General features: G+C 40.1%; 1 protein-coding gene across 1 annotated transcript; it reads right to left on the minus strand.

The window, feature by feature from the left end:
- Positions 1–16,942: 16,942 nt before the first annotated feature.
- On the minus strand, positions 16,943–55,923 carry LOC126419345 (mitochondrial import inner membrane translocase subunit Tim9). Its single transcript, XM_050086530.1, has 4 exons — positions 55,778–55,923; positions 55,513–55,582; positions 43,270–43,365; positions 16,943–17,259 (listed from the first exon to the last, which is right to left on the minus strand). The coding sequence occupies exons 2-4, from the start codon at positions 55,567–55,569 to the stop codon at positions 17,119–17,121; spliced, it is 294 nt and encodes a 97-aa protein (XP_049942487.1). The 5' UTR covers positions 55,570–55,582; positions 55,778–55,923; the 3' UTR covers positions 16,943–17,118.
- Positions 55,924–56,634: the final 711 nt, after the last annotated feature.

Consider the following 56,634-nt stretch of genomic DNA (forward strand, 5'->3'; position numbering starts at 1 on the left):
CAAAACTTTAAGTAATTCATAGAGATAGCTGTTCTGTAGGTGCAACTACAACGGAGGGTTATCTGTTGAGAGGTCAGACAAACATGTAGTTCCTGAAGGGGGGCAGAAGCCTTTTCAGTAGTTGCAGGGGCAACAGTCTGGATGATTGGCTGACCTGGCCTTGTAACATTAACCAAAACAGCCTTGCTGTGCTGGTACTGCAAATGGCTGAAAGCAAGGGGAAATTACAGCCGTAATTTTTCCTGAGGGCATGTAGCTTTACTGTATGATGAAATGATGATGGCATCCTCTTGGGTAAAATATTCCAGAGGTAAAATAATCCCCCATTCAGATCGCTGGGCACGAACTACTCAGGAGGACATCCTTATCAGGAGAAACAAACTGGCATTCTTTGGATTGGAGCGTAGAATGTCAGACCCCTTGACTGGGCAGGTAGCTTAGAATATTTTAAAAGGGAAATGGACAGGTTAAAGTTGTATATAGTGGGAATTAGTGAAGTTGGGTGGCAGGAGGAACAAGACTTCTGGTCAGGTGAATACAGGATTATAAATACAAAATCAAATAGAGGTAATGCAGGTGTAGGTTTAACAATGAATAATAGGAGCATGGGTAAGCTACTATGAACAGCATAGTGAACGCACTACTGTAGCCAAGATAGATAAGAAGCCCATGCCTAACACAGTAGTACAAGTTTATATGTCAACTAGCTCCGCAGATGATGAAGAGACTGAAGAAATCTGTGATGCGATAAAAGAAATTATTCCGATAGTGAAGGAAGATGACAATTTAATAGTCATGGGGGACTGAAATTCGACAGTAGAAAAAGGAAGAGAAAGAAATGTAGTAGGTGAATATGGAATGGGGGAGTATAGAATCAAAGAGGAAGCTACCTGGTAGAATTTTGTACAGAATATAACTTAATCATAGCTAACACTTGATTTAAGAATCATGAAAGAAGGTTGTATACGTGGAAGAGGCGTGGAGACACTGGAAGATTTCAGATTATATAATGGTAGGCAGAGATTTAGGAACCAGGTTTTAAATTGTAAGACATATCCAGGGGCAGATGTGGACTCTGATCACAATTTATTGGTTATGAACTGTAGATTAAAACTGAAGAAACTGCAAGAAGGTGGCATTTTAAGGAGACTGGACATGGATAAACCGAAAGAACCAAAGGTTGAAAGATAATTTCAGAGAGAGCATTAGGGAACAACTGACAAGAACGGGGGAAATAAATACAGTAAAAGAAGAATGGATAGCTTTGCGAGATGAAACAGTGAAGGCAGCAGAGGATCAAGTAGGTAAAAAGGCAAGGGATAGTAGAAATACTTGGGTATTAGAAGAGATACTGAATGTAATAGATGAAAGGAGAAAATATAAAAATGCAGTAAATGACGCAGGCAAAAAGGAATACATACGTCTCAAAAATGAGATCGGAAGGAAGTGCAAAATGGCTACGCAGGGATGGCTAGAGGACAAATGCAAGAATGTAGAATTATATATCACTAGATACTGCCTACAGTAAAATTAATAGAGACCTTTGGAGAAAAGAGAACCACCTGTATGAATATCAAGTGCTCAGATGGAAAACCAGTTCTGAACGGAAAGCTGAAAGGTGGAAGGAGTACATAGAGGGTCTATATAAGGGCGATGTACTTGAGGACAATATTATGGAAATGGAAGAGGAGAGAGATGAAGATGAAGATGAAATGGGAGTGAATTTGACAGGGCACCAAAAGATCTAAGTCGAAACAAGGCCCTGGGAGTAGACAAATTCCATTAGAACTACTGATAGCCTTGGGAGAGCCAACCATGGCAAAACTCTACCATCTGCTGAGCAAGATGTACCAGAAAGGCGAAATAACCTCAGGCTTTAAGAAGAATGTAAAATTTCCAATTCCAAAGAAATGAGGTGTTGACAGGTGTGAAAATTATGGAACTATCAGTTTAATAAGACACAGCTGCAAAATACCCACACGAATTCTGTACACACAAATGGAAAAACTGGTAGAAGCCGACCTCGGGGAAGATTAGTTAGGATTCTGTAGAAATGTTCGAACATGAGAGGCAATACTGACCCTATGACATATCTTAGAAGATATACCCGGGCCACTGAAACATTGCACTTGACGTTTGCATATGAAGTCGGCAGCGTAACACTGTAACAAGTGAAGAACGAGAGGCGCTAGGCGTTCAGGGTGGTGCGCCAGCCAATCACAGCACAGTGAGCACTGCTGTTACTCACGTGCTGTGATGTCAAAATTCCCGTGTTGCCGGCTTTGTTTAGTGAATGTGTAAACAATGTGAATTGTATGTTGTTTACTGCGTGTTTTCATTGTACTGTGTTCTATATCGTTGTGACTTTTGTTACATTGTGAGTTTACATACGTGGAAAATGCCACCGAAAAGACTTCGTTCACCTAGTGACAATCCTTTGCATTGAGGGGTGCCGCTAAACAGCCAGGCAGTGGAGTTACTACGCAGAACTCTTGAGTTTTATGAGCAGGAGAAAAACTATGTAAGCATTCATGGACAGCCATCAATTCCTGTCGATAAAGTGGTGAAACATATGTCGAAAACTCTTGGAATTAGTGCAAGAACCGTAGTAAGTAAGGGAGTATTACTACAAAATTTGGAAGATACTGAAGTGAGCCGTAATGATTCCGAGCTGTCTGTATCAAATAATACATTTTTAATGACCCCGGGAAAGAAGAAAAAGCAGCCTAGTCCTATCACAGATTTAGATTCTTCCCAGACTGATGCAATTCGCAGGCATGTTTATGCTTACTACAGCAGAAAAGAGTATACAACTGTAGCTAAATTATTAGTCTCTTTAAAAGAAATTGAACTCTTCAGGGGTGGTAAAACATCACTAAAAATTGTGCTAAAAAATATGGGTTTCTGTTACAAGACGCTAGATGGACGCAAAGTACTGTTAGAAAGGGCACATATTGTTACCGCTCGAAGCATTTTCTTGCACAAAATTGTGGGCAGAGACGTTCATTCCATAATTTGGCTAGATGAAACGTGGGTTAATGCCGGGGAAGGTGTCAGTAAACACTGGACGGATAACACACCCAGCAGTAGCGGCCATCAGCCGAGGGGAAGAGGAGCTAGATTAATTGTGGTCCATGCAGTCTCCTCCAATGGTTTTGTCCCCGACGCACTTTTAGATTTTAGATCAAGAAAGACTGGTGATTACCATAAGATATGGATCACACACGATTTGTTGAGTGGTTCAGAAACCTTTTAAAACAATTTCCTGTCCCTACAATAATTGTAATGGACAAGGCTGCTTATCATTCGGTGATACTGAACAAAGCCCCAACCACAAATGATCGAAAAGAAGTTACGGTGCAGTGGTTACAGGCTCGAAATATTGCAGCGGATATGAGTATGACAAAGGTTCTATTATATTCTCTTGTTAAAGAAAATAAGCCTACGACACCTACATATGTAATAGACGAAATTGCCAAGGAGCAGGCTCATAGAGTAATAAGGCTGCCACCATATCACTGCCATTTCAACTCTACTGAGTTAGTATGGAGTGATGTAAAAATGTACGTAAGGAACAACAAGTCCTTTACAATAACAGAGGTGGGAAAGCTGTTGCGTGAAACTCTTGTGACTGTCGATGCAGCCTCATGGAGGAAAAAAGTTGAGCATGTTGAGAAGCTTATATGAGCAGCACAGACAACAGAAGGCATTACCAGTGGCCATGAACAGTTAATGATTTGTCTTGCTGATGATGACGATGAAGACGGTTTTGGTGATGAATCAGACAACAGTGACGATGGCAAGCTGCACAGAATTGCGCCATTATCGCTGTAAATTGGTGAGTGAAAAATTACTAATACTGGTTATTTATTGCAATCTCGGTGGTTATTTATTGCAATCTTGGTTATTATTTATTTTGTAAACTATGTACAGTATTGATTTTAAAGTACCAGCTGTTAGATGCTTGTTTTCTGTATTTCTTTGCTCCATTATCGAAAGGGTGTGCTTTGTTATGCTTTTACGAGCATTGTTATACGATTATTTTCTTCCTGTCATTGTAGTATAACTAAAAACGAGTTTTTATATACTCTGTAATAGCTCAATCGCTTGCATTTATCAGACGGGATGGAAAACTGTATCGTCTGCTGTGTGTATAGAGGCTGCTGTTGCAACATCGCTATTACAGTATAGCCAACCTAACATGACAAAAAGCGAACTGTCAAGTGCAATTTTTCGCCGGCGCGCGGGTATAGGTTAAGGAAAGGCAAACCTACTTCTCTACAATTTGTAGACTTAGAGGAAGCTGTTGACAATGTTGACTGGAATACTCTTTTTCAAATTCTGAAGGTGATAGGGGCCAAATACAGGGAGTGAAAGACTGTTTACAATTTGCACAGAAACCAGATGGGAGTCATAAGAGTCAAGGGTCATGAAATGGTTCAAATGGCTCTAAGCACTATGGGACTTAACATCTGAGGTCATCAGTCCCCTACACTTAGAAATACTTAAACCTAACTAACCTAACGACACCACACAAATTCATGCCCGAGGCAGGATTTGAACCTGCGACTGTAGCAGCAGTGCAGTTCTGGCATGAAAAGGAAGCAGTGGTTGGGAACAGGGTGAGACAGGGTTGCAGCCTATCCCTGATGTTATTCAATCTGTATATCGAGCAAGCAGTAAAGGAAACAAACGAAACATTTGGAGTAAGGATTAAAATCCATGGAGAAGAAATAAAAATTTTAAGGTTTGCCAATGACACTGTAATTCTGTCAGAGGCAGCAAACGACCTGGAAGAGCAGTTGAACGGAATGGACAGTGTCTTAAAAGGACGATATAAGATAAACATCAACGAAAACAAAACTAGGATAATGGAATGTAGTCGAATAACATCAGGTGATTCTGAGGGAATTAGATTAGGAAATGAGACATTTAAAGTAGTAGATGGGTTTTGCTATTTGTGGAGCAAAATAACTGATGATGGTGGAAGTAGAGAGGATATAAAATGCAGACTGGCAATGGCAAGGAAAGCGTTTCTGAAGAAGAGAAATTTGTTAACATCAAATACAGATTTAAGTGAAAGGAAGTCTTTTATGAAACTATTTATATGGAGTGTAACCATGTATTGAAGTGAAACATGGACGATAAATAGTTTAGACAAGAAGAGAATAGAAGCTTTCGATATGTGGTGCTACAGGAGAATGTTGAAGATTAGATTGGTAGGTCACATTACTAACGAGGAGGTATTGAACAGAATTGGGGAGAAGAAGAATTTGTGGCACAACTTGCCTAGAAGAAGGGATCGGTTGGTAGGACATGTTCTGAGACATCAAGGGATCACCAATTTAGTATTGGAGGGAAGTGTGGAGGGTAAAAATCTTAGACGGAGACCAAGGGATGAATACATTAAGCAGATTTAGGAGGATGTAGGTTGCAGTCATTACTCAGAGATGAAGAATCTTGCGCAGGATAGAGCAGCATGAAGAGTTGCATCAAACCAGTCTCTGGACTGAAGACCACAACAACAATGACGACAACGACAACAGCGACGGCAATGACAACATGTAATTCATTAGTTATTTATGGATACTCACAAACAGTTTACTTATTAAGTCACACAATAATACCATGAAAAAATTTTAACTTGTCAGGTTACAATTAAAATTATTAATTTACAATTATGTATTACTGGAATTTTATAAATAGTTCACAAACATGTAACTGGTGTCTCAGTTTGGATCTTGTTATGGAATCAGCTCTATGATGAGCTGATGTGAATTATTTGACAACATGTAATAAAGTTTTGAATTGTTCTGAAACAATGAACCCAGGATCCAGATTATTTCCTGACTGAGTTAAGTAAAATATATTGTTGTTGTTGTTGTTGTTGTTAGTAAATGTGCTATTCTGCAAAAAGATTACAAAATTACATTAGCAGTTCCATTAACATAGCTAGAAAGTGCTCAGAGAGTAGTAAGCATATTTTAACAAGTGAATCTTGCTACTCCTTTAGCTGCCCTTTGTACTTTGGTACTCACTGTTTTTACAAATAACTGATGGCCACCAATACCAGTTTCAATGTGGCCATCTCAAAGAGGTCAGGTCTATTTGTTGCCTCTAGATTTAATATATTTCGATCATGGGTGTGCTCCTGGACTATATCCTACTTAGTTTTCAGACAAAGAATCTAGTATTATTTCACAGGATGTCTAGTCACATTCACCACCTTAAAAACTGTAATTTTTTCAATTGATGTATAGTTGTAGTCTGCTCCAGTGATGACAGTATTCCTTCAACATTTTGGCTACATCTGTAGATATCTGTAATGGTCAATAGAACGACCCAATTGTATATTTGTGCCTTCTTTGAAGTTCACTCTTACTTACACTGTCTTGCATGCAGCTCCAATTTCTACCTCAGTGCATACGAGTTCATTGCCAACTGTGGTTGGTTGGTTGTTTGAGGAAGGAGACCAGACAGAGTGGTCATCGGTCTCATCGGATTAGGGAAGGATGGGGAAGGAAGTCGGCCGTGCTCTTGCCAACTGTGAATTGTGTCAAATACACCACCTCCATTACCTATTAACTTATAATTTCGACATACACTCGAAAAAACTCACTGCTATCAGTTTCAGGTTTTAGCTAATATTCTATACCTCATATTAAAAGGCTTAAACTCCTTATTAGGAGTGCTTCAAACTCTGGCACCCTTGAAAAAGATCTAGCAGGTGATCACTAGGATTCACAGTCTCATCTGTGGTTTTTTTTTTTTTTTTTTTGGGCGCACAACAACAGTGGTCATTAGTGCCCAGACTAAATTATGAATGCACTGCGAGGCACAATGTTAAAACAGCAACTAAAAAGGACAACACTATAAAAGGCACATTAACGGGCAAGGGGTTAAAAAAAAAAAAAAACCACAGCATAACCAAATGTCCTTAGACAGGTTTGTCAAGTGGATAAAACAAAGAACGCGAGCAGCTGCTCCTGGGTCATCCACTAAAATTTCATCCAGAGTACATGGCAGGCCAACGTCTATGCACAGTGTATTAAAATTCGGACAGGATGTTAAAATGTGGCGTACCATCAGCAATTGCCCACATGGGCAGAATGGCGCCGGCGCAACCATCAGCAGATGGCGGTGGCTGAACCGGCAGTGTCCAATCCGTAACCGGGCCAAAACGACCTCCTCCCGCCGAGAAGGGCGTGGAGAGGTCGTCCAAGCCGTGGGGAGAGGTTTCAAGGCCCGAAGCTTGTTTTCAGCAAGTGTAGACCAATCGGCATGCCACAGCGATAAAATGCGCTGACAAATGACCCTGCTAAAATCAGATGAAGGCACACAACAAGAAGCTGTCCGAGGCTGGAGGACCGCAGCCTTGGCCGCGGCATCTGCAGCTTCGTTCCCAGGGATACTGACATGGCCAGGAACCCACATAAAGGTAACCGGAGAACCGTCGTCCGCCAGCTGCTGAAGAGAGTGTTGGATCCCGTGCACGAAAGGGTTAACCAGATATGGATCACTGAGGCTCTGGATGGCGTTCAGGGACTCAGAGCAGATGACAAGCAGAATGTCGGTGGTGGCGGGTGTAAAGAACAGCCTGATAGAGGGCAAATAGCTCAGCTGTGAAGACCGAACAATGGTCATGGAGCCAGTATTTGAAACTGTGTGCCCTGACGATAAAAGAACACCCGACACCATCATTGGTCTTAGAGCCATCTGTATACATCGTATTAATGAACTTCGAATGAAGTTTGACAAACTGCGAGTGGTATACTGAAGCTGGGGTAACCTCCTTTGGGAGCAAGCTGAGGTCAAAGTGAATGCGAACCTGAGCCTGGAGCCAAGGTGGCGTTTGGCTCTCACCCACTCTAAAGGTTGCAGGGAGTGAAAAATCAAGGTGCTGAAGGAGGTGAGGAAAGCGGGGTAGCAGGGCAGATACATACAACCCTTATTGACGGTCGAGAGAGTCATCAAAAAAGGAACGATAAGACGGGTGGTCGGGCAGTGATAATAGCCGACAGGCATACTGACAAAGCAGTATATTGTGCCGGTAGGTTAGTGGCAATTCACCAGCTTCAGCATGAAGACTCTCGACGGGACTAGTATAGAATGCTCCGATCGCAAGACGTAACCCCCGATGTTGTATAGAATTGAGGTGGTGTAAGATGGGCGGCCGTGCAGAGGAGTATACAAAGCTCCCATAATCCAGGTTTGAGCGGACGATCGACCGTTATAGGCGAAGTAGGATGGTTTGATCCGCTCCCCATGACATACCGCTGAGAACATGGAGGACATTTAGGGAACGGGTACAACGAGAAGCCAAATATGACACATGTGGAGACCAGCTAAGTTTCCTGTCAAATGTAAGACCTAAAAATTTTGTTTGTCTCCTCGAATGGGAGAGCAACGGGACCGAGATGTAAGGACAGTGGGAGAAACTCTTTGTAGCACCAGAAGTTAATACAGACAGTCTTCTCGGCAGAAAAACGGAAGCCATTAGCGACACTCCAGGAGTAAAGATGGTCAAGACAACGCTGAAGACAGTGCTCCAGGAAACATGTACGCTGCACGCTGCAGTAGATGGTAAAATCGTCCACAAAAAGGGAGCCTGATACATCAGCTGGGAGGCAATCCATTATTGGATTGATCGCTATGGCGAAGAGAGCGACGCTCAAAACTGAGCCCTGTGGCACCCCATTCTCCTGGCGAAAGGCGTCGGACAGGACAGAACCCACACGTACCCTGAACTGTCGATCCATTAAAAATGCACGAATAAAAAGAGGGAGGCAACTGCGAAGGCCCCATGTATGCGTGGTGCGGAGAATGCCCGCCCTCCAACAGGTGTCGTAAGCCTTCTCCAAATCAAAGAATACAGCCACCGTCTGGCGCTTCCGCAAGAAATTATTCATAATGAAGGTCGACAAGGTAACCAGATGGTCAACAGCAGAGCGGCACCTACGAAGTCCACATTGTACATTGGTAAGTAGGCGTTGAGACTAGAGCAGCCAAACCAAACGAGAGTTAACCATTCGCTCCATCACTTTACAGACGCAGTTGGTAAGCGAGATGGGTCGATAACTGGAAGGCAAGTGCTTGTCCTTCCCCAGATTAGAAATGGGGACAACAATAGATTCATGCCAGCATGTGGGAACATGGCCCTCAATCCAGATGCGATTATAAGTACGAAGAAGAAAACCTTTACCCGCAGGAGAAAGGTTCTTCAGCATCTGAATATGAATAGAATCAGGCCCTGGAGCGGAGGACCGTGACCGGGCAATTGCACTTTCGAGTTCCGCATGGTGAATGGGGCATTATAACTTTTATGATTCAAGGAGCAGAAGTTAGGTGGCCTAGCCTCCTCTGCCTGTTTGCGGGGGAGGAAAGCAGGGTGGTAATGAGCAGAGCTCGAAACCTCTGCGAAACATCGGCCGAAGGCACTTGAGACATCCTCAGGGGCCACAAGGACGTCATTCACGACTGTCAAGCCAGAAACTGGTGAGTGGACCTTAGTGCCAGATAGCCTGTGCAGGCTATCCCAGACAACAGAAGAAGGAGTAAAACTGTTGAAGGAGCTTGTGAAAGCAGCCCAACTGGCTTTCTTGCTTTCTTTAATAACACGATGACACTGCGCAGGTAATCATTTATAATTAATAAAATTCGCCATCGTAGGGTGGCGTTTAAAGATATGTAAAGCACGTCGACGAGCACGTAAAGCGTCTCTACATGCTGCGGTCCACCAGGAGACCGGTACGACACATGGAGAAGAAGTAGTATGAGGGATGGAATATTCAGCAGCAGTGAGAACGGCTTCCGTGAGGTGTGCGACCTGACTATCACAGCTTGCGAAGAGCGTACCACTCAAACCGGCAAGTTGGGTAGTACATATAGAGAGATCTAAATAGAAATAGGTGTGAGTTCTGTCCGAAAGAAAAGTAGGGGCACCAGTATTGAGGCAGACAAGATTGAGGTGGTTGAAAAGTTCTGCTAACAGGGAGCCTCTCGGGAAGGATGCTGGAGAGCCCCAAAGGGGATGGTGGGCATTGAAGTCTCCAGTCAACAAAAATGGTGCAGGTAGCTGAGCAATAATTTGCATCACGTCTGCCCTAGTAACGGCAGACGACGATGGAGTGTAAACGGTACAAATGGAAAATGTAAAAGAGGGGAGAGTAATTCGGACGGCAACTGCCTGCAGATCAGTGTGCAATGTAATTGGATCGTAGTAGATATCATCCAGGACCAGCGACATAACCCCTCCATGAGCCAGAATACCTGCCACAGGGGGTAGGTCAAAACACACAGAGGTAGTGTGCCAAGTCAATCCGATCGCATGGGCATAGCTTCGTTTCCTGGAGAGCTACTACGAGCAGACAGTGCAAACGTAGCAGCAACTTTAAGTCCTCTCGGTTGGAGCGAATGCCGTGAATATTCCAATGAAGAAGTGCCATCGTGAGAAGAGAAAGAAAAAGGAGAAGGAAGAAGGGGTCACCTCGAAGGCCACTGAGGGCCTGGCTTCGAGCGAGCACTGCTGCTGCAATCAATAGGCAGAGAGTCATCGTCCATTGTTTCAATAGGTTCGTAGGCCACCATGTTAAGATGGCCGGGAGGGGGAGCTTCCTCCGCCGGTGAACAGCCAGATGTTCGGCTACCAGTGGTGCGGCCAGGCAAAACGGATGACGGCCTGGGGCGGCAACCGCTGGGTGCCGCAGGAGAAGAAACACACCGTGGCGGAGAAGGAGAACTTTGCTTCCTACGAGCCTTCTTGGAAGGTCGTTTAGTCGAAGTACTGGTCGATGGCTGGGAGTTCGGGGTATGGAGGAAGTCTTCACGGGACAGTTCCTTCTTAAAGGCCCGTGCATCTGACTTCAGGGTCTTAGTCTTGGCAGAAGCTGGTGAAGGTGCTTGTGTCTTAGGGGTGACGGGAGGAAGAGGTGACGTTGACCGGGCGATCTTAGCACTGGCCGAACGGACAACTGTAGCGCTAAAGGTCAGATCACATGTCTGCGTCAACACCTCCCTGGTAGGCCGAGGAGACACAAGGACAGTACTGTATTTCCCCGCTAGGAGCAGCGTAGGCTTCCTACTAGCAAATAACTTGTTAGCAGCCGAGGTGGCCACTTTCTCTTTGACCCGAATTTCCTGTATACAGCACTCATCCTTGTAGATGGGACAGTCGCAGGAGGACGCTGCATGGTCACCCTGACAGTTCACGCAACGAAGAGACGGAGGTGGACAGTCACCCTAATGGGTGTCCCTGCCACAAGTGACGCATTTAGCCGCATTAGAACAAGACTGGTGGGTGTGATTAAAACGCTGAGACTGGTAGCAGCGCGTAGGTGTCGTGACATAGGGGCGAACAGAAATAACCTCATAGCCCGCTTTGATGCGCAATGGCAGCTGAACACTATCAAAGGTCAAGAAAAGCGTCCAGGTCGGTACAAGGTCATTGGCGACATTTTTCATGACCCTACGGACAGCTGTCATGCCCTGCTCAGCGAGGAAAGACAATCTCCTCATCAGTCAATTCGTCGAGTGATCTAGTAGGTACCACACCACGTGACAAATTCAAAGTGCAGTGAGCCTCCACCCGACAGGAGTTTTTGTGCCTGAAAGGCGCTCTGTTTCCAACAACAAGGTACTGTTACGCATCCTGGTACAACACTTAACAGGTCCGGCTATGGCATCTACACCCTTCTGAATAACGAAAGGGTTGACAGATGAAAAATCCTTTCCATCCTCAGATCTAGAAACTACGAGGAACTTTGGGGCAGGCGGTAGTACTTTTGTCACTGGTGGCTGGTCAAGTTTCCGTTTTTGGGCAGAAGTCGAGAGAGAAGAAGAAGAGAAATCCATTGCGGATGAATCCCACATGATTGCCAGCGTCTCCGATGGCGCGCTCCTTCCTTGTGGGAACCCTCTCAGAGGGCGCTCCCGCCTTAGGTGAATGTTTACACCTCAGGTCACACCTACCAAGAAACGGACAGAGGGACCAACTGGCATGGTCGGAAGGTGTCAGCTCAGGCAATCACCCCTCCCTGGGCCTGGCCTTCACCAGGGGTACGTGCATGCCTTACTTGTCTACCCAGGGCGGGGAATTATGCGTTACCCCGTCACCAGCTATGCGTGCGAACGTGTGGGTCGGCCTTCTGGCACGCGCAGGGAGGAAAGAAGAATAGGAAAAAAAAGGGAGAGAGGAAGAGAAATGGACAGACTGTCTCAAACGTCGAGGCGGAGACCGTAGGGCGGACAAGAAGGCCGGGGGAAGAAGGGCGGGGGAAGAAGGCAGGGGGAAGAAGGCAGGGGGAAGAAGGCAAGGTAAAAAGTAAGGAAGACAGTGAGAGAGGGAGAAGGACAAAGGAATGAAACAAACAAAGGAAGGAAGAAACCAGAATAAGCGAAAAACCAAAATGACCACAAATGTAAGTCGTTGAACTGTCCGTCTCCAGACGCAGGCGCAAACTACCCCCTTGAGGGGGAGGGACTCCTTATAGTCTCCTCTTATGACAGGCAGGAATATCTTGGGCCTATTCTTACCTTGGAGCCGCAGGGGGAAAGTCTCATCCGTGAGGGCGTTTCTCTGTATCTGACATTTTAGGGGTACAGCTATCATCTGGGCTGATAAAAAGTCAACTAAGTTGAGAGGGGGGCAGGGGGACAAGAGAGAGAGAGAGAGAGAGAGAGAGAGAGAGAGAGAGAGAGAGAGAGAGAGAGAGAGAAATTATGAGTGGCATAAGATTTTTATGTGCAGAAAGTACAAGATCATTGGTGGTGATGATGATGATACTTCTCATATTATGGCATACAAACCAGGTATGTGATGTTTGTACTGAAACACAAATTAATACCTGTGCCTTTTGTCATCTAATATATCTTGATCTCATTACTCTCTAAAACTGAATTACTGAAATTATTGGCAATTTAATGGATATTGTGCATGTGATATATCTCACGCGTATCAACTGTGTGCTTTACCAGTACATTGTTTTTAATTTAAAAAATGTGCCAGTTAAGCACATTCTGTAAAATGCCAAAATAGGATTTACTTTCATGCTCCTCACTAAAAAATAAGACAATATTCACAAGTTTCTGGTGAACACTCACTAGTTCAATTTTATTGTGTAAGCATACATACCACACATACTTTAGTCAACAAAAATTTCAGTAACGGTATTCTACAAGACATCTCTTGATTTCACTAGCAGCAGCACAACTAATTTATTATTAGAAATTGGGTTGTGTTTGGACTAAGTATCAAGTCAATGATGATTTGTGTTCAAAATTATTAAGGAATCCTTGGACACCTAGTAAAACTTAAATTTTAAAAATGACATAAAGTGTTAATTGTAAACAAGCCTTTAAACCTGAATGATTACCATCAACCCATGGTTGGCCTATTTAGCCATCTAGTACATCACGGTCTACAAGGACAGTTCATTTATTTCTCCTTGCCTTAAATTTCCAAAGTTTCATGAAGCTGCACAGTTTCAAGTAAAAAATAAGTAGCATCATGATGGGTTGGTTTCTTCAGAAACATTTGAACGAGTAATGGACAAAATGGGACCAAATGTACATGAACGTTTAAATATGGCATATCAAGGGCAAGTTGAAGAAAATTGTGTGAAACTTCAGTCAATTATATCAATAGTCTTCACATAATCTTCCGCTTTGCAGGAAAGTTGATGATGGCTCTGTTTTCACAGATTTGCTGCACTTCCTAGCTGACTCTGAAGATGAGATTTTGAAAAATAATTTAGAATTACGAGGGAAAACCTCCAGGTATATATCTCGTGAAATTCCAAGTGAAGTGACTGAAACTTGTTGTGATGTTCTAGGAAACAAAATAATTGAGGAGGTGAAGCAAACTTTTGCTTTTTTGGTTTTGGCAGACAAGAGTGCTAACATAGTGGCATGCAATAATTAGTGATTGGAGTTAGTTTTCTGCCTGAGATCAAGTGAGCAAAAACACCAATAATTTGAGAAGAATTTTTGTGAGATGTGCCACTCCAACAGTGTAAAGCAAAAGCCATTTTGGAGAATATTATTCAGTTTCTAGAAGATTGTAATTTGGATTTGAACCAGCTTGTTGGAAGGGATGAGGTCTGTGTTGCAATGGGTGGTCATATAACTGGTGTCCGAAATGTTATTAAAGACAAGTAGAGCTCGCACAGGATTATCTGGTCGGTTGGTCGGTGCACAGAAACAAATTTTTGTTCTCAGTACTAGGAGAGTCCACCCCACGGTTTCAAAGAGGTGGCAGCTTGTCTATCACATACTGAACAGTGAGCTTCATCCGTTACAACCAAAACATTCTCTGCTCACCTTGGGTATACTTTAGGAATGCTGGTATTTACATGCCGGTTGTAACCTCTCTCAAATGATTAAAACTTTTTTGTAAAAAATCTTGCACATCTCATAGCTGCACTTGTCAGCTTCACTATGAACTGCCTACCATTTTGTTAACAGTCATAGTTATTGTGATATTTCTATATGTAGTAATTTAATGTGCTAAATTTGAATATTTTGCAACAAAAAATAGGGGTCACTAGGAGTTTGCATTTGGGGCACATTAGTCCATGTATTGCTGCATATGAAATGGAGCTAACATATTTAATTTTTCTTTAAACTTGGGGTGAGATCTATATTTATTCCCAATCTTGAGAAAATGGATTGTATGTAGTGCACTCTCTTCCAATCATCTGTGAAAATCACAATGGAAGCGAAATACTAATATCATCCGTCAGAACTCGTTAACAGTTTGACAAACCGAAACCAATTTTTGGCAAATGATAGCATGCAAAGCAGTGAGTATTTTGCTACATAGCTAACATGCACACCTTTCTTACATACTGTGATATACGAATGACTAGACACTTTTTCAATGAGATAAATAACTCTTCGAACGGCTGTCAATAGCTGGTGAAAGAGAATTAGTATGGATTTTATAATGAGTGAAGTTAACACACTTTTATTTTTATACAAATCATGACCTTTCCATAAGTTATTGCCCTTCACTTGTCCTCAATGATTTGATTAACAGCAGACCATTGACCTTTCCATAAGTTATTGCCCTTCACTTGTCCTCAATGATTTGATTAACAGCAGACCATTTCAGGATTATGTCACAACTGCAGTTGCATTAGCAAGTTAGTCAGGTGAAATTGTGTAAACATCTTCATGTTTTGGGAAAACATGGAAACAAGAGAAAGAAAGAAAAAAACAGGTGCGCAAGGCAGGTGAATAACTAGCTCTCTCTGATCCACTTCCAGCATAATACTGTACTCACTGTGTTTTAATAATATATGGTTGACTTGCTGAATTATCTATCATACTGACATAACCTTTTTTATGATAATTTGCAAACTTGCTACCTGCAGCTTCCAAGTTCTGCAAGATATGCATCTATGTAAAGACCATAATACTGCATGTACTCAAAGCCACAGCCCTATTCTTCCACTGAGCAAGGCACGGGTTAAGTGTTGTCATCAATGTCTTGAACAATGTCAGTGACATGAGAAGTGCTGCTGGGACAACAAAGCACATAATCTTTTTTTAAAAAAAAACAGATTACATTGCAGAAACATAAAATCCAAAATATCCCTGCCTTCTGGGAAACGCATTGGACAGCAAAGTACAAGAGTATCAGAAAATTTTCTGAGAACCTTATTAGTATTACATGAGCTCTAGAAGAACTCTCACACAATGCATCAAACTTGAAAACACAAACCAAAGTGCTTCATCTATACATGACTGCAACAAGTCCAACATATATTGTTAAGCTCTTAGTGTCTGCTGTCTATTCTGCCAAACATGAACACGAGCAACCAACTACAACAAGTAAATATAAACTTAAAGACAATTCATGACCACATAAACAAATTAATGTATGTGCTTCGATCACACAGTGATAATGCCTTGATGGAGTTCAGAGTCATCTTCGAGAAAACTAAAAAATTTGAGAACTCTTGTTGAATTTAAACGACCTCGATTGGTGGCAAGGCAGACATACTGATCAAATCAACTATCTGTAAATGTAGAAAAATTATTCAATTATTGGTCTTCATGCCATACTTAGACTCTGTAATTTCCTCTCCGAGAGACCACTTTTCTTCTACATGCAAAAGAGCATTGTTACTTACACAGATCCAACCTAAAAATATGAAAATTAGACAAAGCCTCATACAGAACTTTTTTATGGAGCCTTTTTACAGAATTTTATTCCCGAGGCTATCACGTGGTATGAAATGTTTAACGCAAATAATGTGAGTGATGTGACCTAAAATAAATCCATGGCATATGCAGATTTGATTGAACAAGTTGCCCCATTTAACCCAGCTGCAATCATGGTTGGCCTGGCTATTCCACCAACAACATGTAGAACTGAACATACATTTAGTACATTACGATGTGTCAAGATGTGAAATCAGTTTACAACAGGAGACAAGAAGCTCAGTGGCCTGTGTCTGCTCAGCTTCACAGAACACAAGTGAAGGACATGAAATTCACTGACAAGGTGTTAAACAGGTTTGGACAACAGCCTAGATGCCCCCAGTTTGTATTTGCTCAGTGACTGTCCCCAAAGCTTACACTGAAAGAACTACTTCTTTACATAATATAATAATAAAATTTTTACTTCCTCATCTTTCTGTGTGTATTTTCTTATATGCTGAGGGGGTGGGGTTGTGCAAGTTCACCCCCTTTTGGCACCCTTGGTGGCTGTCAAATCATGATGTAGCTTGGAATTTTTGACAGTAGCAAACTATTCACATGTGAGAAAGAATTAAAAGAAAATAATACTAGGAATGACTGGGGCTTGAACCCTAAACCTTCTGATTTGTAGTCTTAACACTTACCCACTGACAGGAGATGATTGAAAGACATAAAGAAATTTCCTGATGAAATTAGTAATAGACATCATATTTCAGTAGTTACGCTTACAAAAGGAAGATAGTTGCACAAAAAAAATTTATTGTAAGGATTCTTATCTACAGAGAAATAAGTTTTTGTAGGTGGAACACACCAATATACTATAATTACAAAAAAATACAAATTTGTACAAAATAAGTATCTCATCTGCAAAATTCAACAGACAAAGCTGATACTTTTCTGCAATCCTGCAAGAAGTCACCGCTGAGGTGTTACTCCCATCTTCTGTGCTGCTGCCATTGCATTCTCATTAGCAATCATCTGGAATTCCTGGAACCTCTGCGAAATACGCTGATTCATGCTGAGGTACTTCTCCATGCAATTGAGTGCACATTTTTCCTGTAACCCAAAGTCACTATTTGTATGACATGTTGTCCTGAGTAGTTCACCATCAGAGAACCTTATTTTATGCACCTATTCCACTACTTTTATACAAAGTATTATCTTTTCTCATACTATTCTTGGAATTATCAATTGTGTTTTTGACGAAAATTATAAATATACAAATAAGGAAGATAAGAGTTTAACATACTGCCAACAATAAGGTAATTAATGATGAATCCAAGTTTCCAACCAGACAAGTACAGGAAATAAAATCAGTCTCATCCTTTCAAATAAACCATCTGGATGTTTGCATTAAGCATTTTGTTTTTTCTTTTTTCAATGAAAAACTTCAAACAGGATAGTTGGATGCAAATTTGAACCATGCCTCTCCAAAATATAAAGCCAGTGCACATGGTGTTACTCTTAATAACTTCCTCCTGACCTTTTTTTTTTAAAAAAAGTGCCTGTATTTACCTCCTTTGTCATGCAATGAATCCAACTGATAGGATTTGCTTGCAACATATTCCTAATACATTCTGTCCTATCTTCAATTAATCATTCTCAGTGTGTCTTACAGATAATCATTTCCTAGTATTACGATACATGGACGCGCTATTCAACAAGGTAGATAAGATAAAGTGTGATATTGCATTTTTCTGTGTTTGGGTATTGCTCCCAAAAATACAAAAAAAGCTTGGGCAAAAACCACACTGCATACTTATATAATGCATAACAGTTCACTAAATGTGCAATATGTATATTCAACAAAATATAATTTAATGGAATTAAGGTCCTAGTATAATAATAATAATAATAATAATAATAATAATAAGCAGATACACTAATTGGTGAATACCAGGCCGGATTCAGAAAAGGACGCTCATGTGCAGAACAGATCTGGTGCTTAAAGACAATATTACAAATGAGGAAATGCAGAAACACAGTAGTTACATTCATCGACTTCAGGAAAGCATATGATTCAGTGGACCGTGGAACCCTGTTTAAAATCATGGAAGAATTTGGGATCGACCGAAAGACATGAAAAATCACAGAACAGACACTTACAGGAACAACGGCCAAAGTGAAATTCATGGGCGAAGTATCAGAATCCTTCGAAATCAAATCTGGAGTCCGACAGGGGGACGAACTATCCCCAATCCTTTTCAATATTGTTCTAGAAAAGATAATCAGGGAATGGGAACCTCACGTAAAGGGTATCGAAATTGGTATCAAGAAAGAGAACCGAATTAAAGTCAAGTGCCTTGCTTTCGCTGACGATATTGCAATTATCACCAATAACAGAACAGAAGCGGTTCACACAGTGGAAAAACTACATGAAATTTCACAAAAAACTGGACTACAGATATCTTATGAAAAAACCCAATATATGGAAAGGCAGTCAGAAAATAAATCCCCTTTAATAACAAAATATGGTAAAATTGCACAAGTCTGCCATTTTAAATACCTCGGTGAAACTATACAGTCCTCAGGATTAAACCGAATTGCCAATGAACAAAGAACCACCAAGCTCCAGAAGGCTTACAAGCTAACATGGACGCATTACAACAAGAAGTGCATTTCGACAGACGCAAAATTAAGGCACTATACAACAGTGATTCTTCCAGAAGCAATCTATGCAGCTGAAACAATGGTGATTGATGGTCATTCAAAAATTAAGGAAATAATTATTCAATATCATAACAAGGAGTAAATGTGGCACAGAATGGCTGAAAGAAGTCCAGAGGGATCTACAGCAGATCAACATAAAAAATCTCGAAGATCGCACCGAGTGCCGGCATAAAATCACAAGTGTGAAGTTTGGGGAAAGAACATCGCGTCAGCCTGGTAAAAAATGGACAGAGGAATGGAAGAAGGAGCATTCTGAGAGGATGAGGGGGTTTTGGGAAGCAAAGAAGAAAAACATCCGAAGATGAAATTATGAATTCAAGTTTAATCGCTCTCCTAAACGGGAACAATCATTATAATAATAATAATAATAATAATAATAATAATAACACAAAATTAAAAGTCATCTTTTAATAGGGCAATAATATTATAAAATTAAAAGTCATCTTTTAACAGGACATTTTACATTAAGATTTCCTTTCAAACTATACTGCAGGATCAGTTTTGTAATTCTGCCATTTTATGGACACGATTTTGCAAGTTTGTTGCTTTTAATATTATGTTTCAGTGTTAACTGTATACTATTATATAAATGCTGGAATCTATGGGACAACACTTCACAAACTTTCAACTTTGCATGCTTACACTGATACACTATCAGTCAGATTACACGGATCTTTTTCTGTCAAACTGCCTGACAGGTATCACTTCAATTTTACATGTGAAAAATCATCATTCAATATTTAGCAGTAACATGGACTTAACTTATAGACCTCATTTTGATTCTTGGCTATTTATCTTCAGAAAATAATGAGGCTGTTCCACTACTGTGTCCAAATCTTTTTACTATATTATTCACATACTGAGATTGTATTGTTGATATCAGGTGCACTGGTACTACCAATATTTTCCAGTGTTTCCCATAATAATTTTTGGTTTATTATGTCAAATATGCTCTCATAGTATAGGAACGATTGAGTTACAGGAGAAAATAGGCTCGAAATAAGAATTCAAAATGAGGAAGATTCCTTCAGTTCCGCTATTTGTTTAGTAATACATGATGGTGAGACAAAAATTGCAAAATAATACATTAGATTGTAACAAGATGCATGACTAGAAAGTAAGAGTACTTAGCCTCTGACGACTAAGGGGATTTTTTCAGCAAAGTTAGCACCACTATGTTCAGTGACAAAGTGTTGACAGTGGCATGCACGCTTGTTTGTCTGTTGGCTCAAAACTCTTGTTGTAGTGCTGTATTGAAATGAACCCTTCTATTCTGAATTCCGCGAACTGAGAGGTGATGAGTGCAATCTGTTTTCTTCTTACAAAGGAAAACACACTTCCTGATTTTTAATGAAATCAAAACTTTATTGAGATGGTGTGATGAATCTCAGTAATGTTCACAAATGGTGTCACAACTTTAAAGATAACAGAATAAATGTTCATAAAATAAACAAAGGGGTGAACATTCCACAACTGTGACTGATAAGATGGTGAACAAGGTCAAATAAATGATTTTTGATGACTTCCAACTGACTTTGGATGAGATGGCACAATATTTCCAGAAATCTCTTCTGCATAAAATTATTTAAACACGTTAATTTCGAAAACTGTGTGCAAGGTGTGTAGCACAACAGCTCACAGATCAAAATAAAGTCAACAGAACTGCATCTTTATCAGAATTGCTCTAGCACTTTGGACTGGAAGGTGAACAATTCCTTGACTATTGTGACTGCCGATGAAATCTGGATGGCTCACTACAACCCTGAGACGAAGAGACAATTAATATAGTGGCATTATCCCTCCTCACCATGAGTGAAGAGATCCTGTTTCAGCACTGTCTTTTGACACCATATAAGGATTTTCCTGTTTGAATTTTTGCCCCAGGGGGAAACAATACTGCACAATGCTATGAAACCATGAAGAACTATGGAGAGTGACACAGAACAAAAGGAGGAGAATGTTAACAAAGGCAGTATTAATTATTGCATGACAATGCATCTCCCCATACATCGAATGCCACAAAACAACTCTTGGATTCATTTGGCTTGGACATCATCAACCAACCTATTCACAGCCCTGATCCGGCATTTTCAGATTATCATCTCTTCACCTCGCTGAAGGCGTTTATGAGTGAAAAAAGGTTTCCTACTGACAATGAGGGTCAGAATGCCATCAAATTATGGACCAAATAGGTGGTGGGAAACTTATTTTTACTCACAAAGTTCATAAAGAATTAAGGCATCTATGTCGAAAATAGTGTTTGATGGACACACTATGACATAAAACCTGTCTGCTGGCCAGCTGCTGCAGTGACAAAGTCTGAGTTTTTCACTTAAGAGGCTAATAAAGCTGGTTGCCCCTCAGAATTCTAAGCCTGGGCAATCAGCATGACCTAGTAACATTTAGTAACTGGAAGAGTCTGGAGGAAGTGCTTTCTTCCTCTCAAGTTGGAACAGTGCTGTACTTGCTCAGAGTTTATAGCTAAATATCACATGATGTTGACACTCATTCCTTGACATATTTTAAACCATGTGTTGGCTGCCTGCTACAGGTGTCAGTCAGATGGAACCTGAACCGCCTCGACAGCAATGGTTAGCATCACTGTCTTCATTGCAGAAGGACCTGGGTTTGACAGCCGGTACCCTCTTAGACTTTTTTCTCTGATGTGGGGGGGGGGGTCTGGTACTGGGCCCACTCAGCCCCTATGAGTCCAAATGAGGAGCTGTGTGAACAAAGAAGCATCACCACCATCTACTGGCAGTAATGAATGGAGGGACTCTTACAACATGCTGATTATATGCCCCGTGATCATCAACTTGCTCCTCATACTGATTTGTAGGCAGCAGTCAGAACAGACCTAAGGCCTCACCAATAAGTTTGTGCTTACTTTACTTTCTAATCTGCCACTTATAGCAAAATCTTCAATAAATGTTTCTGCACAAGCACTTGTGGCTGTGTCAAAATGATAATACCCTCACAATTTCTCTTACCCTACAGTAGGCACTGACCAAAGACTACATGCTACTGTCTGCTTGATGCCAGCTGCCATCTTACCATGTGGATTTGGTTCTGAGCAGCTTTGGCATGTTTCTGCTTTCAAACTGGTAAGCATTAAGTTATTTCTCACTATAGTCTGATTTTCTGCATGAATAAACATTGATAAACTTCAGTGCAGTTGAACATGTGTTGGTTGCTAAGCATGTATTTATGAATTTTTATTTCCTTACTTGAAGCTGCTGGATTTGTCTTGCAGTTACAAATTGGATTTTGCATATCTGACTCTTATGAACATTGTTAAAGTGTTGTAAAATAGTTGCAAAGGGAAAAGTCTTAAACTCTGTGACATGTGAGGTGTGATCAAAAAGTAACAGAATTATTATTTCTTTTAAAGAATCTTTATTCGTTCATCAACATCAACTTTGTCCCCTTCAAAGTAATCTCCCTTAGGTATCATACATTTGTGTGAGCATTTTTTCAATCTTGAAAGCACTTCTGGAACTAACTTTTCGTTATGGTGTTCAGCTCCTTCAGCAATTCTGTTTTCATTTCCTTGACGGTAGCAAAAGTATGTCCTTTCACAGTTCTCTTCAGCAACGAAAATAGAGAGAAGTCCCAGGGGGCCATGTCGGGTGAATACGGTGGCTGAGGCAACACAACAGTTTTGTTTTCTGCCAGAAAATTATGAACAAGCATTGAGGTGTGAGCAGGAACATTACTGTGATGCATTTTCCGTAAGTGATTTTGTCACAATGCTGGTTGTTTTCTTCAGACTGCTTCACGCAAACAGAGCATAATTTTCAGGTAGTATTAGTTATTGAGCATATGATCATAAGGCAGGAACTCATGATGCACTATCCTACTGTAAGAAGAGAACAGTAAGAAGAACCTACGAATTTATAGAACTAGTTGATTGTTTTTCAGTCTTGGCTCTTCAGGCAGGTTCCAATGGGATGATTGGGCCTTAGTTTCAACATCATAAAGTTCTGGATCATTGTCGACATTATTCAGCAATTCCTGAGCGACGTCTACAAGACATGTTTGGTTGAAATTCAACAATTCCATAACAGACCTGGCTGCTACATATTTCATGCCCAAACATTTGAAAAAATTGCTTGGTATGAGCCAAAGGATATGCCAATACCAGCAGCAACCTCTCTGATTCAGCAATTTCCCGGAACCATTTTCTTTACTTCTTCCACATTGTCATCAGCAGTTGATGTGCTAGGGTGTCCAGGGTGGTCGTCACCTACATCGTATTCTCAATCCTCTGTGAAATGTTTGTACCACTTTTAAACTCTTGTCTTACTTATAATAGATTCATCAAAAGCCACAGTCAACATTTCGATTGCTGTGCAGTTCTTTATTCCATTTATCGAATGAAATTTAATGTGAGCTCGTTGATCCATCTTTTTCAAAAGTAAAAATTTGGAGAGTACTCAGAAACACATACAACCTTTTTGACTTTCAACAACAAACTAAATATCCAAAACAGTTGAAAAAGCAAATATTCATCAGGAACATGAGCACCATGATAAAAAAAGCTGAAAATCGGCTGTACAAAGCCTTGGAAATTAAAAAAATTCCCATTACGTTTTGGTCATACCTCATCCTGCTCGAATGGGATTTAATAGAGGAAGGCACCATACACAGTTTTGAAATTTTTATACTGTGTTTGGGGCGAGTGCCATTGGACGGATATGATCAGAAAAGGATTTTCTTGTTTAAAGAAAGTTTGTTTTGGCATGAATGATTTTCCACATTCAGGAAGTCTCAATAACTGACATGTGATGAATTGCAACCATTGAATCGTCGTGCAACATTTGCATTCAATAGGCAAGATTCAAAAATCAATTGTAGGAGTATGGTGTGCTCTAATTCAAAGTAACAAGAATCAAAAGAGGGTGACTATCAATGCATTTTTACTTGAATGTCACCAGTTCAATCATGGAGCATTCCTATGAAAAACTGTTACTGATGACAAGATATATGCCTTTATGTTAGCTTCTTACGGAGGAATTAATGACAATCTTAGCAAAAAGACATCTCCTTGAGCAAAGGGCAGTGTGAACAGATAATATTTTGCATTCAGTGGTACAAAGAGGGTATTGTGCACTACAAACACCTCCCAGGTAAGTGTCCAGCACAGCTAGCATTTGATGTCAACAACTGAGACTCCTTTCCATTACTGTGCCAGAAAAATTATACCTCATTCACATCCATGCGAGGATGTGCTGCGGACCAAAAACAATAATATAACACCTCCATAAACACCTACAAAAGCATAAAAATACAATACAAGATCAGTGACTGAGTGTGTACTGTGGTATTTGTCCAGAGGAATAAAAACCTATAACACAAGCCAGTACTGATGAAGAGCCAAATGTGTCAGCTTCAACATAATCTCAACAGTTGTGGCTATCTGATATACCAACTTGGCAAATCTTGCAAAAGGATTTGGGCATCCAACCACACAAAGTTATACTCACTCAAGAGTTGAGACGTGAGTGCGTGCGCATGCAAGCACACTAACAACTGCAGTTAACTGTCATGTACAGGAGATTATTGAAACAGAAACTAACTGCCACACTGACACTTACGTAGCATGTACAGAAAAACAGAGACAGCAACCCTTCAAAGTTCACACAGGCACAAAACCTGCAGCTTTCCATTCACTGCCGCTTCACCTCATATCTGTTCCATTATCTGAATAAGCCTTTCAAACAGAACTACAGACCATCAAACATACTGCTTCCATCAATGGCTATAGCTCTACCCTGAAAGATAATATACCACAAAAAACAAAAATGTGTAAAATTACACCATATCTGTACACTGGGTAAGTGCAATCACTCAGCAGTTATAAAAGCTGAAGTAAAATCTCATATTATGGCCAAATTGCAGACAACTTAGCAAAAGAGGTAATGTCTTGCAACTTCAGACCTGCATTTTATAACACCAACAGCATACCAAATTGCAATCCTTGGCACAAAGTGGTGTGTATAAAAATCACATGTAAGTGGTGTGAAAAATTACATTGGTCAGTCAGGCAGAGCTGTGCCAATTAGGTAATCTGAGACGCTGGAGATTCATGTATCGAGACTCAACCTTTGCTGATCATCTTTCAACAGAAATCCATTCGTATGATGTAGAACATGAATTTTTTACATTCCGTACAAAAATAATAAAAAAACAGTACTGGAAATCAGCCAACAAGTAACACAGAATGACAGCTTAGTATTACATGATCGGACTCTATTTCATTTTTTCCCTTTAAGTTTTTACTAAAAATATTAGATTAAAATTGTTAATTCCTTTTAAATCTCATCACATGTTAAATGTATCTCTACTATAAAGAAACAAATCTTTGTTGCCCTCTTATAGTTAACGTAATTACTTTTTTTTTTCTTTTTGCAAAAATAATATCTGTGTGAGTTGCACACATTTACCCATTTTTGTGACATCCAATTGTTAGTTGAAAATGGCCTAAGAAGCCGAAAGCCGGTTCCTGTATAAATGTAATTTTGCTGAACATGAGGAAATATTTTCCTATTTAATATTATCATCACATTCTGCCAAGCACTGATGGCAAATTCAGTTAATGTTTGATTTTGGAAATCATCAACTGCTCTCATTATGAAACACTGGATGAATATGAACTGGGTAATTTGCACTGCATGTTAAGCAAAAGCTGGTTTTTCACACACATCTGTGTTTATGACATATCTCCTGCACTGTGTCATACATGGTGATAATTTTTCAGGTACATTCAGCACTATATGTGGATACAGTCTGCAAACTGTGTTGCGATTAAAGTTTGTAGTAAAAAAATAGTAAATTAAAATGTCATGCCTGCTGCTGAAGTATAACTGCATGAACAGCAAAAATGTAGTAAGCGATACAAATTTTCTCTCTCCTTGTGTGTGTGTGTGTGTGTGTGTGTGTGTGTGTGTGTGTGTGTGTGTGTGTGTGTGTGTGCCCGCACATGCTTCGCATGTTGGGAGGGAGGGGGTGGGGGGGTATCACAAGAAAAAGTTTTGTAAATGTTTGAAATTACATGTAAAATTTGTTGGAAGTTGCCAAGTGCTCTCATTCTTAAATACTGGATGAATGAAGTTCGGGTACTCTGCCTCAGGACAAACACACAGTTTACAAAATGTAACACTCATCTTACTGGGTTAAAAGTTTAACATAAGATAATATCTCTTTATGAGTAGACTATGACAACATTTTAAATTCGGTCAATAATTATGTGAAATACTGAAAATGGAATTTCTGCTGCTCCACAATGCAACTGGTTCCAAGATAGTATTTTAGTAACATAAATAACACACTTTGAAACAGTCTGTTTACATGCTATCCTTTCTTGCACTCAAGTAGTACGAAAGAATAAAGAAACCCAGTTAATAAGTTATTCAGTACCACTAAAATTATATATTAAAAAAATAAAGTTATATTGGCAAAACCGAAAAAGGCTTTATCCACTGTACAGTACAAAAATTTTTTGCCCTTACACTACGGGGTAATGGAACCAGCAAGAAGATTTCTGGAGTGTCATTAATTTTGTCCCTGGCAGTTTCATATGAATGATGCCTCTAGGCAACCATAATATTCATTTAAGAATTATTGAGATATAATGCCACGGCGCAGTTGCACTTCTAGAATCTGCAGACTACACACTAAACTGTGAAAGGATACCTTTATCGATATCCTTAGCAGCAAGCAACCCAGCAGCACTTGCTTTCTGACGAGCCTTAGCTTCTAGAACTTTCTGTACCCTCCTGCCTTTTCCGGCAGACGGGGCATTGTAGTGTCACATGGACAATGCTAGTGAATAGTGAGCATGTGTCATCAGTAGTGGGGGAAAATCTGTTGTGACTGTTGGAAGCCTCTCCCTAAATGGTCCAATTGCAAATTCATACAAACACTGTCAGTTAAGTTAATATTACGGGAGATCAGAACTTATAACAGACATTATTTTATAGCAACAGTGGTCATTGTTAGGCAGATTATAGCATATATGTCAATCAGAGGGCAGCAACAATTTATTGAAATAATTCAAGGCCATTATATTTCAGAACAGTGGTATTATGACTGCAGTATGCTGATTACTTAACTAAATATAACACATTATCTGATGAAAAGTATCTGGACACCCCTATGTAGTATGTAAATGACCATTAGATGTCATTGAGAATTGGACCTGTCCGTGTAAAATGAGGTGTGGTGTATTGCATTGTCATTAGAGAAATGATAACAGCAGGGTGGGTCGTCAAGAGAGCTCAGCTGAGCGACTTTGAACATGGACTACTCATTGGATGTCATCTAAGTAACAAATCCATAAGAGACATTACACCTTTCCTAAAGCTGCCCAAGTTGACTGTTGGTCATGTGACTATGAAGTGGAGCCACGAACGAACAATCACACCTAAACCAAGACCAGGCAGACCTCTTGTACTAACAGACAGGGAATGATGAGCATTATGGACAATGGTCATAAAAAATAGCACGAAATTAGAAGAAGGAATCACTCATGAGTTCCAAAGTGATACCACTAGTCTCAATGACTGTGCCTAGGGAGTTAAAAAGACTGAGGTACAATGTTCTAACAGCTACTCATAAGCCACATACTTCTGTAATCAATAATAAGTGACGCATGAGGTTGTTTAAAGAGCAATGCCACTGGACGGTGGATTACTGGAAACAAGTGGCTTGGAGTGATTAACCATGCTATACCCTGTGCAAATCTAATGGAAGGGTTTATTTTTTGGCAAATGCCTGGAGGACATTATCCTGCCAGTATGTGTAGTGGTGGTGGTGGTGGTGGTGGTGGTGGTTGTTAGGGTGCAGTCCCCTTATTGCATTTCAAACAATGCTAAATGCCAAAGGATACAAGCACATTTAACACCACTTCGTGCATTGCAGCTTCACAGCAAATATGCTCTGCTGGCAGCCAGCGAGCACTGGCCTGGGAGCAATGGATACTGTAACTCCTCCATCATCACAGAGGACAGGGTGGGGACTTGGGTCAAGACTTTTATGTAAACAAGGAAACTGATCCTGAGGGAAATGCTTGGATAAATCTGGACTGCTTTTATACATGGTGTGTCTAAAAAGTTCGGTAAATGCTATCAGACCACAAACAAAACAAAAGGTACAAACAAATGTTCTTTATTGCCCTTCAAAACAGTTGCCACCCACAACAACACATTTTTGATAACGTTCATACAGCTCCTGGAAAATATCAGCAAAGGCCTCCTGTGGAATCAATCACAGAATGGCTATCACATGATCTTTGATGGCATTCACATCCGCACAACGTTCACCTTTCATGGCTACCTTCAAGCGGAGAAATAGAAAGAAGTCTGCAGGAGCCAGATCAGGGGAGTACGGAGGGTGTTCAAGAACAGTTACCATCTTCTGTGCCAGGAATTGGCACACACGGATCATGCAGTGTGCAGGGGCAATGTCATGGAGCACCATCCATTTTCCAGATGTGTGCAACTCTGGCCAAACCAGCTGGATACGCTGTAGTAATTGGTTAAAAATGGCCTGGTAAAATGCAGCATTAATGGTATGACCTGCAGGAACAAATTTCTTGTGGATGATGCTGTTGTTGTCAAAGAAGGCGATCAACAGCGTTTCCACCTTGGATTTTTTTTTGGTCACGGGGAAGATGGTGAACACCATGACATCAATTGCCGTTTTGATTTCGGATCGAACTGTTAGCACCAGGTCTTATTTCCCGTGATGATGGTGTTCAGAAACAATGGATCCTGGTCACACATGGAACTGAAATCACTAGCAGTTTCCGCCATTTTGCTTTTTGCTTGTCTGTGAGTTTGTGCAGCACAGATCAGGAGCAGATCTTCCACTTACCTAAATCATCACGGATGATGGTGTGCACCATGTCCTTGCTAATGCCCAATTCCTCCGCAATCAATCTCAGAGTCCATCACTGATCTTGTGCCAGCATTTGTTGCACTTTCTCAATCTTTTCTGGGGTTCTGCTTGTCGATGGCTGACATGAACGTGGCTCATCCTCAGTTGTTTCCTTCCCTTCAAGGAAGTGTGTAAACCATTTGTAAACACATTTTCTGCTCATGGCTTTCCTCCCATACATCTGCACCAATATGCCATGTATGTCCATTGCAGTCTTCCCCAATTTGTAGCAGAGCTTGATGTTTCCATGTTGCTCCATTGCAATGTGACACTTCGTCTCACACTGACTATGTTCAATTGGCTGCAGTCTGTTTACACAGCCAGTCACATGCAGTGCATGCCATGTATCGATTCTCCTCAAATCACTTAAGACCCATGCGCATGCACGCTCCATGTGCCCCAAGTTGCCGTTCAGATATTACACCATTTACTGAACTTTTTAGGCACACCACGTATTCCCAATCACACTGCAGATCAATTGCTTCAAGCCATAGAATTGTGTAGTGGAAGTTTTTTCATTTTCCGATTCTGCTGCACTAAAACTCCTGATTTGTTTCCTAAGGTGACTGGCTCTCCGTCTGTAGACACAAACTACAGGAATTCATGACAAATCTACATTTTCTACACTTTCTTCAACATTGCTAAGAGTGTCACAGCCAGCTTTGTGCCCATGATATTTAAACTTTCATATAGCACCAAAAATATGCAACTAACACTTTACAAATATGTTGCAAGCTGGCTCTGACAGTCACCTGCCATAACCAGTGTGGGACACATGATTGCACACAAAACTGTTCTACCTAAAGTGGACATAAATATTCAGCTGCAGTTACCAAGTATTCTTTTATTAAATCACCGTCTGTGCAAGAGCACAAGGATTTTACTAAAAGCAGAACAATTTGTGGTTCACCCAAACAGCACACACACTTTATTTACCTTCCTCTTCATCAGAGAGCTTCCTTTTAAGTTTTAAAATCTCTTTTACAACCTCAGGTATTTCTCATTTTCCATTTCAGTATTCTTTGATGTGGTGTAAAACATATAGTGCCTTTAAAATGAACTTCCTGAATGTAGTCAGTGTCTTATGATACACTAAACATTTTGCAAACTTATATTTTTATTTAAAAATGTAAGATTCCTTGCAGTGATGTCGTCGTGGCTTCTATGTCAGTCGAAGTTGAAAAGAAAAAACGGTGTAGAGTTTTCCTCCAGAATGAGATTTTCACTCTGCAGTGGAGTGTGCGTTGACATGAAACTTCCTGGCAGATTAAAACTGTGCACCGGACCGAGACTCAAACTCGGGAGGATGGGTCGTAAGTCGTGCTTGAGTAGCTCAGATGGTAGAGCACTTGCCTGCAAAAGGCAAAGGTCCCGAGTTCGAGTCTCGGTCTGGCACACAGTTTTAATCTGCCAGGAAGTTTCATATCAGCGCACACTCCGCTGCAGAATGAAAATCTCATCCTGGAAACATCCCCCGGGCTGTGGCTAAGCCATGTCTCCACAATATCCTTTCTTCCAGGAATGATAGTTCTGCAAGGTTAGCAGAAGAGCTTCTGTGAAGTTTGGAAAGTAGGAGACGAGGTACTGGCAGAATTGAAGCTGCGAGGATGGGTTGTGAGTCATGCTTGGGTAGCTCAGATGGTACAGCACTTGTCCACGAAAGGCAAAGGTCCCGAGTTTGAGTCTCGGTCTGGCACACAGTTTTAGAGTTTTCTTGTTTGGGAAAGCAAATAAAAGTGTCATTAATGAATATCTTCATAGTCAGCTCCAACCATTCACTGCGGGATGCAAAGATATTGAGCATCTTTGGTCAGTATTTAAAAGTATTGTCCACCACATGTTAGATAAATATGTGCCTAGCAAAAATATAGGGGAGGGAAAGGATCCACCTTGGTTCAACACACATATTAGGAAAATGCTGAGAAAGCAGATAATTTTGCAGAGTCATTTTAAAAGTAGTCACTGCCCTGCTGACAAACAGAAATTATGCGAAATAAAAGCAGTTGTCAAAAGGTCAATGAGAGATTCTTTTAATGAATTTGAAAGCAATATTTTATCTGCAGATTCTAAAACTAACCCCAAAAAATTTTGGTTGTATGTAAAATCTATGAACGCTACAAGTAATTCAATACCTTCTCTTGCTGACAGTACGGGTAATGTAATGTATGATGATAAACAGAAGGCCGAAATTCTAAACCTTGCTTTCAAAAACTCGTTTACGGTAGAGGACTGCAGCACTACTCCCTCCTTCAATTATCGAACAAACGCAAGGATGGCTGACATAGTGTTTAGTGTATCTGGGATTGTAAAACAGTTAAGATCCTTAGACGCCACGAAGGCATCTGGCACAGATGGTAACCCCGTAAGATTTTATGTGGACTGTGCTACCAATATAGCACCATTCTTATCCATCATCTATCAGAGATCACTGGAACAGCAGAAAGTTACAAGAGACTGGAAAAGGCCCAGGTCATAGCAATTTATAAAAACGGTAGAAAATTGGATGCACATAACTACTGGCCTATTTCACTGACATTGATTTGTTATAGAATCATGGCAGTAGTGACATAGTGACCTTTCTGGACTCTGAGAAGATCATCTGTAGAACCAGCGCAGTTTTAGGAAACAGCGGTCATGCGAGACACAGCTGGCCCTGTTTGTTCATGATATACAACAGGCTCTAGATACCGGCTCCCAGATATGGCATCAACCTTTGACTATTGATAGGCATTCAACTCAGTTCCGCACTGTCACTTGCTCCAAAAAGTGCGCGCTTGCAGGCTATCCGATGATATATGCGGTTGGATAAAAAGTTTTCTAACAGACAGAGAGCAGTATGTCGTCCTGAATGGGGAGACTTCAACAGAAACAAGCATAACATCAGGTGTGTCCCAGGGCAGCGTAACAGGTCCACTGCTTTTTACAATTTACATAAACGATCTGGTTGATGGTATTGACAGTGGCATTAGACTGGTTGCTGATGATGCTGTAGTCTACAGGAAAGTAGTATCACACGAAAGTTGTGAACAAATCTATGAGGATTTGCAGAAAATAAATGCATGGTTCAATGAATGGCAGTTATCTCTCAATATTCTACTGCATATAACAAAGCAAAAATCCCCATTAATGCACGAGTACAAAATAAATGCCCAGCCTTTGGAAGCGGTAACACCCATAAAGTATCTGGGTGTGACTATTTGAAATGATCTCAAATGGAACGATCAGATTACACAAGTAACGAGTAAGGCGAACTCTTGACTGCAGTTTATTGGTAGAATCCTGAAGTGATGCAGTCTTTCAACAAAGGAAATTGCTTCAATACTTTAGTTCGTCCAGTTAGACTGATGAATAATATTAAATGTCTTCCACGCAATCACATCACGTGTAGGAAAAGAATCCAAAGAACTCTTCTTAGCATCACTAGTATGAACAAAGGCAATAGTTATCCAACCATTACCAGTTCCTTGAACTGACATAGCCAAACTAAATCTGGCAATGAAACCCATCCACCTGTGTGCACCTGAGAATATGGAAGCCTCATCGGTTGCCTTAGGAGACAGACTAATACTCTTACAAACTTTAAAAACCGATGGCCTAAAACGCCTTCTAACATAACGTCAACGACTCATCATGAGGCTGCAGGATGTTTGTCGTAAAACAGAAAGTTCTGAATCTGTATTTGTATGGTGTAAGAGTGGTGGTTCCTTAGGTAATGATTGTGCTGTACAAGGAGATGTTATGTTTTATTATTGTAATGTTTGATGTTAATAAAGATTTCTTTTTATTTATTACGTTGTTTAATTTCATTAATAAAGTATTGTTCGTCTGTATGGGACCCTTACAGTTGGGTCTGATTCAAGAGATTGAGAAGGTCCAAAGAAGAGCGTCAAGATTCGTGACTGGTACATTTAGCCATTACAAGAGCATCACAGATCTCATAGAAAGTTTGAAGTGGGACACACTTGCAGACAGATGACGCGCTAAATGGAAGGGGCTGTTCACTAAATTCCAAAATCCGATCTTCGTTGAGGATGTAGATCATACCACCAACTTTCAAATTGTGCAATGATCACCATTCAAAAATAAGAGAAATTAGAGCTCGTACTGAGGCGTTCAGACAGTCGTTTTTCCCTCATGCGATCCGTGAGTGGAACAGGGGGGGGGGGGGGGGGGGGGAATGTGACTTTGGCGCAAATAGTGCCCTCCGCCACACACCGCTTGGTGGCTAGCGGAGTATATATGTAGACGTACATGAAAAGTGAAACTGTCAGTTTTGCACAATGCTGACTTGCCACTGCTGCTATTAGATGGCACCACCATCAAAACTGTCCTTCACTCCCTCGGCACTTCTCCCACATTGCCTCGACCACACGCTGTATGCTTATTTCTCTTGTTCCCTATCAAACTGCAACTGCTCTGCTCACAAGCAGAAACGAGTGCTCATGCTCAAAATCTGCGAGCTGTTAAGTCCTGGAGTACCGCATACAGTAGAGAAACAATTTGGAGACAATGTTTGTTTGCATCAGTAAGACGACAACCCTGTCATAAAGCAGCATCTGTGAGGCAAGGGTATGCGGACAACTGCAACTCCTTAAATAGACTACTCTGCTGAGAGTCCCATCCTGCACCCAGTGGAACACCTTTGGGATGAGTTAGAATGTTGACTTCTCTTCAGACCCCAGCATCACTACCTTCTCTCGTTTCAGTTCTCATGAAAGAATGGGCTGCCATCCCTCCACAGAAATTTAAACATGTCACTGAAACTGTCCCCAGCAGAGTTCAAGCTGTCATAAGGTCATTTACAATTTCCTGACAACAGCTCTCTGTAACCAAATTAAAGAAAATTATCTTCAATCAAAATGGATCACCTGGACAAATGTACACACGAATTTGAACCCATTGTGAGTGACCTTTACAAAACATTTTCATGCAAACATCAGTCCAACTTCCAGAGTGACATCGCCTCTTACTAAGTTTTTTCTTCTTCCACAGGATAATCACAGCATTTACGAAACGACTATGTAACATAAGTATGACCTTAGTGTAAAATTGTTCTTGTAATGCCATTTAGCCTGGAGGTAGTCCTTCGAAACATGTTGCTAAATAAATAAGTAATTCAATAGTCAACGAAGTATGTGACTAGTAGTGGTAACTTAAAAAAAAAAAACCTTTACAAATGCACACACTGTTCACTTCACATCGGCCATCAAAATAAAATGCTGCATAATTGTCAATGGAAAATTTCTGATCAATGAAAAAAACCCACGAAACACACCTTAATCAGACCAGCGATTGATTTATACATAGAAACGTTGATACATTAATCCACAGATTTGGTTGTGGATGGACATGGAGGAGATGTGTGGAATTTCCTGCATCAGAAATTGGCAGTAATTGACACAACACTCCTGCAAATGTAGATAGAATTGATACAGTTGGAAAGACTCAGACACCCGATAACACAGAACAATGCTGTAATCTGGAGGCTTGTACATTCTGCAACATATTAGCACATCACCCAACAGCAATGTATTATGACTATTTATCATACATTGAAAACAAACACTGGAAAATCACAACATCAACCAAATATACAGAAAGCTTTGACAAGATGTTAAAAATCACGACCACACCATAAATATGAGAATATGAGCTGTTAGTGATATTGCTGCATGGAGAGGGGGGGGGGGGGGGGGGAGACTTTTTAAAGTGCTGAATAACAAATATTTTTGTGACAACAGAAATAATCAATTATTGACAATGTAATGTAAATAGATAGATAAAAAATTTACTTGCCAAGCGGCAGCAAGCACACAATAGGTGTTGGAAGGAAAGAAAGAGGGATGAAGGAAAAGGACTTACTGTCTGATAAGTCACCCCTGACTGGGGTTCTGGGTGACTTTTCTGAATTGTACCCCTTTCCTTTTCCTTCAGCCCTCTTTCTTCCCCTCCAACTCTTCTGCCAGAAGGAGCCACTGGCTCCAAAAGCTTGTAGAAGTTAAATCCGTGTGTGTGTGTGTGTGTGTGTGTGTGTGTGTGTGTGTGTGTGTGTGTGTGTGTGTGTGTGTGTGTGTGTGCGCGCGCGTTTTCCCCTGCCGCCGCTTGGTGAGTAGTTTTTTTTATCTATCCATTTACTTTATATCATCAATAATTGAGAATTTTCATTATTATATTAGCCCATGTGGCCATCACTCTTTCTTATGTAACCCTTTTGCCTGTGTTTTTTTTGTCTGTCTTGTTGACACTACGTCTGTTTTCTACCTTCTGTGCTCGTATTCCAATTGTTTGTTTATCTGTACCACTCAGATTAATCAACACTTTGTCCCTACATCTTTTCTAGTACCAGTTTCAGGGCATATAGATGGGCCCATTGTTATTTGTAAAATTGTGTACAAGAATTCCACTGTTATTTAGGATTTACCTAAAGTTCGTCTGCACTGCAGGGCATTCTCCCGGTCATCTTTCACCAATTTATTTTCAAATTTGACATCTATTTCTATTTTCTTTACAACCGTCAACTTACCCTGTTTACACGCAATCCTTTCACGTATTTATGCATTTGTTTTTTGCCAAACCACTCTAATCAACTTTTATTACCGTCCTCCTACATTATTTTACTCACCAAGCAAAGTAGTTTGTGTTATCTCCAGTGACTTTTCTCTTTCCATCTGGCCAGTTTTTAAAATTTTGTCTCCTTTCATGACTTTGCCTATCAGGTCCTTTTTCCAATCATTTTTTTGGATTATATAGATCACTCTTGTGGTGAGAAGTTCTCGCTCACTCATTGCCTTTTGTTAACCACTGTCTGTTCTCATGATTTTCATGTCAATGTTTCTGAATTTTTTCCCTGCTTTTTCTTCTGTTTTTCTATCTTTTCCCACCCCTCTGCCTTTCATTTTTGCCATTTCCCACCATTTCTAACATTCCAAAATGTCCTCTCTTGTCATTAATCCCATCACATATTACATCCATTCTTTTTGAAAACATGCTTTTGCACTATCAAAATTAAAGTCCCACAGTCTTTTTCTTGAAGTTACTCCCAAAAGCCTAACATTGAAAGTTCCTGTTTCTGGATGTAATCCTACTCTACACCAGCCTCTTTTACAGTTTCAAATACAGCAATCTCTTGCACTTACCCCACTAATCTGTGACCTATATGCCTCATCTGCCAGTTCCCACTTCACCAGACTTCTCTCCTCCTACAAAATCCTGCAATTATCTGCCACTAATTGTCCCACTTTCTCCTAAACCGCATCAACTGTGGAGTTTCCTTTCCTGTCCTCCTACAGTGCCCCAAACAGCCACACCATCAACCACCACTCCTCTCCTACAAACCAAGCTTGGCCAACCTTCTTAACATCCAACAACTTTCACCGCTGCTTCCCAGACCCGTAATAACCCATAATCACAAGAACTAGTCACACCAGTACAGTGTTCTCAACTTCTCGCCCAATGCACTCTCCCCCCCCCCCCCCCCCCGAATTATCTGTATTATCCAAGGGTCTCACTTTCAGCCCTAAACCTGCATTTAACCATATTGCTTTGGTGAAGGACCAACTTTCCTTTACACATAATGTTGACTGGAAATATCACTTTGCAACCCAATCCCAAAACCTTTCCAACAACAAACCTGACACTGAGCCCTGCCTTGAACAGTTCTAACCACGATCCCAACTTGATCCACAACCGCTAATGATCCCTTACAAGCCTTCCAAAAATAAAAAATAAAATAAAAATAAAAACATTTTTATGTATTACTTTATGTAAATATGTCTGTTCTACAATAATAAATTATACAGTTACTATTAAGAGATTATACAGTAACTGTTAATAAATTATTTTTGCGAAGAAAGGGTGAAGGTGGACACATTTCAAATAACATCCAATAATGGGTGTATGGATACCTTTGATCAGATAATGTACAGAACTTGTGTAATGACTATCACTTCAGTTGCCTAGCAGGCAGTTATGTTTGTTGTGCAATTATCTTCAGAATTAATGAATTGCCACAACAATAAATTCAATTCTGTTGCGATTTTTATATTGTTAGCAGCTCATGAAAAGAAGGCTATGTTTGTTAAGTCACACTATTAAAATTGATGCCACATGATTTAACAACATTGTGATCAATACTTAACCTGTCGTATTTATGAAACAATGTGCTGATAGAATTCTTACACATGCAAAAATGGTGCAAAATCAGATGAGATAGTGTGAACCAAACTGTATCGAGCAGTATTAACTTATAATAACTTATTTCATGAATAACTGCAGCTACAATCTGTACATATACAGTTTGCTGAACTATTTATTACCTTCTGAATGCAAACATCACATGAAGAATAGTCACAGTTCATCAAATACATCAATTACTGAGACTTACTGAATGTGGAAAAACATTCTTGCTTTAAACAAGAAAATCCTTTTCTGATGTGAGCTGCCAACAGAACTACTCCATGCACAATACAAATGTTTCAAAGCTGCCTACGGTGTCTTTACCCCTCTATTAAATCCAAAGCAAACACTATGTCACCAATTTTAAGAACTTTTTGCACCTGTACCTATTTTATAATGCTTAGATGAAGTTCATAAGATTCAAGTATGCAAAATACAATTTTCAAATGCAAGACAAATACAACAACTTCAAACAAGGAAATGAAAATTGATAAATTCATAGCAACCTATGCATCTTTTGTTAACTGCACACTTTTCACTATGTTTATCAAACTTACCATGCATAGACAATCAAACTACAATAAGAAACAGTTTTACGTTTATCAATGCATGGGCAGAGAGATACCCAAGGTGTGCCGCATTCACCTGGTTGAATTGTAGCGGGTGTCAGGTGGGGATCAGAAAGCGAAGAAATTATCTTTGAGGTTCTATCAGACCAGAAAATGTAGTTTAAAAAAAGAAAGAATGGCTTGGACTCTTTACTTGCGACTTTATGTCTAGAATTTGTGATATTAATCACCATGAGAAGATATACGAACACTGAAACAGCTCAAGCAGAATGCAACACTTCCTCCAGACACTTCTGCATCCTAAGAGGGATGTTCAAAAGAAAAGGTATGAAACAGAACTGTGGGTATAATTGAAGTCTTTAAGGAAAAGTAATCATCAGAGGCCTGAGCACAACAATCTCACTGTTTCATAAGCCAAAGGTCTCCCTGTTCCCAGAATTCCTGTGGCTGTGACAGGAGCCAGCCCTCCAATAAGTCCTTCAGTTTGTTATCAGAGTTTAGAATTTATTTATTTATTTTTAGCAGCAACATATCCAGGCTCTAGGGCAGATGCTCAAGCTGCTACCACTTGAACTTGGCCATTAAAATTTGTGAGACCATGGTGAGGTGTGGATGAATGTTATTGTACAACAGAATCACCCCCTCCGTGAGCAGCTCAAGCAGTTTGCTCTTAATGGACTTACAAAGGCTACTGATGGACTTGCAAAGGTTACGAACTGTCTCATGGTATATATCATGGTTAACGATTTGGCTGTGCTCGAGGAATTCTATGACTACCAGACCTCAGATGTCTGAAAAGATGGTGAGCATCACATTTCCTGCTCATGATACAGCTTTGCATTTTTATAGGGCTGTGACAACACTATATTCACGTCCCTAGGTGTCTCACTATGTTATCCCAAAGCAGCATTTGCAAATTTCAACCAGTTTGTATCTTTTCATTTGAACACTCCTTATACACTGCTGCCAGATTTGTGCAAATTGCTGGAATTAGAATGCCGATGGGCACACTTGGAATCCTGAGATCTGTGAATTTTTTATGAGTATATTGCCTTTTTTATTTTTAAATTATTGAGTACTCAATTTCTGGACATGACTCATAGATACCCCAGAGCAGATACAGACCCATGTTACAATTTAATACTGATGGACAGTAGACTGAAGGTTAATTAAATCATCAGGAAGACTCAATAAAAAAGACATGAGATACTGAAGTATAGAAGAACAGTGAAATGTGTCTGATGTTCTCTAAAACTGTAGATAAATCAATAACAATTACCACTATAAAGCAATCGACTGAGTGGGTAATAAAATGGTTCAAATGGCTCTGAGCAATATGGGACTAAACATCTGAGGTCATCAGTCCCCTATAACTTAGAACTATTTAAACCTAACTAACCTAAGGACATCACACACATCCATGCCTGAGGCAGGAATCGAATCTGCGACCATAGTGGTCGCGCGGTTCCAGACTGAAGCGCCCAGAACCGCTCGGCCACACTAGCCGGCTGAGTGGGTAATAGGATCCCTAAAAAGGGTAATGATAAGATAAACAAATATAGGTATGGTATAAAGTGGATGAGCAAAGAAGCTTAAGCAAAATGGCTGCAGAAAAAATTTGAAGAGAGAAAGGAAATTTGTTGGTGGAAGGACAGGGTCTGCTTACAGGAAAGTCAATATAATTTTTGGAGATTATAAAAGCTATGTCATTAACATTAAGAAAACAAAAGGGATTCTACTATGTGTACAGAAGATAGAAGATGTCTGCTAATGTGATAGAAGAAGAAGTGAGTGTCTATTTGGAAGACTTAGGTGAACCATTATTATAGTCAGGGTTTGAAAGAGCGGGTTGGTTGTTTTGGGGAAGGAGACCAGACAGCGAGGTCATCGGTCTCATCGGATTAGGGAAGGACGGGGAAGGAAGTCGGCCGTGCCCTTTGAAAGGAAACATCCCGGCATTTGCCTGGAGCGATTTAGGGAAATCACGGAAAACCTAAATCTGGATGGCCGGACACGGGACTGAACCGTCGTCCTCCCGAATGCGAGTCCAGTGTCTAACCACTGCGCCACCTCGCTTGGTTTTGAAAGAGCTATGGAAGTTTTGCTATACAGCAAAACAGTTGGAACAGATAACATTCGTTTGCAATTTTTAAAATCATTAGGAAAAGTGGCAACATAACAATTATTCAAAATAGTGTGTAGAATCTATAAGACTACAGACATACCATAAGATTTTCAGAAGCATACCATGCACACAATCTCTAAGACAGCAAGGACAGATTAATGCTCATTCACCCATGTTGCTGACCTGGATAATATAGAAAAGAATGGAACTGAAAATTGAGAATCAGGTTTTAAGAAAGGTGAAAGCATGAGAAGCAGTTCCAATGTTGCATTTCACAATGGAAGCAAGGCTTAAGCAAAGCTTAACAGGAAAAAAAATAAATAAATAAATAAACAGGTGTACACTATAGGGAAAGATGGGTAATATAAAATATGTACAGAAACCAAACCGAAAGTGCTCATATTAAAAAGAGCATATGAGGAGGAAATACTGTTTCTTCTCTACTGTTCAACCGGTGTATCAAAGAACCAATGAAGGCAGTAAAAGAAAAATTCAGAAATGAGATAAGAACTCAGAGCTAAAAATATCAGTGCTAAGATTCACTAATGATGCTATTCTTTGTGAAGGTGAGCAAGAATTATAGACCCTGTTGAATGGAATAAATAGTCTACTGACTACAAAAAATGAATTTAAATTTCCATTCACAGTGATATCTTTTAGCAACTGTGCCTTGAAAATAATGGGGTGCCCCCTTGTTGAAATATCAATAACTGGCTACAAACTGTCAAGTCATTTGGATTACAACCTGAACATATCCTTAACAGAAATCATTCTAGTGCTCAAATGTGTCAGTCAATTATCCAACTTTGTACATCAAAGACAGCTGAGATGGGAAAAACTGTATGTTTATAATTAGATCACTAAAACAGCCTCACAGATGGGAGATGTTTGGTAACACTGTGTCTCAAGGTAATGGTCTACCACTACTTTTCAATTAAATAAAAAATGTTTTAAAAATGCCCATGATGTTTACTTCGTAGAAAAAGCTGCCACTTCCAGCAGGATCAGGTTCATAACAGAGATGGAGTGATATATTTATAATGAAAAATGGTACTGATTTCACTACATGGGAAAGCAGGATAACAGGCATAATTAATGCTCATGTTTGACACAGTTCGGACTCCCAACATAAAGGTTGATATCGTCCTCTCAGTAGGAAATATTCCGTCTTCAGGCACTGATGCATATTTTGCACTTGTTATTCATACTGTGTACCAAACTACCTCAGGTTCTTGGGGGATATTGTCACACATCTCTCCAAGGCAGTTCCAGCACAGTGTGTTCATTGAGAAACACATCTGCCAACAGCATCCCAGGCATGCTCTATAAGGCTTAGGTCCAGAGGGTACACAGGCCATTCCATAAGTATGCTGTCTTCACTTTCCAGTGTGTCCAACACAAAGTCAGTGCCTACCACATCCCAAAACAGATGGACACAATCCAGAATAATCTCCCTGGAATACCGCTATGCTCTAAAGTACCTCCACAAAGATATGGTCAGCCATTGTGCACAATGCCTGCCCACACTACAACGCCTAGGCCACACTGATGACATTCATGAATGTTCTGTTATGTGTAACAACCCCTGCACCTGCTCTCTCTCTCTCTCTCTCTCTCTCTCTCTCTCCCCCCCCCCCCCCCCCCCCACACACACACACTAACTGGTAGCTAGAATAACTTGCCACAATAAAGGGTGACTGTGGACCACTGTCGCTGACCCCAACCAACATGCTCTCTACTGCAGTACATTTTCTCTTGATTATGGCATGGTTGAAGTGGGATGCATTTAACAGGCTTCCATGCATATAAACCAGCCTGATTTAATTACTGCAAAATGTTTCTGGCAAACAAACATGTACTGGTTGCAGTTGCAATGTCCACAGTGATCTGCCTGGGAGTGGAATGTCGGTACCTTCTCACTACTAGGGCTACGTATCGATCATCCTGTGGTGTGGTGGAACAGCTACAACCACCGGCATGCTTTTGCACAGCATTTCCACCTTCAGTGACCTTTTTTAATAGTCAAGTGACACTGGGCAAGGAACTTTAAGTTAAACTGTCTCCCATGTACAGAAATATACATAATGGATATACGAGTGCATGTTGTAGACACACGACTGACGATATATGGAAGTTTGGGTCTGGCCGTGAAGCATGCTCGGATAACCTAATGATACGGTGAACACTCGCAATAAGAAGGAAATCTGGGTTCAAGTCCCAGTCTGGCACAAATTTTCATTGTCATCATTCCACTATACATCTGATGTCTATGCACAGCTCATGTAATTCGCATAAATAACTGGCCACTGATTTGCACAGCCAGTGATGGCACCTGATAGTGACCCAGATGGGTTCCATAGGATTTACATCAGGTGAATTTGGTCATGGAGACATCAACATGAGTTCACTATAATGCATGGTTCTGGCTCTGAGACACAGACAACTATCCTGCTTCCAGATGACACGACTGTCGAGAAATACATCAAGCACGATGGGGTGCACGTGGTTTGCAGCTGTCAGCATGTCTTCAATTAATACAACAGGATCTAAGCAAGTGCAGGAGAATGTCACTCATAGCATAATATTGCATCCACCAGCTGGCATCTGGTGCGCTGCATGTTTCAAGATGCCATTCGCCTCAATGACTGCATTTGTGGAAAACACCATCAGCCTAGTGTAGCAAAAACGTGGTTCACTCAAAGAGCTGACACATTTCCATTGGTAGACGGTCGAGTCCCGTAATCGTAACTGACAATGTCGCTGCGTCAAAATGTGAACATGTAGGAGTGGTATGCTACAGAGCTCCACGTTCAGCAACTCATGATGAATGGTATGCTCCAAAACACTCGTGCGTGCACCAGCACTGTTGTCTTTTGGTAGAGATGCCACAGATCACCATCTATTCCACTTAACAGAGCAGACAAGCCTCTGAACCCCACATTCTGTGACAAGTCATGGACATCCAACCATTTAGTGTCTTGTGGTAGTTTCACTGTCCGCCCACCTCTTTCCGTAGATGCTTACAACAGTAGCACATAAACATTTGATCCGCTTCCCTCTTTTCGAGATACTCATTCTCAGGCTCTGTGTAATAATAATCTGCCCTTTGTCAAAGTAGCTTATCTCAATGAATTTCCCATTTGCAGCCCATACCTTTGCTAGGGTGATCCCTCACTCATGTTTTCTCCACTTAAGTACTTTTGATACCGTGTCATGTCTGCAACGCCACCATGGAGCATCCTGCATCGTGGTGGACAGCGGTCATTATGTTTTGGCTTATCGGTGTACAGTTATACATATACCAAGGGGAAATACTAAAAAGCAATATAAAATTTAATGAATAAATGAAATATGTAGCAAAGAAGACGAAAGATTATGGTGCAAATGCAAGGCTACTGATATTCATTTTTTATACACTTCATTTGTAAGTTAGATAATAATTAGTAATGACACGAAATACCCTCTGCCATGGACTGTAAAATGACTAGTGGAGTATACACATTGACATGGAACTATTTTCATACATTCCCTATGATTTGCTTGTTTTGTTGTCTTATTGTCTCAAACAAATACTAACATATGACTTACTTCTTGATTCTTAACTTTTCGAGTTGTGAAGTCCCAAGCACATGCCATGAAACACATCTCTGACAGCTTGTTGTAAGACAGCAGAAAGTCCCTGAACTAGAAAATAACAATCACAGTTATTAGTATTATTACAACAGTAAACATCAGTATGCTGCATTTATTTATGGTGTGTTAGTAAATGCACTAAACATAGTCACTACTAAAAATTTATGCAGGTTTATAACTCATTTCTTTACATAAAATACTCCACAAGCCAACTTACAGTGTGTGTGGCACAGAGTACTTCATGTACCATTGTCATTACCTCTCTTTTGTTCCAGTTGCTAACTGTGTATGGGAACAAAAGTCATTGCATGATCTCTAATCTATATCATTTTACCTTGACTGTGTGTGTGTGTGTGTGTGTGTGTGTGTGTGTGTGTATTTTAAATTCTTCTAGCAATATATGCTCTTGAAATTTTAACAGTAAAATACATAGTGATGCATAATTCCTCTTTTATAACATCTGCCACTGGTCTGGATGAGCATTAGGGTGGCTACTACTTTCCAAATTTGATTGTTACCTGTGTGCTATACCCCAGTTCAGTTACATATAAAAACACAGAATAAAATAGGAAAGATGCATGTAACTTAGGCTCAATAGGAAAAGGGAAAGTGTGCTCCTCTGTCTCTATATTAAGAAAAAACAAAAAAGTCATATAAAATATAATTTACTTTTTGTATAAAAATATTATTTAGAAATAGATGGCTAGCCAATACATTTCAACTTAATTGTTCATACTGCTGTACTATACAACAACCAAAGCTACTATTTACAACATTTGTGATACAAACACATTTTTCTTTAAAAATTCTTATTCTTAGATAAAGTTTTTTGTTTTTATTCCCTGAAAAATTCTCACAACCTGAGGCATATGCTACATTTTATGTAAATTATTTGTAGTAGTCCGTGAGTTTGCAACCTTACCTAGCGGAAAATTTACAACTTTCAGTTTAATAACTAGGCGTAAAGTATTAATGAAATCTCTATTTTCATTCCAGTGTGGTGGCTCTGTCTTAAAGAACACAAGTTAACCCTGAAAAACAATATACTTATTTTATGAGAAACAAGCAGTTCAGTCAGATTACTGATAATTTCTGGGATTTGATCAATTCCTATTTAAGGTTTTCAATATTTTTGTTGGAAGCATGATTCACTGCAATGACCACTTTGATTTCTGATTCAGAAGACAAATTACAATCAAAGACAGCCAAGGTGATAGAATAAGAGCCATGCACCATAATTAATTTCAGTTTTTCAAAAATCTCATGAGAGAGATCACAATTAACACATGATATTTTTCAAGTTTTGAAAAAAGACTGAAATTATTCAAATATGGTCCTTTGGTCTCATAGAAGGACAGAATAATGTTTTGATGTATACAGGGTGAACTTAATAAAACTGACAAACTGCAGGGCGAATTCATGACTGGAAATGAAGGAAAATAGGTCCTAGGAACATATGTATGGAAATGCATTACTGCTACAGTAGATAGTGCTGATGAATGACAGCTCGTCTGAGCATGTGCCGTGGGTTACAATAAGTAGCAAAACAGTTGCGTATTCATCTTGGGAACAAGTCGAGATGGTGTTTGTGTACAGACAAGGAGAAGGAATTGGTCGGGAGGGAACTCTGCTTTACCAGAACAAGTACCCTCACAGACACCAACCACATCACACAACATTTCAAGCACTTTTTGGGCATTTGCGTGCTCAGTGGTCCTTTCAGACAGATGAACATGCAGAGAGGCACAGGACTGTGCATACACCACATTTGTAGGACCAGGTTCTACAAGATATTTAGACGAATCCTAGTACAAGCTCCAGGTAAGTGGCCTGCCACATATTGCAAGCCAAAGTACAATTACATGTATCCTGCATGACACCTACTGCTATCCCTATCACCTGCAATCCCATGGAGGCCACTTTGAACATCTCTTGCACACACATCGCCCATTTCCAGATACATGATCACAGGACCTTTTCTCCTCCACTTTCAATCAGGAATCCACCCCAGCAGTTTGTCGGTCTAGCTCAAGTACTCAAAATGTATTCAATCACATTCACATTAAGCGAATTTGGTAGCCAAGATATCAATTTAAGTTCAATGCCATGCTACTCAAAATACTGTAGCAGCATTCTGCTTCTGTGACACACACAGTTCTCCAGCTTGGAGATGCCACTGTAGCTGGGGAACACATCAAGCATTAAGAGATGCACATGGTCTCCAATAATGATCATAATCCAAATCTGCCATGGCGTCTTAATTACTACCACAGACCCTATCGAAACTCATGTGAATGTCCCCCAAAGCACAGAATTGGTCAGACTGGCCTGTGTCCATGGCACGGAGAATGTTTTGAGCAGCCGTTCGTCTGAATGACAGCTTATCTGGACACGACCATAGACCAGGTGACACAATTCCATTAATACACTGTCCAATCTCAGTGAACCATCTATGCCCACTGCAAACTTAATTGATGATGATGATGACACCTTTTTCCCTTATCCTACTCAGCCCACATTTCGCACAGCTTTTACATGGAATGGGAACAAAATCAGAGAGAATCCCAAGATAAATTAGCAAAGCCTTTTAGAAGTGACATTTAACAGGCACTCTAATGAGCATCTCTTAGATACTTTTGAGGTTACTAAGTTAACTCTTGATAAAATGCGCAGCTCTTTGAATCTTATATATTTCCTCTGTCCACCTTATCTGGTAATGGTCCTGGACTGAGGATCACTACTCACGTATAGGGTGAACAACAGTTTTTTTTAAAGATATGTCCTTTGTGAATAGACTACATTTTCTGATGATTCTTCAAAATTAATCTGTCTGGCACCTGCCTTTTCTACAATTAGTTTTACCTGGTCATTCATTTTAATAAATATCTCTGTACACCTATTTCCAGATATTTAATGCATGTGACTGTTTCCACTAATTGCGTAGCAGTCATATAATCAAACAATAATGGGTAATACCTGCTTGTTTTGCTGACTGAAAAAACAGAATACACAAATGTTGAAAGATTCCTTTATTATCTGGTCTCTCTCTCTCTAATATTTATCATTGTAAGGAGATGAAAAACTGATAGTAAATTAAAAATTGAGTCTATTGTCCAGGCTGCAGTCAGAGATTTCAGAGGGCACATGGGAAGAGATGGGAACTTCTTCAGTGCTACAAGCATTTCCTTGATACTGAAAGTGTCACTGCTGCTGCTGCTGGAGATGGGCAGAAACTTTGGAAGACATCTACCTCCCCCATAAGCTTGTCACTTTGCTTTTGTCTCTGTAAAATTAGCATCTAACTGGATTTGATCACATGTGTGACTCTTTTGTATAGTCTCCTACTTGCATTGTTCCTTTTACAGATATTTCACTTTGGCTACTGGCAGAATTGTGCACAACGGGCTAGTTTGTGGCTTACAACAATATAAGGAAAAAATAGATTGCTACTTACCCATTAGCTTACAGCCAAAGCCATCATCAGAAAAAGGAAACACACAACCATTCATTCACACATACAAGTACACCTCACAAACATACACATGATCACCACCACCAGCAACTCATAGCTTCCTGATGCATTTTCATATAAAATCTTTGCCCAAGTGTATATCCAGTTTTTCAGTTCATTTGTCTCAAAAAAGTCTACTGTGTTTGTTAAAAAATAAGTCATTGTAAATGATAAATCTGAAGCCAGCAGCTGAATTTCACATATAGCTGAAAAATCTTCATTCTGTAAGTTTTCTATACCATGCAGCATCTTGCATCCAAGTTTCCTCCTCCATCTACCTTGCCATTCTTATTCTTACATGGCTCTGTCCTGCACCATACACCTCACTCGATTGTTCCAATGTAGCCGGAGTCTTCCTCTTTTTCTCTGTCATGGAAGTCTCCAGTGCCATATTTTAGAAGCCCATCTTTCCACTGGATTCATTTCAGATGTTCGTCCAGTGCTAGGTATTTGTTTTCAATTGTGTGTATGATATCTTTCGTAACTGCTGTCTGTCTTCATAGCACTTCATTTCTTATTTTCTCTCTTCTTGATACTTTACAATTTCATCTCCAAAATTCCATTTCATTTGCCTTTAATTTCTTCTCATTGATCCTGGAGAGTTCCCACAGTTCAGCACCATACAGTGCAATGCTCTCAACTATACTTTTGTATATCCTAACTTTCACATTGTTTATGTATTTTTATTCCAATAATGGAGTGCAGCTGCTTAATTGTCATTTTTTCCTTTCCTATGGTGTGCTTCATTTGCTCATTGCTTCTACCCTTGTTCTAAACGATTGTCCCTAACTGTTTATGTGATCTTCTACATTTTACTGTAGATACATCACCCATAAAACCTCCTTTCCTATACTTCCAACAACCAGGCATTCAGTCTTTATGAAGTCTATTTTCATACCCTACTGCTCATATTATTCTTAAACCTTTCATAACATACTGCACACCGCCAAGAACTGTGACAACTCAATGTGATACTCAATAAAACTCAAGTTAAAGAATTACTTATACTGTTATAGTACAAGCTTCCCTTATATTTCCAGTAAGTACTATTGCGAGTAAATTCCATTACATGTTTTGTGCATGTCGGGGTACTTCACACACATTTTTCATCGCCAAACTAAAAATTGCCGTTTTTCCAACTTTTTGTCATTTTTCTTGCTGGGGTGCAACATAATATAGATCCTCCTCTAAAATGACCTGATCATCAGTGAAATTTAGGGAGAACAGAGTGTCATCACCTGTTCTAATTCCCATATTTTTGCATTTCATTTTAAAATTTTTGTACATTGTTCAAAAACATTTTAAAGAGGGTCGGCACTTAGCAACAATCTAGTCTTAGTCCCTTGCTAACATTATATTTTCATAACAGCGTATGTGAAAAACAAGCTGCCTCACATACATTTTGTGAAATACTTCAGTGATGGGGCAGCTAGTCAGTACAAAAACTGTAAAAATCTCAAAAATTTATGCATGATTTTTAGATTCACGCAGAATGGAATTTTTTCGCAAGAAGTCATGGTAAAAATGTATGTGATGGTATTGGTGCTACCATTAACTGCATGGCATCACGATCTAGTCTGCAGCACCCTACAGAATGTCACATTCTAACACCTCTTCAATTATTTACCCGGGTACAGAAAAATATCTCTGGCATACAATCATTCTATGTTTAGAAAGATGAGGTGAAATCAGTAGAAGAGTTGCTAAAAAGCAGACTAGAACACGTTAAAACTGTTGCAGGCACAAGGAGCCATCATCAGTTCTCACCAGCGGACACTGACAATGTGCAGATGAGCAGACTGTCCAGTTATAACTATAGGTTCATGCACAACATGTGTCTTCACAGTGTGTCTGACTCAGGATTCAGAAGCAAAAGCAGCAACATACAAACAGGTTGCTATGTTATTGCTTTTTATGATGACAAATGGTACTTAGGATGTGTTGCAGAGTGCTGTGAAGCAGAAGGTGATGTATTTGTGAACTTCATGCCACCAGCAGGACCAGCAAGATCATTTCATTGGCCACGTTTGGCAGACAGGCGTTGGATTCCTTTTGAACATATTCTTATGACAGTTCCAGTTCCTACCACAGTGTCAGGAAGACAGTACAATTTGCCAGTCAATATACAGAGTACAGTAGCTAAAGTGTGTAAGAACTTATGTTCGAAGCACGATTGACTGGTATTTAGCAGTTAAGGTGCAGTAAACATTAACAATAGGTTGTGTTAATCTGTCTATATGTTGTTACTTCGTGATTAAACAGTTATGGGAGAGGATAAGAAGAGGCAGAACAGTTTATGAACAGTTTTTACAAAATTGTGTTGTGGAACAATGGCCACATCACTAAATACATCTGTCAACTTCCATTGTACACAAATGTCTTGCAATAACATGCTGAAATTTTGAGATATCGTTATGGTCTACTTATGCAGTGTGTGAAATTTGGCTTGGATACCACTTGTCCCTTTAGTGCTACCACACTTCAAAAATCCATGTTTTTCAGGTAATTTTTCAAATTTTTGTATTTTCGTGTGCATGTTTTTGTGACTGATATGGGCATGATGAGTTCTGTGTGTGTTTAGGCCACACTAAGCTTACCACAAAAAAATGTAGCCTATACCCTTTTTGAGTGAATTATATTTGGCATAGGGGGCACCTGCAATATGTACCTTTAATGTATTACATTTTTCATCACATTTTGGAATTTCTTATTTTCCCTCATAAATATGTTGTTGGTGTTTTGATTCATGGAGTGTGTTCTCTAAATGGATGTTACTGGGTTGTAAAAATTTCACTGGACTGTGTGGAATAGTTCCAAAGTTATTAAGACCTGAAGTTGGGTCTGAAGATAGATTACCAGATGCGGGTTGCAATTTCTGGGTCACACCACCTTCCTTCACAAGTCATAATTCTGGAACTCCCCCCATGAACCATGGACCTTGCCGCTGGTGGGGAGGCTTGCATGCCTCAGCGATACAGATAGCCGCACCGTAGGTGCAACTACAACGGAGGGGTATCTGTTGAGAGGCCAGACAAATGTGTGGTTCCTGAAGAGGGGCAGCAGCCTTTTCAGCAGTTGCAGGGGCAACAGTCTGGATGATTGACTGATCTGGCCTTGTAACACTAACCAAAACAGCCTTGCTGTGCTGGTACTGCGAACATCTGAAAGCAAGGGGAAACAACGGCCGTAATTTTTCCCAAGGGCATGCAGCTTTACAGTACGGTTAAATGATGATGGCGTCCTCTTGGGTAAAACAGTCCGAAGGTAAAATAGTACCCATTCGGATCTCCGGGCGGGGACTACTCAAGAGGATGTCGTTATCAGGAGAAAGAAAACTGGCGTTCTACAGATCAGAGCGTGGAATGTCAGATCCCTTAATCGGGTAGGTAGGTTAGAAAATTTAAAAATGGAAATGGATAGGTTAAAGTTAGATATAGTGGCAATTAGTGAAGTTCAGTGGCAGGAGGAACAAGACTTCTGGTCAGGTGACTACAGGGTTACACAAAATCAAATAAGGCGTAATGCAGGAGTAGGTTTAATAATGAATAGGAAAATATTCATGGGTAAGCTACTACAAACAGCATGGTGAACGCATTATTGTGGCCAAGATAGATATGAAGCCCACGCCTACCACAGTAGTGCAAGTTTATATGCCTACTAGCTCTGCAGATGACGAAGAAATTGAAGAAATGTATGATGAAATAAAAGGATTATTCAGATAGTGAAGGGAGATGAAAATTTAATAGTCATGGGTGACTGGAATTCGTCAGTAGCAAAAGGGAGAGAAGGAAACATAGTAGGTGAATATGGATTGGGGGTAAGAAATGAAAGAGGAAGCTGTCTGGTGGAATTTTGCACAGAGCACAACCTAATCATAGCTAACCGTTGGTTCAAGAATCACAAAAGAAGATTGTATACATGGAAGAAGCCTGGAGATACTGACAGGTTTCAGATAGATTATATAATGGTAAGACAGAGATTTAGGAACCAGGTTTTAAATTGTAAGACATTTCCAGGGGCAGAAGTGGACTCTGACCGCAATCTGTTGGTTCTGAACTGTAGATTAAAACTGAAGAAACTGCAAAAAGGTGGGAATTTACAGAGATGGGACCTGGATAAACTGACTAAACCAGTGGTTGTACAGACTTTCAGGGAGAGCATAAGGGAACAATTGGCAAGAATGGGGGAAAGAAATACAGTAGAAGAAGAATGGGTAGCTTTGAGGGATGAAGTGGTGAAGGCAGCAGAGGATCAAGTAGGTAAAAAGATGAGGGCTAGTAGAAATCCTTGGGTAACAGAAGAAATATTGAATTTAACTAATGAAAGGAGAAAATACAAAAATGCAGTAAATGAAGCAGGCAAAAAAGAATGCAAACGTCTCAAAAATGAGATCGACAGGAAGTGCAAAATGGCTAAGCAGGGATGGCTAGAGGACAAATGTAAGGATGTAAAGGCTTATCTCACTAGGGGTAAGATAGATACTGCCTACAGGAAAATAAAAGAGACCTTTGGAGAAAAGAGAACCACTTGTATGAATATCAAGAGCTCAGATGGAAACCCAGTTCTAATCAAAGAAGGGAAAGCAAAAAGGTGGAAAGTGTATATAGAGGGTCTATACAAGGGTGATGTACTTGAGGTCAATATTATGGAAATGGAAGAGGATGTAGATGAAGATGAAATGGGAAATATGATACTGTGTGAAGAGTTTGACAGAGCACTGAAAGACCTGAGTCACAACAACGCTCCGGGAGTAGACAACATTCCATTAGAACTACTGATGGCCTTGGGAGAGCCAGTCCTGACAAAACTCTGCCATCTGGTGAGCAAAATGTATGAGACAGGTGAAATACCCTCAGACTTCAAGAAGAATATAATAATTCCAATCCAAAAGAAAGCAGGTGTTGACATATGTGAAAATTACCGAACTATCAGTTCAATAAGACACGGCTGCAAAATACTAACACGAATTCTATACAGACGAATGGAAAAACTGGTAGAAGCCGATCTCGGGGAAGATCAGTTTGGATTCCGTAGAAATATCGGAACACGTGAGGCAATACTGACCCTACGACTTATCTTAGAAGCTAGATTAAGGAAAGGCAAAGCTACATTCCTAGCATTTGTAGACTTAGAGAAAGCTTTTGACAATGTTGACTGGAATACTCTTTTTCAAATTCTAAAGGTGGCAGGGGTAAAATACAGGGAGCGAAAGTCTATTTACAATTTGTACAGAAAGCAGATGGCAGTTATAAGAGTCGAGGGGCATGAAAGGGAAGCAGTGGTTGGGAAGGGAGTGAGACAGGGCTGTAGCCTCTCCCCGATGTTATTCAATCTGTATATTGAGCAAGCAGTAAAGGAAACAAAAGAAAAATTCAGAGTAGGTATTAAAGTCCAGGGAGAAGAAATAAAAACTTTGAGGTTCGCCGATGACATTGTAATTCTGTCAGAGACGGCAAAGGGCTTGGTAGAGCAGTTGAACGGAATGGATAGTGTCTTGAAAGGAGGATATAAGATGAACATCAACAAAAGCAAAACAAGGATAATGGAATGTAGTTGAATTAAGTCGGGTGATGCTGACGGAATTAGATTAGGAATTGAGACACTTAAAGTAGTAAAGGAGTTTTGCTATTTGGGGAGCAAAATAACTGATGATGGTCGAAGTAGAGAGGATATAAAATGTAGACTGGCAATGGCAAGAAAAGCATTTCTGAAGAAGAGAAATTTGTTAACATCGAGTATAGGTTTAAGTGTCAGGAAGTCGTTTCTGAAAGTATTTGTATGGAGTGTAGCAATGTATGGAAGTGAAACATGGACAATAAATAGTTTGGAGAAGAAGAGAATAGAAGCTTTCGAAATGTGGTGCTACAGAAGAATGCTGAAGATTAGATGGGTAGATCACATAACTAATGAAGTATTGAATAGGATTGGGGAGAAGAGAAGTTTGTGGCACAAATTGACTAGAAGAAGGGATCGGTTGGTAGGACATGTTATGAGGCATCAAGGGATCACCAGTTAAGTATTGGAGGGCAGCGTGGAGGGTAAAAATCGTAGAGGGAGACCAAGAGATGAATACACTACGCAGATTCAGAAGGATGTAGGTTGCTGTAGGTACTGGGAGATGAAGAAGCTTGCACAGGATAGAGTAGCATGGAGAGCTGCATCAAACCAGTCTCAGGACTGAAGACCACAACAACAACAACAACAATTCTGGAACTAATTGGCAGGGGAAACTAATACTTTGTACACGAGTGTTCCACACCCGGTAGAATTAGTATACTGAATTTCAGTCAAATCTGAGACTATGTGACCTGGAGCCCCTGGTTGAACTGACGTGGAATGACCCTATGCCTATTTAAGTAAAGTAGGCCTACTGGTATTTAATAGTTTTAGTAAAATCAACCAAAGTGTTTTGCTAGCTTTTACTCTACCTTCACGTATATGTATAATTTTATACTCTGATTAAGTAGAGTAATGTTTTTGCTATAAAGATGTGTTAACATGAATGATAAAATTTTGTACATGATGTAAATATATAATATTTTACAGTGTTTTGTACTTTGACAAGTCCAATATAATGAATGTGATAATACAGGTGATAAATAAATTAATAAAGAAAACAATGTGGCACTCTCACGAGACACACTATTTTGCTAGGAGAATTTTTCTTGAGAGCTGATACCCAAAAAAGCAGTGAAATAGTGATTTTCAATAAAGGGACTCACTAAATGGGGATGTTATGAGAACAACCGCTGTCACGTAACTTAGGCAAAATATGGATGCTCAACGTAGAGTTGGAAGCTCGGTGAATGTAATAGAATATTCACTAGTAAATGCTTGTGCAGGAAAGAGTTTCATACAGTTGCATTTAGAAATGCTAGATAGTCTAGAGAGGATATGAGCCTTCTAAATCCACATTGGAAGCAGCTGGTTATGTTTATGTTCCCAAGATCCAGATTACACAGCTATTAACCAAGCACTCTAGCATCTTTCCAATGCAACTCATGATGTACCATGGTAGTTACCTGGCACAGGTGATCCTTGCCAGTTTCGAGTCACGGTAATGCTGCTCACATCAAACTTGTTCATGTAACCTCACTATGGCTTTGTAACTCTAAGGGAAACAAGTCTTTTCTTTTATCTTACAAGGATAATGTGATGTGTATGTATAGTGTTTCAGTTCAGGATACATCAAATGCACTTTCTCAGTAACATAAGCACACTAATGACAAGATAAATGGTGATTATTTGCTACTGTTTAATAGAGGCTGTCCCAGTCCACTGCTAAGTTGATTGGTATAATGGTTCTCAAGAAACTGTGCCACAAAGGCATGTATGGATGATAATCCATGTGTTAAAGCAACTTAACATGAAGGAAGGCTGGAGGAACAATACAGTTTCATCTCCAGCTGACAACAAGATCATTAGAGAGAAGCAGCAGATCCTCAGACTAGTACAGGACAGTGGAGAAAATCGATTACATCTCTTTTAAAGAATTATCTCCACATTCATCTTCACTTCAAGAAACCATGGAAAAGCTAAATCAGAATGGCCAGAAAAGGATATGTACCTTACTCCTTCATGTGCGATTGAAGTGCATTAACCACTGTTACAGCTCACTAGATTGCAACAAAACTTCCAATTTCTTTTGTCTTACCTCAGTGATACACATATTTCATGGTTTAGAATATAGTAACATGGTAGGCCCATTCATGATTAGTCATGGTCAGACTTCACACTTTATTGTATGATTATATGATAGCGGAACAAACACTGGTAGCAGTTACTTCTGTAAAATATCTGGGAGTATGCGTACGGAACGATTTGAAGTGGAATGATCATATAAAATTAATTGTTGGTAAGGCGGGTACCAGGTTGAGATTCATTGGGAGAGTGCTTAGAAAATGTAGTCCATCAACAAAGGAGGTGGCTTACAAAACACTCGTTCGACCTATACTTGAGTATTGCTCATCAGTGTGGGATCCGTACCAGGTCGGGTTGACGGAGGAGATAGAAAAGATCCAAAGAAGAGCGGCGCGTTTCGTCACCGGGTTATTTGGTAACCGTGATAGCGTTACGGAGATGTTTAATAAACTCAAGTGGCAGACTCTGCAAGAGAGGCGCTCTGCATCGCGGTGTAGCTTGCTGTCCAGGTTTCGAGAGGGTGCGTTTCTGGATGAGGTATCGAATATATTGCTTCCCCCTACTTATACCTCCCGAGGAGATCACGAATGTAAAATTAGAGAGATTAGAGCGCGCACGGAGGCTTTCAGACAGTCGTTCTTCCCACGAACCATACGCGACTGGAACAGGAAAGGGAGGTAATGACAGTGGCACGTAAAGTGCCCTCCGCCACACACCGTTGGGTGGCTTGCGGAGTATCAATGTAGATGTAGATGTAGATGTACACAACTGCATGTATTCTTATTTGAAAAACATTAAATAAGTTGCCACCAAAGCCAGTGTTATAAAATGGAGAAATTTACAAAACAATTTTTTGCCTCTGCATTTTTTTGAAATTTATTTTGGATCATTTTGGTGTATAATTCACATACTGCATCGTATTTGTATGTCTGTTATTAAACTTTGGTTTCATTTACGAAAAATGTAAAGTAAAAAACGTGCGTCGCAATACCTTGCACGCTCCAAAATTATTCACACAAGAATCATAATTCTCTATTAGTACTCACCGATTTCACCTGGTCAGCGGTGACAGAATCAGCAGCCAATGAATTGCTTGTTGCCATTGTTTGACGCGTACTGTTTCAATTAAAACATAAGAATTACTCGCTTAGTAAGGAGAAACTACCAAGTAATAAACAACACAGTGCTTACATCATTGGTTATCAACAGCGTTGTTTATACTCGTTAAACGATACGGTATAAACAACACTGTTTACGAATTTTACTTCTCTTTAAGACAACTCGATTACGAGATCCAAGATCGCTACTAACCTGTCGTCTGCTAATTTCTACTTCTTGAAATTTGAACGCCGGTACACTCACTTCGACCAAAGTTGAACTACATGTTCATAGTAAACAAATGCCTGGCTTTAGTTATCGAGAAGTCAACGTACTATCGATATAACCGTACTGTAGGGACTCCAGTTCGTAAAGATGCATATGAATAGAGAATGAAAACTTGCACATCCATCCCACACATACCAGCGGGTCTAAATGTTTCCAAATGTGCAGTCAGAATTCTTACTGCAAAGCCCCGACTCTGAAATGATGTATCGCTTACCAGCAATTATAATATGTGCGTTTAAGCAGCTGCCAGTGGGCTCACGGGTACGCGCAGAGCTAACGTCACGTTTAAACAGCGTTTCTGGCTACTTGGAGGCTGGCTGGTAGTTGTTAGCAAAAAGTAGTAAGAATCAACCAGAATCTGCCCGGAGAAATTTTTCTAGCGCTCCCAAACTGCAAGGTTTGCGCATACCCATACCTGTCAGAGTTGTAGTGGGTGGCTGCGTTAGTCACCAATCCTGTGTTCTCCACGTAACCCGTGTTTACTTATCATGAGTTTGCTGTTTCCTGTTTTTAGTTCATATGCAGCTCTCATGTCAGATGAAAACAAAATCTACATCCATACTCCGCAAGCCACCTGACGGTGTGTGGTGGAGAGTACTTTGAGTACATCTATCGGTTCTCCCTTCTATTCCAGTCTCGTATTGTTCGTGGAAAGAAAGATTGTCGGTATGCCTCTGTGTGGGCTCTAATCTCTCTGATTTTATCTTGACTGGGAGCTAATGTATGCATTAAAATAGACCCATACGATCACAGAAGATTGAAATAATATGTTATTAGTTTCA

This window comes from Schistocerca serialis, chromosome 9, assembly GCF_023864345.2.
Source record: "Schistocerca serialis cubense isolate TAMUIC-IGC-003099 chromosome 9, iqSchSeri2.2, whole genome shotgun sequence".
Lineage (NCBI taxonomy): Eukaryota > Metazoa > Arthropoda > Insecta > Orthoptera > Acrididae > Schistocerca > Schistocerca serialis.

Excerpts from the sequence above, each read along its gene's own strand:
- LOC126419345 (XM_050086530.1), bottom strand. The coding sequence starts at position 55,569 with ATGGCAACAAGCAATTCATTGGCTGCTGATTCTGTCACCGCTGACCAG. Across the intron at positions 43,366-55,512 it reads CCGCTGACCAGGTGAAATCG|TTCAGGGACTTTCTGCTGTC; the intron begins GTGAGTACTAAT and ends GTTATTTTCTAG. Across the intron at positions 17,260-43,269 it reads GAAAAGTTAAGAATCAAGAA|GAAAAATGTGCACTCAATTG; the intron begins GTAAGTCATATG and ends TTTGGGTTACAG.